Raw genomic sequence first — 72,089 nt, forward strand, 5'->3', positions numbered from 1 at the left:
TCAGGCTGTGGCTGTGGTGTTAGAGGTGTGGCAGGAGGCGGAGGAGGAGGAGGAGGATGCAACTCACACAGGTGGGTATTGGGTGTGATTTGGCCCCTCAACCCCTTATTTAATGCTTTATAAATGATTTCCTCACACATGAGGCGTTGGCCCTCCTCCATGTCCTGCAGTTTGGTGGCAGCCATGGAGGCAAAGGCCTCTTCACAAGTGGGGGTGGTTCTGAGGGCTGCAGAAGCCTCCTGAATCAGCCTGAGTGCTGACTCCTCCATGTTACTCCTCTTCCTGGGTCTTTTGGTTGGAAGGCGGAGGGAAGGAACCTGCGATTCTGTGAGGTTCCTACTGGGTCCTGCCACCTCCTGGCTGACTCTAACCCCTGCCTCCTCCTGGTTGCCACATTCCACAGCCTCCTCCTGTGTGCCACATTCCACAGCCTCCTCCTGGCTGAGGTCTTCCTGTGTATGAAAAAGGGACATAGTTTTAGTTTTTTCTTCATCAATCACACACAATTTTCATCTCCTGACTGTTGCAAATTGAATGTTAATAAATAGAAAAGACTATCATTCTGAGCCCAGCATTTTTCATTCTTGTCCCAATTATTTTTGCCCACTACTGTCTATTGATATGTAAACACCTTTATTAAATCAGCATTCAGTGATCAATAATAACATCTAGGAAACATCATTTATGTTTTGACAAGAAATATGTAGAACAATGCTATACCTGGCTTCAGCTCGGCTCCTCCACTTATTCCTGGCTGGAAGGCCCAGGTTGGACATCGGAAGCCTCAGCTGGGGTGGAAGGAAGAGTGGAAGGAAGGGTTGAAAGTGATTCCCTGACTTTAGTCTAGTCTGACAGAAATTGCAGTCTCTCATAGTACCACAGCCTGGGGACATAAATGTCATCTGCTGCTACTCTGATCTCTGGGAATCCTGGACCTTCTTGCGCTCCCTAAGATATGTGCTCCTCAGGCCACCAATTCTGGCTTTTAAATAGGGGATGGTTGCCGTGGGGACCACCGGCTTCACCAACTCCAGCAGTTTCTCCAGGGCTGTCTGCCTCTTTTGTTTATGATTATAATGTGGATGTTTTACCTGCCACAGACAGGGCAGCTCCCTGTATTTGTCTATGAAGAGGAGGAAGAAGTTGTGATCATTGAAGTCATCAATTTTCTCCCCAAGACACAACACAAGACAAACCCTAATGTCAGGTTAAACTCTCCTAAACTTGTGCCAATATAGGCCTCAATTTATAAGCAGTATAGGCCCAAGTTAAAATTGTACCTTCGTTATCATGATCCTCCTCCCTCCGCACACAGATCGTACGAACGACGCACACGTGTTACGCTTTATATACACTGCACATGCGTGAAAGTCTGCCCTGCCCCTGACATTCTTTCTAGTCTATTCCCCGCCCCTTTTCTTTCGGCACAGTGGGGGAGAGCACATGGCGGAGAGACAACAGGTGCGTGATAATTCCAGCAACGAGGAGGAGGAGGAAAGCCCAGAGCCAGAAATGTCAGGATCCCGCAGGCGATTTAAGGCATCAAATATGTCCTTTGTAGAGATGGTGGAGATGGTGGACATACTGAAAAGGGCCGACTATGACGAGAAGTATGGACCTTACCCAAATCCAAATGTCAGAAAGGCCAAGATCATGGCTAAAGTTGTGAAGAGTCTGCACAGAAATTTTGGGGTACGTCGATCCAAGGATCAACTGAGGAAACGGTGGTCGGACCTCAAATTAAGGGAGCACAAGCAGTATAGAAGGATCAGGAGAGTGCTGCAAAAAAGTAAGTAGTTGTCCTGTGTTCCTATTCTTTATTTTGATTACGTTTGTGCTGCTCCATGTGCTTTTCTTTATGGCAACATGGCAACTTTAATGATCATGGGCACATTAATCATTCGTAGGAAACATTGTTCGTTCGGCCACTAAAATACGATGTTTTGGCCAGATGCAGTTCAATACCGTTTTTCTGGCCTACTTCTATTAAAAAGTTTGTTGTCTAGATGGGTTTGTAACTAGAATGAAATGCAAACTAGATTCTGTGTAAGGAGAGGGCACTCAGCAGCTGTTTACACATCTGGACGCTGGAGAACTAGTGTAGGACAAAAGAATACTCTTTTTATTAAGGGGCCCACACAGGTGCTCCAGTGAAAACTATAGGGGTGTCTCCATCTGTAAAACTTGCACAAAACAGGTAAGTATTCAAGCTTTACAAAGGACAAAAAAAATTCTTCAGCTTGGAACTCTGCCAAAACAGACAATTGTGTGCTAAATATACCTATTTTTGTTCACATAGGGGAGAAAAGACTCAGAGGACACCACTCATCAGAGGAGACCACGGACCTCCCACCTCAGGAAGAAGGGGAAATCCCCCAAACCCAACCAGGGGAGGAGGAGGGAGACGTAGAAATTGTCACCACAACAGGTGAGTGTCTGCGACCACAGTTTCAGGTAATAGATAGATGCCTGCATATTTATAATACATGGTGGTTTTTTTTTTGTTTTTTTGTAGGTGATCGGGGTGTTGTGGAAGAGGAATGTCATTTCACCAGTGAAAGTGCTCAGATCCTCATCGGGGAGATAATGGGGTGTAATAGGGATTTAGAAAACCTAAAGCAAAACATCAATGATGTTCAAAACAAACTTTACACAAAATCACGTATTTTAAAAGCCAAATTTTGAAGATGCAAACAATGTGTCAATATGTGCTATCTGCCATCACGGAGATCAATGTACGCGTTTTGAGGGTGCAACCCCTTCCTCGATAATAAAGTAGATGAGAGGAAGGGGTTGCATTTACAAAACACTACCTCCATCCCCCCCCCCCTTTTTTTCTTTCTCTTTTCTTTTTCTTCACCCCTCTTTTATCCATCCCCACCCATTCCTTGGTTCTTCCCCGTGCACACTGGTTTCAATCTCAGAGGTACACGATTGGCACCCTCTTATTTTATTTTTTCTTTTTTATGGATCTTCTGGTCCATTGACCTATATAATTTTATTACCCAATTTATCCATATAGAGGCTGTTTACTATCCCCTGTGTCCGCCGCAGGGGGATTTGCTTGGGGTTGTACACACCCACAGAGAACTACTGAACGGGTGAGCTCATCCTTTTTGTACTTAAATTGTATTTACTCTTTGTTTATTGTACTTCTCAATGATCCTGCTGCAACAATAATGTTCTATGTATGTCTTGAATTGTATATTTATTACAATCATTATATGTTGTATCACAGATATTGCTCTCCTGAGGAAGCGGTGAAAACCGCGAAACCGGTCGAGAACCCAAGCTGTATTTGTGCCCACCATCATTATGGGGTGTAATCCTCTTGGTTGTATTTACTGCTTCTGCTTTTAATTACAACTGTATGTGACACTGTTATAACTTTTTAACTATGTTTTCAATTAAAATGAAATTTTATTATATGATTATCTTCCTCTTTACTTATTCTTACTAAAAAATTTTTGGCTATACCTAGTACCGCAATAGTCCCCCCCCCCCCTTTTTTGGGTTCCCTCCCCTGCATGGGGTATCGAGATACTGGCCGACAGAAGCAGCTAACTGCGGCCGTTCCCTACCCCCTGCCTTTCTTTGTACTAGACATTTGGGATGATGGTACTCCTATGTGGTAACTCAACTTTTTTGATCTAGGTGCTTTGTTCTTTAATATATTATCAAACACTAAATACAATAAAATGTGATGTTAAAGGATAAATCTTACCTTAATATAGTCCTTCAGGACCTAGATGATGACAGAACAGGTCTCTGGGATAATGATCCCCAGAGCCTGGGGGGAGATGCCTGTCGAGAACTTGAGGTCCTGCAGCTTTCTCCCAATCGCCAAGTACGGCAACATGGCAACTAGCCTCTGCTCCGGAGTGATGGCTTGCCGCATGCAGGTGTCCTGTCTGCTGATATAAGGGGTCAGCAAAGCCAACAAATGGTGAAAAACGGGGTCCATCATCCTCAGAAAGTTCCTGAAATAGTCAGGATTATTCTCACGGATCTCACGGAGCAAAGGCATATGACAGAATTGGTCATGCTGGAGCAACCAATTCTTGGTCCATGAAGTCCTCCCCACCCTGTTCATGGACTGGGCTTGTGTCAAAGTAAGAACCCCAACATCAAGCCCCCGCACAGCACGAACTCTACGATGAGCACGTACACGCAACATGGCTTCAAAATGGTCGGCTGGTCAGAACGAAGTAACAGAACGCACTGAAGAACAGGAAGGCCTGTGAAGAGTGACCTGAAAATCAGTAACGAGCGGACAAGAACACACTGATTAAACCAATGGGCACTCACTGCACGCAGTGAAGACCAGATACAAACCCACAAGTACATGGTGTACGTCGCCACGTTCTTGACATTCGGAAATTCCGAAAACTTTGTGCTACCGTGTGTATGCAAGACAAGTTTGAGCCAACATCCATCAGAAAAAATCTGATGGATTTTGTTGTCGGAATGTCCGATCAATGTCCGATCGTGTGTACAGGGCATAAGAGTTACATTACACCAGGAGGGAAAATGGCTAATTGGGCTCAATTTGGACATTTTCACATAGGGGTGTACTCACTTTTGTTGCTAGTGGTTTGGGCATTAATGGCTGTGTGTTGAGTTATTTTGAGGGAACAGCAAATTTACACTGTTATACAAGCTGTACACTCACTACTTTACATTGTAGCGAAGTGTCGTTTGTTCAGTGTTGTCACATGAAAAGACATAATAACATTTTTTACAAAAATGTAAGGGGTATACTCCCTTTTGTGATATAATATATATATATATATATATATATATATATATATATAGTGGGGACAGAAAGTATTCAGACCCCCTTACATTTTTCACTCTTTGTTATATTGCAGCCATTTGCTAAAATCATTTAAGTTCATTTTTTTTTCCTCAATGTACACACAGCACCCCATACTGACAGAAAAACACAGAATTGTTGACATTTTTGCAGATTTATTAAAAAAGAAAAACTGAATTATCACATGGTCCTACGTTTTCAGACCCTTTGATCAGTATTTAGTAGAAGCACCCTTTTGATCTAATACAGACTAGGATTAGGATGCAACAAGTTTTTCACACCTGGATTTGGGGATCTTCTGCTATTCCTGCTTGCAGATCCTCTCCCGTTCTGTCAGGTTGGATGGTAAACGTTGGTGGACAGCCATTTTTAGGTCTCTCCAGAGATGCTTAATTGGGTTTAAGTCAGGGCTCTGGCTGGGCCATTCAAGAACAGTCACGGAGTTGTTGTGAAGCCACTCCTTTGTTATTTTAAATGTGTGCTTAGGGTCATTGTCTTGTTGGAAGGTAAACCTTCGACCCAGTCTGAGGTCCTGAGCACTCTGGAGAAAGTTTTCATCCAGGATATCCCTGTACTTGGCTGCATTCATCTTTCCCTCGATTGCAACCAGTCATCCTGTCCCTGCAGCTGAAAAACACCCCCACAGCATGATGCTGCCACCACCATGCTTCACTGTTGGGACTGTATTGGAAAGGTGATGAGCAGTGCCTGGTTTTCTCCACACATACCACTTACAATTAAGGCCAAAAAGTTATATCTTGGTCTCATCAGACCAGAGAATCTTATTTCTTACCATCTTGGAGTCCTTCAGGTGTTTTTTAGCAAACTCCATGCGGGCTTTCATGTGTCTTGCACTGAGGAGAGGCTTCCCTCGGGCCACTCTGCCATAAAGCCCCGACTGGTGGAGGGCTGCAGTGATGGTTGACTTTCTAAAACTTTCTCTCATCTCCCGACTGCATCTCTGGAGCTCAGCCACAGGGATCTTTGGGTTCTTCTTTACCTCTCTCACCAAGGCTCTTCTCCCCCGATAGCTCAGTTTGGCCGGACGGCCAGCTCTAGGAAGGGTTCTGGTCGTACCAAATGTCTTCAATTTAAGGATTATCGAGTCCACTGTGCTCTTAGGAACCTTAAGTGCAGCAGAAATTTTTTTTGTAACCTTGGCCAGATCTGTGCTTTGCCACAATTCTGTCTCTGAGCTCTTCAGGCAGTTCCTTTGACCTCACGATTCTCATTTACTCTGACATGCACTGTGAGCTGTAAGGTCTTATATAGACAGGTGTGTGGCTTTCCTAATCAAGTCCAATCAGTATAACCAAACACAGCTAGACTCAAATGAAGGCGTAGAACCATCTCAAGGATGATCAGAAGAAATGGACAGCACCTGAGTTAAATATATGAGTGTCACAGCAAAGGGTCTGAATACTTAGGACCATGTGATATTTCAGTTTTTCTTTTTTAATAAATCTGCAAAAATGTCAACATTTCTGTGTTTTTCTGTCAATATGGGGTGCTGTGTGTACATTAACCACTTGACAACTGGGCACTTAAACCCCCCTCGTGACCAGACCAATTTTTAGCTTTCAGTGCTCTCACACTTTGAATGACAATTACTCAGTCATGTAATACTGTACCCAAATTATTTTTTTGTCCTTTTTTTCTTACAAACAGAGCTTTCTTTTGGTGGTATTTGATCACCTCTGGATTTTTTATTTTTTGCGCTAAAAAAGAACAAAGACCGAAATTTTGAAAAAAAAACACATTTTTCTTAGTTTCTGTGATAAAATTTTGCAAATTATTAATTTTTCTTCATAAATTTTAGCCACAATTTATACTGCTACACATCTTTGGTAAAAATAACCCTAATTAGTGGATATTATTTGGTCTGTGTGAAAGTTAGAGTCTACAAGCTGTGGTGAAAATGATAAAAAACTGATCACACCTGATGTACTGGTGGCTTATCTAATTTCTTGCGACCCTAACAAGCGGGGAAAGTACAAATACCCCCCAAATGACCCCTTTTTTGAAAGTAGACATTTCAAGGTATTTAGTAAGATGCATGGTGAGGTTTTTGATGTTGTAATTTTTTCCCCACAATTCTTTGCAAAATGAAGATTTTTTTTTCCACAAAATTGTCATTGTAATAGATTATTTCTCTCACATGGCATGTGTATACCACAAATGACACCCCAAAATACATTCTGCTACTCCTCCTGAGTATTACACCACATGTGTGGGACTTTTTTACAGCCTGGCCACATAGAGAGGCCCAACATGCAGGGAGCACCATCACATGTTCTAAGAGCATAAATTACACATCTAACTTGTTGACTACCTATTACACTTTTGAAGGCCCTGGAACACCAGGACAATGACATGTGACACTGATGTGGCACTGATGACAGATGGCACTGATACGTGGCACTGATGTCACGTGACACTGATGTGGCACTGATGACAGATGGCACTAATACATTGCACTGATGACATGTGACACTAATGACAGCTGGCACTAATACGTGGCACTGATGACACATGGCACTAATACGTGGCACTGATGACAGGTGGCACTAATACGTGGCACTGGTGATAGATGGCACTAATACGTGGCGCTGATGACAGATGGCACTAATACGTGGCACTGATGACAGATGGCACTAATACGTGGCACTGATGACACGTGACACTGATGACAGATGGGACTGATATGTGGCACTGATGACACATGACACTGATAACAGATGGCACGTGATGCTGACAGGTGGCACTGATGACAGATGGCACTGATACATGGCACTGATGACACATGACACTGATGACAGATGGCACTAATATGTTGCACTTATGACACGTGACACTGATGTGGCACTGATGACAGATGGCACTAATATGTGGCACTGATGACAGATGGCACTAATAGGTGACACTGATGACATGTGATACTGATGTGGCACTGATGACAGATGGCACTTATAAGTGGCACTGGGGACAGATGGCACTGACAGGTGGTACTGGGGACAGGTGGCACTGGGGACAGGTGGCACTGGGGATGGATGTCGCTGGGGACGGATGGCACTGACTGGTACTGTGGGCACTTTATTTTCCCCTTTTTTTTCTTACACTGACGCTGCAGCCGTTTGCTCTCCCTCTTCACACGCTGCCTCTGTGTGAGGAGGGAGAGCCGGCGATGAGAGATGATCTCATATGTTTACATATGAGATCATCTCTCATTGGACAGTCAGATCGAGTGCTAAATGGCCACTGTGATTGGCCATTTAACACGATCTGTGATTGGCTCTGTCCAAGGGACACGGCCAACATAGAACTTCCCCGATGCGCACCCACGGGCATGTGCATCGTGGAAGTAAACAGGGACACCTTCCTGGCAATTGGAGTCCGCGCTGTAGCCGTCTTTCGGCTATGGCGCGGACGCCTAGTGGTTAATGAGGAAAAAAATGAACTTAAATGGTTTTAGCATATGGCATTGTAACAAAGAGTGAAAAATTTAAGGGGGTCTGAAAACTTACTGTCCCCACTGTATATTTATATATATATATATATATATATATATATATATATATATATATATATATATAATAAATTGAAAAATAAATAATTCCCTATTGTTTAGCAATTAATGAGTAGCGCTGAGCCCAGGGGTACGTAAATGCCAACCCTCACATAAAATGTATAAAAGTCATTAAAAATGATCAGTTATCAATTACTAGTCATTAAGAACAATGGTAGATTAAAGCAAAAATAATACTAATAATATATGAATATGAAAAATGAATATGAAGATAAAAAACAAAAATGTACAAATACTTGGATGAAAAAGAAGAAACAAGATGATAAAGTGAGCTCCTGGAGGGACACCCACATGAAAACAAAAAATGGAACAGAAAAAACAGGAGGGGGAAGATGGCCAGGGGGTCACATAAGGGTCTAAACATCCAACCCCACATTCAAGCCCCTAGGCCAGTGATCATCAACCCTGTCCTCAAGGCCCACTAACAAGCCAGGTTTGCAAGTTAACTGAAATGCATCACAGGTGATATCATTTGCTGCTCAGTGATTGCAGTATTCTAGTCTGCATCTCCTCAAGGTAATACATAAAACCTGGCCTGTTAGTGGGCCCTGAAAACAGGGTTGATGACCACTGCCCTAGGCGATAAGGCTCCTAAACGATGTATCCAAAAGGTTTCTCCGAAAACGCCTGCCAGTATCGACATTTTCACCTGTAACTTCCAAGCCAAGTAGCCTAAGACCAGATGGATTGTGATCATTTTGATGCAAAAAATGTAATGGTAGTGAATGGTTATTGACACCTTCAAGTATATTCCTTTTATGCTCCCCAAATCGTGTACGTAGAGCCCGGGTGGTATGGCCCACGTAAAGAAAGCCACAGGGGCATATCAGGCAATATACTACAAATTGTAAACCAAAGCTACCCTTTTGGTTGGCTGCAGTTTTAGGTTTGTGAACACTGCTGGGAACAATATGTCCCCTTAAATTGTTGGGCCTAAGGAAGATGACATTTGGGCATTGTGGGATGACATTGGTCAAACAAGGATCTCGGTGGAGGATATCCCAATATTTCTCTATGATCCGCTTAATAGGGAAGGTCTTGTTTGTGTACTGAGTGTTGAAAGTCAAATCAGAATGGCTGCAAGTACCAGTATTTTCCCTGACTAAGCCATTCCTACACTTTTTGGTACGCCCCACTTCATGCTGGAAATTCTCCTTCCCGGCGAACTCAGGGTATTTCAGCCTGTATTTGGTGTGTGCATCTTCAATAGTGGCTGGGTCATAGCCCTTTTCCAAAAATGTCTTACTCAGTACGCTGAGGTACATTCTTGATCCATCGGGGGTGGTGATTGCTCCGGGCATGAAGGTATGAATTACCTACTGATGGTTTGAAATGGGTACGAGAAAAAATGCAAGATTCATCATCCACCATCAGTTCAAGGTCTATAAATACCAACTTCTGGCTATCCAGCACATGGGTGAATTCAATCTCAAAAAGGATTATTCTGACAATGGGCCAAGAATGCTTCAAACTGGCTATCATTACCATTCCAGATGATCAAAATATCATCAATATAGCGGGCATAAAGGACCAGGTTTGCCACAAAGGGATTATTGGACCAGATGTGAAACTGCTCCCAATAGCCCGTAAAGATATTGGCATAACTTGGAGTGAACCTGGCCCCCGTGGCTGTGCCCTTGGTTTGTCTGTAGTACACATCCTGAAACACAAAGTAATTGCGTGTGAGGGTTGTATTTGATGAAACGCAAGATGAAGGAAGCTTGCCTGGGATGTAGATGATTTTCACAAGCCAAAAAATATTGTACAGCCTGCAGTCCAAATTGATGCTGTTTAGACGTTTACAAGAAGGCCACATCCAGTGACAGCCAACGGTAACCTGTTTGCCAGGGATAGTGGGCCAAAATGTCCAACATGTGCCCTGAATCATGAACATACAATGGAAGCTGGACCACCGAATCTTGGAGAAAGTGATAAATGTAGCTTTCGATAGAGCTAGTGAGGCTGTCTATACCAGAAATGATGGGCTGACTGGGGGTTGGTATCGTTCTTATGGATTTTTGGGATATGGTACATAAATGGTGTAAGTGGGTACGGACGAAATAAGAAATGCCATTCAGACTTTGAAATGACCCCATCATTGTATGCTTCATCCAATAGTAATTTTAGGGCTTCTTTATATAGACCAACCGGATCACCATCCAACTTCTCGTAGGTACTGTTGTCCTCATGGAGTCTGGATGCTTCAGCTAAGTAGTCAAGTCTATCTTGTATGACAAGACTATTCCCCTTATCTGCCTGTCAAATGATCAATGTTCTTTAAAGAGTCCAAAACTCTTTTGTCACCCAAGGACATGGAGGAAGAATAATCCTTTTTAGCCACACGACAAAGTTGTACCAATTCAGAGTAGACTACGTCATAAAAATTAGGAATGTACTTGCCTGAAATGAGTGTGGGCCATGGGAGCCAAACTGGCATAACTAGAAGGAATTTCAGCTGACAACGAGTCAGTACACTGAGCTCCTTCAGACCACAGCTCCTCTAGCATCTGCAATGCCTCATAGCCATGGTCAATGCTGATATGCTCTGGGGTGACTGAAGAATAAGTGGTATTCTCAGAATCTTTCTTATCCTTTTTGATGGAGAAAAAATGTTTGAGGGTAAGGTTGCGTGTAAATCTATTTAAATCTATAAACAACTCAAAAATGTCTGGGGGGGTTGGGTGGGGCAAAATGAAGGCCTTTGCGTAGTAACCCAAGTTCTAATTCACTAAACGTTACTGAGAACAAATTAGAGATTGTTATGGTATCGAAGTCGGATCTCACTTCTTCCCTTTTTTTGGTTTTCTTTCCTCAACACTTGCCTTGTCTAGTTTTTCTACCGATCTTTTTCTCCGGTTGACCCCCGCGTGGGTGTACCCTTCAATAAAAAAGAGGGGGAAAGGTGTAATGGTAGGGAGGAGTTAGCAGAAATTGAAGGATCAGATTGATTGATGGGCACCAGGCAACTGGGGGGTGTGAATTCAGGGTGATTATTGGACAAAACGATTTCTGTACAACCCCCTATGTCACTAGAGCCCTCAAATGGGAGATTCCCTTTTGCCTCGCAAAGGGAACACTGTTGGGAGACTGATGGACTGAAAAATCATAAGGCACTGCTGCTGGCTTTATGTTAGAAGAACCTGGCTCACTTCCTTTCTTCTGAGTCCCTCCTATTTTCTATCAGCCACCGGGTGCATCACTCCAATCAGAGGCTGAGGTTTTAGACTTTCTTTTGTACTTATTATTCTTATAATGTTTGACTCTAGGCCAATGTGAACCATTGGGTGCTTGTCCAGGACCATGGGTGGTGGGTGAGCATGAGGATAGTGGGAACTACTTGATGGAGCTGCTGGGGACGATCCCTGGAGGTGGCAGAGCCTGGACCATTGTTAGGGCATGATGGCCTATCCTAAAATGATGACCCATCAGGGGCCCCTGGTTGTCTTGTTCTTTTCCACCAGTGTTAACCACCCTGCAAATAATCAACCCTATCCCTTTCAAATTTGCCTGACTTCTTGCTAATGAGGTCGGCCTCAAATTCAATGATTTGATCATTGATACGATCATCTCATAGGGAAAATGCAGCCCAATAGGTATAGGGATTGAGCTCGTCTTTGGCAGCCTTAATCTGAGAGCGAATGTGGCCAACAACCTTTTTTTCCTCTGGGAAATAATAAGGCTCATCCACTTTCTACTGCATTCCCTGCAGTGCTCGTACCACTGGTCCCTAAGGTCATCATCCAAAAAACTGCACCTTTTGGTCAATCTTAGACCTCTGGGTGCTCTTTTAACATCCAAGTATTTATGTAGAGACACAATATCCCACTGTGACATTTAATTTTCAAGCAGATGCTTCAATGCATAAAATTTGGAAATCATGCATTCTTTAAGTTGCTTCTCTTTACCAGAGGGCATTGTGCCTAACTCATTGTTCTCCATTGGAATGGTCACTATGGTATTAGAATTTTCGAATGAATAAACACAATTGCTAAAACCTTTGGCCAGCGAATCTCTCCTGATGAGTCTTTCTTCCACAAATATAACCATTATGAACAAAAAGATAAATAAGTTGCTGTTTAAATATGATTAAAATTAAAACTGATAGTTCAAAAATGCACACTAAGCCTGTTTTCCAGACCAAGAAACCTCCTGCTGCTAGATGTCCCCATACAGTAGAGATACAAAAAACACAGTCACTTCCAGCGCTAATAGGTCTTCTAAGGTAAGGGGAAACAGGTATCAAGTATAATGGTGGTAAAAATGGTATAAATTGTATCCCAGGACTGGGTGGATACTGCCTTCTTCAGATAGGGTAATCCGAAAGAAACAACAAGAAAAACAGAAATGGAAGGCGCGTACACCTAGTGCATTACCAAAGATAATTTAATAATAAAAAATTGTATAAAAGTGGGTACTCACAAAATGCAACTGACAATAAGCCATAAACACGGTGTATGGACATTCACAGAACACAGGGTACAGCTAACGCGTTTCAGGGGCGCACCTCCTTCCTTAGAGTTAGGCTAATCTCGTCCACCATGGGCAAACGCTTTTATAGGTAATGGTAGGATTGGAAATTGTGTGACAAAACAGCCACACCTCCAAAGGGACAAAAAAATAATAAATAAATAAATAAATACACATTATATATATATAAAATAGTACTAGTGGCTGCAAGTACCAGTATTTTCCTTGACTAAGCCAATCCTATACTTTTTGGTACGCTCCACTTCATACTGGAAATTCTCTTTCCCAGCGAACTCCGGGTATTTAAGCCTGTATTTGGTGTGTGCATCTTCAATAATGGCCAAGTCGTAGCCCTTTTCCAAAAATGTCTTACTCAGTACGCTGCCATGTTCGTCCTAATCTTTTAGACAAGAACAGGTCCTTTATAGCTGGCAAAACTGACCAAGAGGTACATTCTTGATCCATTGGGGTGGTGATTGCTCTGGGCATGAAGTTATGAATTACCTACTGATGGTTTGAAATGGGTACAAGAAAAATGCTTTGTCATCCGCCATCAGTTTAAGGTCTAGAAATACCAACTTCTGGATATCCAGCACACATAAAGTTATGTGTTTTTATCTTTCCAGTTTGTTGTTTACAGCTATTAAATGAAATAATGTTAGGGTCACTGTTTCCCAGATATTCTTTTATATGAGCATTACTAATAAGCTCTGCATGGTTTGAGATTAGACCATAAAATTGTCTTGTAATACGTTTAAAAATGTCCACTCTTTTACAGTTCCAGCAGTGTGATTACACGTCAATTTCAGCATAGGTAAAATCCCCCAGTATTATCTCTAGCCCTCACAGCCCTTTCTATCCATGCAAGGAGCTGAGTCTCCATGCTCTCATTAAGATTGGGTAGCGTATAACAAACTCCAACAATTAACCTTAAAGTATGCGCACACCCGTATGCAGTTCCACCCATAATGCTTTAGCATCATTACACTCTCCATCTACTATGTCCTCTTTCACACTCGCTTTGAGATCACTTCTCACATAAAGACATACACTACCATCTTTTTGTTTTACTCTGCCCCTTTGAAAGAGAACATAACCAAGAATATTAAAGCGGGGGTCCACCTATCTATCGTTTTTTTTTTTTTGAGTTCATTCACAAACTTTTCTTCTCAGCATTACATACTCACATATTGTGTGTAATATGTCCGCCTGTGTCAGATTTCGTCGGAAAGAATAACTTATATTATTCACTGCAGGCGGTTTCCATCTTCATTGTGGGCATTTGAAGCCCACAAGCATTTATTTCCTGGATGTGGTGAATGCTGTGCTCCCAGCATTCACCGCTCGTTCCCGCACATGCTCAGTGGCATCCTGGGAAGCCTGAGACTAGCTCCCAGGAGTCTGGGAGAGGCTAGAAACACGCCTACTCCCATGGGAGGAGAACCAGGAAGTGCAAAGAAGAATAGAAAAATAAAAGGTAATTACGGCGATTTAAATTTTTTTAAACGGCATGTCAACATCTAGGCAAGGAAGAAAATACATACAGATATTGTTCAAAATTTGGGTGGAACCCCGCTTTAATAGCCCAATTATGTGAAGAATGAAGCCAAGATTAAGCAATACCAATTAAATCATATTCCTTTTCATGCACAGTTGTGTTACACTATGTGATTTATTATCGCTCTGTGCCTTTAAGATTTGTTCCCTCTGTCTATCTGAACTCTCTCTCCCACTGTAGTTCTGTATATTCCCCTCCCCTTCCTCTCTCTGATTCATTGTGCCCAGTATACCTCATGCTGTAACATCTTTACATGTGGCTTTTAGGGATGAGCCGAACACCCCCCTGTTCGGTTCGCACCAGAACATGCGAACAGGAAAAAAGTTCGTTCGAACACGCGAACACCGTTAAAGTCTATGGGACACGAACATGAATAATCAAAAGTGCTAATTTTAAAGGCTAATATGCAAGTTATTGTCATAAAAAGTGTTTGGGGACCTGGGTCCTGCCCCAGGGGACATGGATCAATGCAAAAAAAAGTTTTAAAAACGGCCGTTTTTTCAGGAGCAGTGATGATTTTAATAATGCTTAAAGTCAAACAATAAAAGTGTAATATCCCTTTAAATTTCGTACCTGGGGGGTGTCTATAGTATGCCTGTAAAGGGGCGCATGTTTCCTGTGTTTAGAACAGTCTGACAGCAAAATGACATTTTGAAGGAAAAAACTCATTTAAAACTACCCGCGGCTATTGCATTGCCGACAATACACATAGAAGTTCATTGATAAAAACGGCATGGGAATTCCCCAAAGGGGAACCCCGAACCAAAATGAAAAAAAAAAAATGACGTGGGAGTCCCCCTAAATTCCATACCAGGCCCTTCAGGTCTGGTATGGATATTAAGGGGAACCCCGGCCAAAATAAAAAAAAAAAAATGACGTGGGGTTCCCCCTAAATTCCATACCAGACCCTTCAGGTCTGGTATGGATTTTAAGGGGAACCCCGCGCCAAAAAAAAAAAAAAAAAAACGGCGTGAACCAGACCCTTATCCGAGCACGCAACCTGGCAGGCCGCAGGAAAAGAGGGGGGGACGAGAGTGCGCCCCCCCCCTGAACCGTACCAGGCCACATGCCCTCAACATTGGGAGGGTGCTTTGGGGTAGCCCCCCAAAACACCTTGTCCCCATGTTGATGAGGACAAGGGCCTCATCCCCACAACCCTGGCCGGTGGTTGTGGGGGTCTGCGGGCGGGGGGCTTATCGGAATCTGGAAGCCCCCTTTAACAAGGGGACCCCCAGATCCCGGCCCCCCCTCTGTGTGAAATGGTAAGGGGGTACAAAAGTACCCCTACCATTTCACTAAAAAACTGTCAAAAATGTTAAAAATGACAAGAGACAGTTTTTGACAATTCCTTTATTTAAATACTTCTTCTTTCTTCTATCTTCCTTCATCTTCTGGTTCTTCTGGCTCTTCTGGTTCTTCCTCCGGCGTTCTCGTCCAGCATCTCCTCTGCGGCGTCTTCTATCTTCTTCTCCTCGGGCCGCTCCGCACCCATGGCATGGGGGGGAGGCTCCCGCTCTTCTCTTCATCTTCTTCTCTTCTTCTTTTCTTCTCTTCTTCTCTTCTTCATTTTCTTCTCCGGGCCGCTCCGCACCCATGCTGGCATGGAGGGAGGCTCCCGCTGTGTGACGGCACTCCTCGTCTGACAGTTCTTAAATAACGGGGGGCGGGGCCACCCGGTGACCCCGCCCCCCTCTGACGCACGGTGACTTGACGGGACTTCCCTGTGACGTCACGGGGAATGCCACAGGGAAGTCCCGTCATGTCCCGTGCGTCAGAGGGGGCGGGGTCACCGGGTGGCCCCGCCCCCCGTTATTTAAGAACTGTCAGACGAGGAGCGCCGTCACACAGCGGGAGCCTCCCTCCATGCCAGCATGGGTGCGGAGCGGCCCGGAGAAGAAAATGAAGAAGAGAAGAAAAGAAGAAGAGAAGAAAATGAAGAAGAAGAGAAGAGCGGGAGCCTCCCCCCATGCCATGGGTGCGGAGCGGCCCGAGTAGAAGAAGATAGAAGACGCCGCGGAGGAGATGCTGGACGAGAACGCCGGAGGAAGAACCAGAAGAGCCAGAAGAACCAGAAGAACCAGAAGATGAAGGAAGAAAGAAGAAGTATTTAAATAAAGGAATTGTCAAAAACTGTCTCTTGTCATTTTTAACATTTTTGACAGTTTTTTAGTGAAATGGTAGGGGTACTTTTGTACCCCCTTACCATTTCACACAGTGGGGGCCGGGATCTGGGGGTCCCCTTGTTAAAGGGGGCTTCCAGATTCCGATAAGCCCCCCGCCCGCAGACCCCCACAACCACCGGCCAGGGTTGTGGGGATGAGGCCCTTGTCCTCATCAACATGGGGACAAGGTGTTTTGGGGGGCTACCCCAAAGCACCCTCCCAATGTTGAGGGCATGTGGCCTGGTACGGTTCAGGAGGGGGGGGCCGCACTCTCGTCCCCCCCTCTTTTCCTGCGGCCTGCCAGGTTGCGTGCTCGGATAAGGGTCTGGTATGGATTTTTGGGGGGACCCCACGCCGTTTTTTTTTTTTTTTTTGGCGCGGGGTTCCCCTTAAAATCCATACCAGACCTGAAGGGTCTGGTATGGAATTTAGGGGGAACCCCACGTCATTTTTTTTTTTTATTTTGGCCGGGGTTCCCCTTAATATCCATATCAGACCTGAAGGGCCTGGTATGGAATTTAGGGGGACTCCCACGTCATTTTTTTTTTTTAATTTTGGTTCGGGGTTCCCCTTTGGGGAATTCCCATGCCGTTTTTATCAATGAACTTCTATGTGTATTGTCGGCAATGCAATAGCCGCGGGTAGTTTTAAATGAGTTTTTTCCTTCAAAATGTCATTTTGCTGTCAGACTGTTCTAAACACAGGAAACATGCGCCCCTTTACAGGCATACTATAGACACCCCCCAGGTACGAAATTTAAAGGGATATTACACTTTTATTGTTTGACTTTAAGCATTATTAAATCACTGCTCCTGAAAAAACGGCCGTTTTTAAAACTTTTTTTTGCATTGATCCATGTCCCCTGGGGCAGGACCTGGGTCCCCAAACACTTTTTATGACAATAACTTGCATATTAGCCTTTAAAATTAGCACTTTTGATTTCTCCCATAGACTTTTAAAGGGTGTTCTGCGGCACTCGAATTTGCCGCGAACACCCCAAATTGTTCGCTGTTCGGCGAACTTGCGAACAGCCAATGTTCGAGTCGAACATGAGTTCGACTCAAACTCAAAGCTCATCCCTAGTGGCTTTCAACACTAACGTTTTTCTACCTATGAATATCCATCATTAAACGGAACATTCAAAAGGATCATCACCTGTTTCTCCATACAGTGAGTTTATTAATTGAGTTAAGCTGTCTGAATTGATGCAAGGGATAACCGCAGCCTAATTACAAGATTTCTGATACAGACAAGATTTACTGCCCTCACTGCAAGAAAGAATGAGACAGCGGCACATGGAAGCCTCATAACCTGAGTCCAGGCTGCATGGTGTCATATTACAGCACACAGATCCTGCCTGCTTATCACTCAGACATTCATCTGCCATGAGTTACCACAACTCTGAATGTGAATACACAGCAACTCCAACACAAGATCTTAAGCCAACTGAGTTACACAAACGTTCAGTCAAACCAACTTGGAAAGTAATGGAGAATTATGAAGCTTTAAGAACTGAATTGTTTAATAGCTTGAAACTATTTTGGGAGAAGATTGTTTCTGAATCTAATACAGTGTCTGTTGAACGTGAACTACTGACACTAGAGGTCGCCATTAAACAACTTTCTGCCTCATATGAGCTTTATCAGCTTACCAGTGACAAGTTCATTAATGTCTTACAAAATATGAACACAACAGGTTCACTGGAGGAATTAAAGAATTTCAAGGCTCTTAATCTAGAAAGAGACAGCTTTGTCCGGCAAACCAAATTAAAGGCAGAAACAAAGATAGAGCTGCTACAGGACACTGCATCTCATAGATCTGTTTCCACCAGACATTCTAAAAGGTCTCCTAGAAGTCATAGTTCAAGATACTCAACACTCAGTGAGCGACTTATTAGTGCCCGTGCTAAAGTGGAAGCCAGCAAGGTGCGGGTCGCATATGAAGAAAAGAGAGCAGAGTTGGAAGCTCAGACCGCACGTCAAAGAGCAACAATAGAAATCTTAAATGAACAGTGTAAACATGATGCAGCTATGGCAAAGCTAAGGGTCCTAGAGCAAGCTATCAGTGCAGATGAAGATGCAAGTGAGAAAGACAGTATCAACCTAAACATAGCAGATATGGAAGATCCCCTCAAACGCACTAAAGACTAAGCCACTGCAGTGTACACTCCATCGTCTCCAATGCTCCTGACAACATAGAGACTCCTTCACAGCTTCAAGTTAAAGAGGTTCCAGCAACTTCCTGCATGCAAAATCACTTCAGTGCATTTCCTGCCTGCCTATCTAACCTTCCTTCTTACATCACAAAACATCAGAGCAAGCTGCAAGCAAGTCATCAATTTCCTGTCATTGAATCAACGTACCATTGGAACAACTGACTTCAAGCAAGCAACTCACCTAAAAGCATCTGCTGCACCATATTTCCCTGTGTCCTTTAACAACAATGTCAAAGATAGCTCAATCAGCACCATTCAGCCAACAACATCTCGCATAAAGGCAGAGACAACTGAGACAAGTTTGTGAGGTACATACTTTGCAGAGAGCTCACAAAGACTGGTCTTACAAATTTTGATGACCAACCTGAGAACTACAGAAGCTGAAAACATTCTTTCAGAACTGCAATCAGAGATCTTGGCATTAAAGCTGCTGAAGAATTGGATCTGCTGATCAGATGGCTTGGTCCTCTATCTGCTGTACGTGTTAAGCCATTAAGATCCGTTTTCACGGACAATCCTACAGCAGGCCCCATAGCTGCATGAGATCAACTAGAGCAAAGTTATGGCAGCCCAGAAGCTATAGAAAATGCTTTGTTCATGCGTAGGGAAAATTTCCCAAAGATATCTGGTAAAGACAACAAGGAGTTCCGGAGACTGAGTGACCTTCTCCTTGATCTTCAGCTAGCCAAGGCAGACCCAAAACTACCTGGATTCAGTTACCTCGACAATGCAAGGGGGGTAAACCCAATTGCCTCCAAGCTCCTGTATGGTTTACAAGAGAAATGGTCTACACTAGGGTCATCATACAAAAAAGAGAACAAGGTTTCCTTCCCTCCATTCTCTTTCTTCTGCGAATTCATCAGGAAAATTGCAGAGACCAAGAACTATCCAAGTTTTTCCTACAGTGAGTACAGTCTCTTCTCACCCTTTCCTAAGAATACCAGTTTTCAGGGCAACTATAGAAGCCATAGAGGCCCAGTATCCGTGAAAAAGACTGACATCCTTCCCACTCCTACCACGGTTGTGGCCATGGGCAGATGGAGTAGGAGGATTGAAAACCCTAACAGAGAGTGTCCCATTCACAGGAAGCCACACCCCCTCAAAAAATTATCGGCTTTAGAAAAAAGCCTCTTGAAGAGTGTAAGGAGCTTTTAAAGACATTTAGGGTATGTTTCAGGTGCTGTGCTTCTACAGAACATTTTGCAAGGGACTGTAATGTGTCTATCAAGTGCATAGAGTGTGGCTTTGAAGAGCATGTGCAAGCCCTCCATCCGCTTGAGCCCAGCTCTGCACACCTGCTAACTCTCCTTCCAGGTTAAAGCATGGCGGGGAGAATACAGACCAAGTGCCTAATTCTACTATAATTTCTGCATCCTGCACTGAAGTTTGGGGAGAAGACCGCTGTGATAAGTCCTGTGCTAAAATATGCTTGGTGAATATATACCACAGGGATCAACCAGAAAAGACTCTAAAGGCGTATGCTATCTTAGACCAGTGTTTCTCAACTCCAGTCCTCAAGGCGCCCCAACAGGTCATGTTTTCAGGCATTCCATTATTTTGCACAGGTGATTTGATCAGTTTCACTGCCTTAGTAATTACCACAGCCATTTCATCTGAGGCAAGTCATGAAAACATGACCTGTTGGGGCGCCTTGAGGACTGGAGTTGAGAAACACTGTCTTAGACGATCAGAGCAATAGATCGCTTGCAATATCAGAACTTTTTAATCTATTTGAAATAAAAGGTGAAGCTCATCCTTACACCTTGGGTACCTGTAATGGAACTACAGAGGTTTCTAGAAGAAGGGCTCATGGACTCATGGTATCTTCTCTCAAAGGTAACTTGCAATTACCCCTACCTACACTTGTTGAGTGCAATCAGATACCTGCTAACATGGAAGAAATCCCTACTCCAGCTGCTGCTTTCCATCACCCTCACCTGAAGATAATAGCAAATGAGATACCGCCGCTTGACAAAGATGCTCAGATCCTTCTTCTGTTAGGAAGAGACATTCTAATGCCCTGTACACACGGTCGGATTTTCCGACGGAAAATGTGTGATCGGAGCTTGTTGTCAGAAATTCCGACCGTGTGTGGGCTTCAGACTTTTTCCATCAGATTTTACGACACACAAAGTTTGAAGGCTATAAAATTTTCTGACAACAAAATCCGATCGCATCAATTCCGACCGTGTGTGGACAATTCTGACGCACAAAGTGCCACGCATGCTCAGAATAAATTCCGAGATGGAACTGCTCGGTCAGGTAAAATTAGCGTTTGGAATGGATATAGCACTTTTGTCACGCTGCAATGTTTTAAATTGTTTAATGCAGCGCACTCTCTTCTTCTTTATAATGCTAGAAAAATGAAGCAGTTTTGCTGCTCATATTCACACAGACTTCTCACAAACTTGTTTCTTTATTATTTCTCGTGATTTCATCAATATAATATTTTTATTTGTCACATCTGCCGAAAAAATAATATTTTTAGGATGTTTTTAGATTAAATATTTTTTTATGGATTTTATCAAATCCATGCGCACTTTTCCAAAGTCCCGTTTCATAAGAAGTTGCCCCCTTTGGACCACTTGTTCTTCTCGTTCTGGGGTCCTCAAAGTTGAATTATTAATCCCAGCTATACTGGGCCAGAACTAGGGGGGAATCTGTGAGTTGCACAGACCCATCAAGTGTCCGGGGCTGTAAATGCAGCATCCTTAGTCACCTGGTCTGCTTCCATGTGTGAAAGTTAATATGGCTACCTCAGCAAGAACCTGGAAGGCTGAAAATAGCCAATCAAATTAACTTGGCATGCTTTATTGGTTTACCTGCCGAAGCAAAAACAAACTTCTGGCCCTTCAAATGGAACCAAAAGCTCTCTATATCTTGACTATCTATATAAATATACACTCTTTTTATAGCTCACAGGCTGTGCTAAAACATGGAGCCCTGCTTCTTGAGCTGGGGAAAAAAGGATCCAATGACTTTGAATACAGAGTATCCTTCTGGGTGATAAACTGCATACTCAAATCTACAAAAAATCTGGGTCTTCAGGGAGTGTGTCCCGCACTGGGCTCACAGAAACTGATTCCTACGTCATCAATTTAACACGTGTCTTCCTTTGTTTCCAGCCTCCTCCAATAGAGGCAATAAGGTGGCTGGATTCAAATGTACGCATTTTTCATTATTAGATTTGTACATAAACAAACTCATATTTTAAACCCTTCATTAGACAAACATTTAGTTAGCTGTATATTTGCTGCACAGAATGTCGGACCATTAAAGATTAAATGTTTGACCAAAACAATATCTAACTTTGTCTAATAGCACCTTTGCATAAAAGCTGCAACTCTGATATATCGGGACGAACCCTTCATTACTGGGTCCAGCTTGCATAAATATATTACAATGGCTTGTTTTCTATCATGCTGTTTGTGTAAGAACTCCAGTTTCATGTTTCAAAGACAACTTTTTCCTGGCAATATTATAATAAATGATAACAATACCCTGTGGTCATGCAGAGATGCCCATAAATCCAAAATATTCTTCTGCTTATACCACTGTACTTACAAGGAAAAGGGGCACATCATTTCACAATCCACACATTCTGCTTTGGATTTCAAAATTAAAAATAAATAAAAACAAAAGGATCAACAATCTGTATGATGGACCAGAAAGCATCAAAAACTATGAAACAGCTGGCTGCAGGTGGCATCTATCCTAACAGGGTGTGTGGACTTGATGTGATGGGTCTGTTATATTTATTTATATATATTTTTTATTAAAAATCTCACATCATGGACCGCACATCAAGTTATTATCAAAAACCTTAAAATTTCATTTTTGTAGAAAAATTTCTTATGTATCCCATCCATCTTGGCTTTGTTAAATATTATGGCAGCTGTATTCCAAATAACAACCTCATCTTAATCTTTTTTTCTCTCGATAAGGGTTTATTGAATAAGTGTAAAATTACAAAATTGTTATCTTAATCTAAACTAATCTCATTTTTACAAATTTCCCCAATAACCTGGATTTCATTTCCAACCAAAGGTTGCCTAAACCAGTTTCAATATATCTATATTATTAATAAAATTGTTAAACTCATTTTAGAAATGAATACTCATTATTACTTAATTTTACTTAATTTCCCTTTTTTAAATGCACTGTTTCCACTATCAAAGGATATTCAATTTGTGTAATACACGGTTAAATGTAACCTTCGTTTTACCATGTTTGGAAAACAGATTCAAAATAATTGTGATCACATTGTTTATCATTAGATTTGTTAACTCGACACAGTTATAAATGTTTTGTTTAAAAACTGGAATTGGCATGGTGTCCTTCCAGCTTATTTGTCACGTACCTGGTGGGTTTTGAGCCTGAAGTGCAGAGAGAGACCTCCCTTACAGCTCCCACTCCCGTTCCTCTGGAATGGGGACAGAGAGCCCAGGAGTGAGGAGTGGTATGGGTGCCTGGCAGGATCAACAGTCACCAGAAGTTCAGGAGTGGTGGCACCCTCTGGAACCTGAAGCTGAAGATGAGACTGGAGACTGGAATGCAGAGTGGACCAGGAACCACAGCAGGTAAGTAGGCAGGAACTGAAGTGCGGGACTGGAACCAGGAACAAGCAGCAGGTAGTAAACTGGAACGCTGGGCTGGAACCAGGAAAAAAGCAGCAGGTAGTAGACTGGAATGCTGGGCTGGAACCAGGAACAAACAGCAGGAAACAGACTGGATACTGGAGCGCTGGACTGGAACCATGAACAAGCAGCAGGTAGTAGACTGGAACGCTGGGCTAGAACCAGGAACAAAGCAGCAGGTAGCAGACTGGAACGCTGGGCTGGAACCAGGAACAAGCAGCAGGAAACAGACTGGATACTGGAGCGCTGGACTGGAACCATGAACAAGCAGCAGGTAGTAGACTGGAACGCTGGGCTGGAACCAGGAACAAAGCAGCAGGTAGCAGACTGGAACGCTGGGCTGGAACCAGGAACAAGCAGCAGGAAACAGACTGGATACTGGAGCACTGGACTGGAACCAGGAACAAGCAGCAGGTAACAGACTGGATACTGGAGCGCTAGACTGGAACCAGGACAAGCAGCAGGTAACAGGCTGGATACTGGTATCAGGCAGAGGGATGGTCAAACAAGCCGGTGGTCGGTATCGGGCGGACAGCAGAGGTACCAGGGAATACACAGAAGGATGGTCAGGCAAGCCAAGAGGGTCTGGTGCAGGCGGATAGCAGGATGGTCTAACAGGAAGCCAGGTCAGATAACAGAGTACACAGGTCAGATCAGGTTTTGGCACACAGAACGCTGTAGAGCAGACAGCGGGGATTGAATGTGACAAGCCAGTTTAAATAGCCCCCCTGACACCAGCGGGAGTGCGTGCGCATGCCCGTGCATGACAGCACCCGTGAACGTGCGCGCATGCACGGTAGAACCCGTGGCTGTGTTCCCGTGCGTCTGGATCGCCGATTACTGGCAGGATCTTCATGACATTATCACTGACCTCTCATCTCAGCCACATTCTTTCAGGAGAGCACAAAGGAGGGGGTCACATCTGCGTACATGACACACACAAGCAATAGAACTAAAGGTCCCAGCATTCGCACACACATACACCAATATCTCTCTAAAATCGCTTACAATTTTCCCATTTGTACACAACACATGTATTTCATTCTCTCACTTTCTTTTAACTCTCATTAATATTTCCCTGCCTAAATTCTGCTTTCCTTATTTTGTTCAGATATCTTTTATATCTAGCTTCTATGATCAGACGGGCAGCCAGAGTGCTCATCCCATCTTCCCTCTCTGACCACATGTATAGTATTCTGTTTTACCTCTCATTTCTCTGTTTTGACATTACTAATTGTAGTGCCTGACCCCAAATTCATCCCACAACTTAACATGAAAATGTCCCTTTCTGTCTAGTGTTAATTGTCACCCTTGATCCATCCTGCTCACATAGATAGCTGTTTCTCTAGCTGTTTACTCTGCATGATTCTTAGTCCCTGTGGACCTTGGTAACCCAGTTACCCATTGTGGATCCCTGTCCACTTTAACCATTAATCTAGGGGCTCAGTATAGGCGGAACCGCACCTTCGGTTCATATATAGCGCTCTTCTTGCGCTGGGCATTTTTGAGGGTCTCTTACCCTTCATTCCCTTACTTAATTCAATGCCCATAATGACTGGCCAGTCTTCTCTACATGTGCCTATACCCTCTTGCCTCTAAACTACTTTATCTAGCAGATGTACTACATATACTTGCGAACAGCACTATTCTTCCCTTTCTTATCTATAACACTCCAATGGACAATAGACAGTGACAACATAACATATAACCACCAATCAATACAGTTCGATTAAGGGGAGTAAAATAGGTACCCTTTGTCCCAAAAATGCCTTACCGATCAAGGAAGTCTGATAACTCAAATGTAAGCAAAAGGCTTACCTCAGCCGGCTGATCATCAGAAATTCCTGGATCGTCTCAAGCGCCTCATTTCTGATACTCAGGGTCACCTGGAAACCCCTCCTGGCTGGCTCGCCATGCTGACTCGGTTAAATTGATGATAGGCAACTCCTATCCTCATATTGATTAGTGGTTCCAAATTAATAATAACTACTGCAATAGGGAACAGACACAAAAGATACGCTCAGCATCTTTCCAAATAACTGTTCTGCCTTATTATGATGCAATTGAAGGTTTTTTATACACATGATTACGTAGGTATCACATTAATATTACAATTTTACGTTTATGGTAACAAGGGGCGTTACATAGGCAGGCTAATTCTAATCAGGACTCGAAAGAATGTAAACATGTACTGAAAACATTTTTAGTGCCGTGTGCACAGTGAGAGCAGTGTGCAATACATACAAAATAGAATACAATTATATACAGAACTTTCACATTTCCATTACACCTGATCTTGTGTTTTATTCTTATTTTTTTTTTTTACTCCAGAATAGTTTGTTGTGTGTTTTGTGTGTCAAGTTACCACAACACAATTATTATCTTGTATTATTTAATCTTAAGGAGATTGCTTGGTGTTGGTGTCTCTTGTTAATTTCACATTGTTTTTTTGAAATGTACTTGCCTTCTCACAAACAAACTGTCCTTTTTGAAGGAAAACACACATAGGTGAGTATAATAAATCAAACCAAAAATTTATTAAGGGGTCCTAACCAAAGAAAGTGGGAGGCAACGCTGGAGAAACAGCAGAAATTGGTGAAGCCTTTGGCCGCCAGGGCACACGTCAATTATTTCCAGGCAAAATTGGTGGCCTGAGGAGTCCATATATAAGGGAATTCAATCTGGTCCAGAAGTCCAAGAGAATCATGAACAGCAGCAGATGACATGTATGTCCCCAGGCTGTGGTCATACAAGAGCCTGCATCTTTTGTCAGACCAGACTGAACCCAGGTCATCACTCTGTTGTCTTCCTTCCATGCTTCCTTCAACGCTGTGTCTGTGGTGGTGGAGTTGTGGCAGGAGGAGGAGGAGGAGGATGATGCAACTCACTCAGGTCGGTATTGGGTGTGATTTCGCCCCTCAACCCCTTATTTAATGTTTGATAAATGAGTTCCTCACACATGATCATTTGGCCCTCCTGCATGCCCTGCAGTTTTGTGTCAGCCATGCAGGCAAAGGCCTCTTTAGGAGTGGGGGTGGCTCTCAGGGACGCAGAAGCCTCCTGATACAGCCTGAGTGCTGAATCCTGCACGTTACTCCCCTTCCTTGGTCTTTTGTTTGTAAGGCGGAGGGGAGGGACCTGTGATTCTGTCAGGCTTCTACTGGGCCCAGTCTTCTCCTGGCTGCCACTAACCCCCGCCTCCTCCTGGCTGCCACATTCCACAGCCTCCTCCTGTGTGCCACATTTTCTTCATCAATCACACACAATTTTCATCTCGTGACTGTTGTAAATTGAATGTTAACAAATATAACAGACTATCATTCTGAGCCCAGCATTTATCATTCTTGCCCCAATTATTTTTGCCCACTACTGTCTATTGATATGTAAAACACTTTATTAAATCAGCAATTAGTGATCAATAATAACATCTAGTAAACATAATTTATTTATTGACCAGAAATCTGTAGAACAGTGTTTTTTTTACATAGGGGAGTAAAGACTTGGAGGACACCACTCATCAGAGGAGACCACAGACCCCCCACCTCAGGAAGAAGTGGAAATCCCACAAACACAACAGGAGGAGGAGGAGGGAGACGTGGTGGAAATTGTCACCACAACAGGTGAGTGTCTGCGACCACAGCTGCAGGTAAGAGATGGATGCCGGCATATTTATAATACATGGTGTGTTTTTTTCTATATTTTTAGGTGATCGTGATGTTGTGGATGAAGGTAATTTCACCAGTGAAAGTGCCCAGATCCTGATCGGGGAGATCATGGGGTGTAATAGGGACTTGGAAAACATCAAGCAAAACATCAATGGTGTTCAAAACAAAATGAAGAACATCATTGATGCTTTAGGGAGAGTTTAACCATTTGCCGACCTCCGCACGACTATATACGTCGGCAGAATGGCACGGGCAGGCAAAAGGACGTACAGGTACGTCCTTGCCTGCCCGCGGGTGGGGGGTCCGATCGGACCCCCCCGGTGCCAGCGGCGGGCGGATCGAGGTCAGGGTCGATCGAAGGTGAGGGGGAGGCCACTCATTCGTGGCTCCCCCCTCGCGATCGCTCCTGGCCAATGATGTGCTTCCTCGGCTTCTGCGAATGTAAACAGAAGCGGAGGAAGTGATGTCATCTCTCCTCGAGACGGTCTTTTCGTCCGGCGCCGAGGAGAGAAGACATCCAAGTAAGTGCACCAACACTACACATACAGTAGAACATGCAGGCACACTTGTCACCCCCCTGTCACCCCCCAGTCACCCCCCGATCACCCCCCTGTACCCCCACACATACTGACACCAATAGCAGGTTTTTTTTTTTTTCTGATTATTGCATTGGTGTCAGTTTGTGTCAGTTATAAGTGTTAGGGCAGTTAGGTTAGCCCCCTTTAGGTCTAGGGTACCCCCCTTAGGTCCAGGGTACCCCCCTAACCCCCCCTAATAAAGTTTTAACCCCGTGATCACCCCCCGTCGCCAGTGTCACTAAGCGATCGTTTTTCTGATCGCTGTATTAGTGACACAGGTGACGCTAGTTAGGGAGGTAAGTATATAGGTTCGCTGTCAGTGTTTTATAGCGACAGGGACCCCCATATACTACCTTCTAAAGGTTTTAACCCCTTGATTGCCCCCTAGTTAACCCTTTCACCAGTGATCACCATATAATTTTTATGGGTGACGCTGGTTAGTTGGTTTGTTTTTTGTAGTTTATTATAGTTTATTACAGTTTATTATAGTTTTAGGGCACCCGCCGTTTATTACCTTATAAAGGTTTAACCCCCTAATTGCCCGGCGGTGATATAAGTTAAGTTTTTAGGGTCAGATAAGGTCTGCGTCGCCCCAGGCAGCGTCAGGTTAGCGCCAGTACCGCTAACACCCACGCACGCAGCATACACCTCCCTTAGTGCTATAGTATCTGAGCGGATCGATATCTGATCCGATCAGATCTATACTCCCCAGCAGTTTAGGGTCCCCCAAAAAAACGCAGTGTTAGCGGGATCAGCCCAGATACCTGCTAGCACCTGCGTTTTGCTCCTTGGCCCAGCCCAGCCCAGCCCACCCAAGTGCAGTATCGATCGATAACTGTCACAAAACACTAAGCACACATAACTGCAGCGTTCGCAGAGTCAGGCCTGATCCCTGCGATCGCTAACAGTTTTTTGGTAGCGTTTTGAATCAGTCGCTGACAGTCAGGAGCTTTTTTGCCTGTGAGTCTCACTAGTGTACCCCTAAATGTAGAGGCCAAAATGGCAAATCGAAGGTACACTAGTGAAGAGGCCTACACGTTTCTGAGTATGACAGATAGTGAAGAGGAAGTCACTCATCTGTCAAGTTCAGGCTCAGAATACGATCCTGTAGAGGACAGCGGCTCCATGACAGATAGCTCTGACGACGGAGTTGTGGTCCCTGCTAGGGTCAGGCGTACCAGACCCCGAACTTCTTCTTCTGTCCTTGAAGTGCAAGAACCGCAGGTCCCTCGTATGGAGCAGAGCAGTACTAGTGCCGCTACTCCTTCTGGTGAACTGGCAAGCACCAGCGGCCTAGTACACCCTGGTCGTACATCCAGCACTGCAGTATCACGTGGTGACGTGGCGAGTCCCATAAGTGCAGTTCAAGCTGGTGAGGTGGCAAGCACTAGTAGGGTCCCGCTGCCACCAAGAAGACAAAGACAGGCCCGTCGTGCCCATAGTGCCCTTCCTGCTGCATTGGCCAATCCGAATTGGGTACCCACCACTTCTGCAGCACCCGTATTGCCCCCATTCACTGGCCAACCCGGAATTCAGGTGGAAACAGTTGATTTTACGCCACTGGATTTTTATTCACTGTTTTTCACCGAAGATCTCTATAGATCTATTGTGGACCAAAGCAATTTGTACGCTGGTCAACACATCGCCACTATTCCCCAGTCCTCCCTTGCCAGAGATTGGAGACCAATTACGGTCTCTGAATTTAAGGTCTTTCTGGGCCTTTCCCTCAACATGGGCATAACCAAAAAGAGTGAGTTGCGGTCATATTGGTCCACTGACCCAATTCACCATATGCTCGTGTTCTCTGCCTCCATGACCAGGGCACGATACGAGCAGATTTTGCGGTTCATGCACTTCAACGACAATGAACTCTGTCATCCTCGTGGAGACCCTGAATACGATCGGCTCTACAAAATTCGGCCCCTCGTAAACCACTTCAACCAACGTTTTGCAGACTTGTTTACTCCCCATCAAGTTGTCTGCGTTGATGAGTCCCTGATTAAATTTTCTGGCCGCTTGTCATTCAAACAGTACCTTCCCAGCAAGCGTGCCAGATACGGGGTCAAGATGTATAAGCTCTGTGACAGGGCCACAGGCTATACATGTAGATTTATGGTTTACGAGGGCAAAGATAGTCACGTAGAGCCGACAAACTGCCCTGACTACATAGGAAGCGCTGGCAAGATAGTGTGGGACTTGGTGTCACCCTTATTCGGAAAGGGGTACCACTTGTACGTGGACAATTATTACACGAGCGTGCCACTTTTTAGTCACCTTTTTGATCATCAAATTGGAGCATGTGGCACCGTGCGACCTAATCGCCGGGGCTTTCCTCAGCGGCTTATAGATTCCCGTCTTAGGCTGGGGGAGAGAGCCTGCTTGCAGTGTAATAATTTGCTCGCTATGAAGTGGAGGGACAATAAGAATGTTTTCGTTCTTACCTCCCTTCATGCAGACACGACGACCCAAATTACTAAGGCGACTGGTGTTGTGGAGAAACCCCTCTGTGTCCAGGAATATAACCAAAATATGGGAGGGGTGGACCTCAACGACCAGTTGTTGGCGCCGTACCTAATTGCCCGTAAGGCCAGACGCTGGTACAAAAAAGTGTCTGTATACTTATTTCAATTGGCTTTGCTGAACGCTCATGTGCTATACAGAGCTTCAGGACGGACTGGATCCTTCCTTAAATTCCAGGAAGAGATCGTCAGAGCCCTTCTGTTTCCAGACGGTGCTCCACCTCACCTTCCCCAACCAAATGCAGTAGGCCGGCTGCATGAGAGGCATTTTCCTTATGCCATCCCGAGTACCCCTACCCAACAAGCCCCCCAAAGAAAATGTCGTGTCTGCAGAAAGCGCGGATTTAGGCGTGACACCCGGTATTATTGTCCCTCCTGTCCTGGCAATCCTGGTCTTTGCATTGGTGAATGTTTTGAACGCTACCATACACTAGTTGAGTTTTAGCGTAGGGTACAGCACTGCACAGACTAGGACACACTTTCACAGGGTCTCCCAAGATGCCATCGCATTTTGAGAGACCCAAACCTGGAACCGTTACAGTTTTAAAAGTTAAAAAATGTAAAAAAAAAAAAAAAAGTAAAAAAAAAATAAAATACACAAAAAAAATATAAAATAAAAAAAACAAAAATAGTTGTCGTTTTTATTGTTCTCTCTCTCTCTATTTTCTCTCTATTGTTCTTCTCTTTTTTACTGTATTCTATTCTGCAATGTTTTATTGTTATGTTTTATCATGTTTGCTTTTCAGGTATGTAATTTTTTTATAGTTTAATGTGTTTTAACCATTTTTTTGTTTTCAGGTACGCCATTCAGCTGCAGCGCGGATTTATTTATCTTGACAGCAACAGCGTTTGCTCCCACGATACATAAAGCCGTGACTCCAGCGCTGTCGGAGGTGATTTCACCACCACAGTTACATACTTCAGCATATATGCCGAAGCGTGGGGGCAACAGTGGGTGGAGGAGCGATTTGCTCCTGCCTTTTGTGGGAGGATGCCCCCATGCTTCGGCATATATATATTTTAGGTAGGCACAGGTTGCGTTAAATGTTTTATTTTTTACTATGTTTTTTTTTTTTTTGTATTTGCTTTGCAGGTATGGTAAGTATTACTGTTATACTGTAATGTTACTTTGTTTTTTGTTAACCATCATTTGCTTAGCAGGTACGCCATTCAGCTGCAGCGTGGATTTATTTATCTTGACAGCAACAGCGTTTGCTCCCACGATACATAAAGCCGTGACTCCAGCGCTGTCGGAGGTGATTTCACCACCACAGTTACATACTTCAGCATATATGCCGAAGCGTGGGGGCAGCAGTGGGTGGAGGAGCGATTTGCTCCTGCCTTTTGTGGGAGGATGCCCCCATGCTTCGGCATATATATATTTTAGGTAGGCACAGGTTGCGTTAAATGTTTTATTTTTTACTATGTTTTTTTTTTTTTTGTATTTGCTTTGCAGGTATGGTAAGTATTACTGTTATACTGTAATGTTACTTTGTTTTTTGTTAACCATCATTTGCTTAGCAGGTACGCCATTCAGTTGCAGCGCGGATTTATTTATCTTGACAGCAACAGCGTTTGCTCCCACGATACATAAAGCCGTGACTCCAGCGCTGTCGGAGGTGATTTCACCACCACAGTTACATACTTCAGCATATATGCCGAAGCGTGGGGGCAGCAGTGGGTGGAGGAGCGATTTGCTCCTGCCTTTTGTGGGAGGATGCCCCCATGCTTCGGCATATATATATTTTAGGTAGGCACAGGTTGCGTTAAATGTTTTATTTTTTACTATGTTTTTTTTTTTTGTATTTGCTTTGCAGGTATGGTAAGTATTACTGTTATACTGTAATGTTACTTTGTTTTTTGTTAACCATCATTTGCTTAGCAGGTACGCCATTCAGTTGCAGCGCGGATTTATTTATCTTGACAGCAACAGCGTTTGCTCCCACGATACATAAAGCCGTGACTCCAGTGCTGTCGGAGGTGATTTCACCACCACAGTTACATACTTCAGCATATATGCCGAAGCGTGGGGGCAGCAGTGGGTGGAGGAGCAATTTGCTCCTGCCTTTTGCGGGAGGATGCCCCCATGCTTCGGCATATATAAAACGGTGCATGTATGCCCATCATTAGAAGTGGGTGGATGAAGGGAGGTATTCTAATGGTGGGCATACCCACCGATCAAGTTCTTTTTTTCGTTCAGCCCACAGGCTGCATGAAAAAAAAGTTTACAATGTATGCCCAACAAGGACCAGCAATGTACTGGTATGTTGCTGGACTTTGAGTGGTTATACCAGAATGATGCCTGCAGGTTTAGGTATCATCTTGGTATCATTCTTTTCAGCCAGCGGTCGGCTTTCATGTAAAAGCAATCCTAGCGGCTAATTAGCCTCTAGACTGCTTTTACAAGCAGTGGGAGGGAATGCCCCCCCCCACCGTCTTCCATGTTTTTCTCTGGCTCTCCTGTCCCAACAGGGAACCTGAGAATGCAGCCGGTGATTCAGCCAGCTGACCATAGAGCTGATCAGAGACCAGAATGGCTCCAAACATCTCTATGGCCTAAGAAACCAGAAGCTACGAGCATTTCATGACTTAGATTTCGCCGGATGTAAACAGCGCCATTGGGAAATTGGGAAAGCATTTTATCACACCGATCTTGGTGTGGTCAGATGCTTTGAGGGCAGAGGAGAGATCTAGGGTCTAATAGAACCCAATTTTTTCAAAAAAGAGTACCTGTCACTACCTATTGCTATCATAGGGGATATTTACATTCCCTGAGATAACAATAAAAATGATTAAAAAAAAAAAAAATGAAAGGAACAGTTTAAAAATAAGATAAAAAAGCAAAAAAATAATAAGGAAAAAAAAAAAAAAAAAAAAAAAGCACCCCTGTTCCCCCCTGCTCTCGCACAAAGGCGAACGCAAGCGTCGGTCTGGCGTCAAATGTAAACAGCAATTGCACCATGCATGTGAGGTATCACCGCGAAGGTCAGATCGAGGGCAGTAATTTTAGCAGTAGACCTCCTCTGTAAATCTAAAGTGGTAACCTGTAAAGGCTTTTAAAGACTTTTAAAAATGTATTTAGTTTGTCGCCACTGCACGTTTGTGCGCAATTTTAAATCTAAAGTGGTAACCTGTAAAGGCTTTTAAAGACTTTTAAAAATGTATTTAGTTTGTCGCCACTGCACGTTTGTGCGCAATTTTAAAGCATGTCATGTTTGGTATCCATGTACTCGGCCTAAGATCATCTTTTTTATTTCATCAAACATTTGGGCAATATAGTGTGTTTTAGTGCATTAAAATGTTAAAAAGTGTGTTTTTTCCCCAAAAAATGCGTTTGAAAAATCGCTGCGCAAATACTGTGTGAAAAAAAAAAATGAAACACCCACCATTTTAATCTGTAGGGCATTTGCTTTAAAAAAATATATAATGTTTGGGGGTTCAAAGTAATTTTCTTGCAAAAAAAAATAATTTTTTCATGTAAACAAAAAGTGTCAGAAAGGGCTTTGTCTTCAAGTGGTTAGAAGAGTGGGTGATGTGTGACATAAGCTTCTAAATGTTGTGCATAAAATGCCAGGACAGTTCAAAACCCCCCCAAATGACCCCATTTTGGAAAGTAGACACCCCAAGCTATTTGCTGAGAGGCATGTCGAGTCCATGGAATATTTTATATTGTGACACAAGTTGTGGGAAAAAGACAAATTTTTTTTTTTTTTTTTTTTTTTTTGCACAAAGTTGTCACTAAATGATATATTGCTCAAACATGACATGGGAATATGTGAAATTACACCCCAAAATACATTCTGTTGCTTCTCCTGAATACGGGGATACCCCATGTGTGAGACTTTTTGGGAGCCTAGCCGCATACGGGACCCCGAAAACCAAGCACCGCCTTCAGGCTTTCTAAGGGCGTAAATTTTTGATTTCACTCTTCACTGCCTATCACAGTTTCGGAGGCCATGGAATGCCCAGATGGCATAAACCCCCCCCAAATGACCCCATTTTGGAAAATAGACACCCAAAGCTATTTGCTGAGAGGTATAGTGAGTATTTTGCAGACCTCACTTTTTGTCACAAACTTTTGAAAATTGAAAAAAGAAAAAAAAAATATGTTTTTCTTGTCTTTCTTCATTTTCAAAAACAAATGAGAGCTGCAAAATACTCGCCATGCCTCTCAGCAAATAGCTTGGGGTGTCTACTTTCCAAAATGGGGTCATTTTGGGGGGTTTTGTGCTATCTTGGCATTTTATGGCCTTCGAAACTGTGATGGGTAGTGAGGAGTGAAATCAAAAATTAACGCCCTTAGAAATCCTGAAGGCGGTGATTGGATTTCGGGGCCCCGTATGAAGCTAGGCTCCCAAAAAGTGCCACTCATGTGGTATCCCCATACTCAGGAGAAGCAGCAGAATGTATTTTGGGGTGTAATTCCACATATGCCCATGGCCTGTGTGAGCAATATATCATTTAGTGACAACTTTGTGCAAAAAAAAAAAAAAAAAAAATTGTCACTTTCCCGCAACTTGTGTCAAAATATAAAATATTCCATGGACTCAACATGCCTCTCAGCAAATAGCTTGGGGTGTCTACTTTCCAAAATGGGGTCATTTGGGGGGGGTTGTGCCATCTTGGCATTTTATGGCCTTCAAAACTGTGATAGGTAGTGAGGAGTGAAATCAAAAATTTATGCCCTTAGAAATCCTGAAGGCGGTGCTTGATTTTCGGGGCCCCGTACGCGGCTAGGCTCCCAAAAAGTCCCACACATGTGGTATCCCCGTACTCAGGAGAAGCAGCAGAATGTATTTTGGGGTGTAATTCCACATATGCCCATGGCATGTTTGAGCAATATATCATTTAGTGACAACTTTGTGCAAAAAAAAAAAAAAAAAAAATTGTCACTTTCCCGCAACTTGTGTCAAAATATAAAATATTCCATGGACTCAACATGCCTCTCAGCAAATAGCTTGGGGTGTCTATTTTCCAAAATGGGGTCATTTGGGGGGGGTTTGTGCCATCTTGGCATTTTATGGCCTTCAAAACTGTGATAGGTAGTGAGGAGTGAAATCAAAAATGTATGCCCTTAGAAATCCTGAAGGCGGTGCTTGGTTTTCGGGGCCCCGTACGCGGCTAGGCTCCCAGAAAGTCCCACACATGTGGTATCCCCATACTCAGGAGAAGCAGCAGAATGTATTTTGGGGTGTAATTCCACATATGCCCATGGCATGTTTGAGCAATATATCATTTAGTGACAACTTTGTGCAAAAAAAAAAAAAAATTGTCACTTTCCCGCAACTTGTGTCAAAAAATAAAATATTCCATGGACTCAACATGCCTCTCAGCAAATAGCTTGGGGTGTCTACTTTCCAAAATGGGGTCATTTGGGGGGGTTTTGTGCCATCTTGGCATTTTATGGCCTTCAAAACTGTGATAGGTAGTGAGGAGTGAAATCAAAAATTTATGCCCTTAGAAATCCTGAAGGCGGTGCTTGGTTTTCGGGGCCCCGTACGCGGCTAGGCTCCCAAAAAGTCCCACACATGTGGTATCCCCATACTCAGGAGAAGCAGCTAAATGTATTTTGGGGTGCAATTCCATATATGCCCATGGCCTGTGTGAGCAATATATCATTTAGTGACAACTTTGTGCAAAAAAAAAAAAATTTGTCACATTCCCGCAACTTGTGTCAAAAAATAAACTATTCCATGGACTCAACATGCCTCTCAGCAAATAGCTTGGGGTGTCTACTTTCCAAAATGGGGTCATTTGGGGGGGGTTTGTGCCATCTTGGCATTTTATGGCCTTCAAAACTGTGATAGGTAGTGAGGAGTGAAATCAAAAATGTATGCCCTTTGAAATCCTGAAGGCGGTGCTTGGTTTTCGGGGCCCCGTACGCGGCTAGGCTCCCAAAAAGTCCCACACATGTGGTATCCCCATACTCAGGAGAAGCAGCTGAATGTATTTTGGGGTGCAATTCCACATATGCCCATGGCTTGTGTGAGCAATATATCATTTAGTGACAACTTTTTGTAATTTTTTTTTTTTTTAATTTATTTTTTATTTTTTTGTCATTATTCAATCACTTGGGACAAAAAAAATAAATATTCAATGAGTTCAACATGCCTCTCAGCAATTTCCTTGGGGTGTCTACTTTCCAAAATGGGGTCATTTGGGGGGGTTTTGTACTGCCCTGCCATTTTAGCACCTCATGAAATGACATAGGCAGTCATAAACTAAAAGCTGTGTAAATTCCAGAAAATGTACCCTAGTTTGTAGACGCTATAACTTTTGCGCAAACCAATAAATATACGCTTATTGACATTTTTTTTACCAAAGACATGTGACCGAATACATTTTGGCCTAAATGTATGACTAAAATTGAGTTTATTGGATTTTTTTTATAACAAAAAGTAGAAAATATCATTTTTTTTCAAAATTTTCGGTCTTTTTCCGTTTATAGCGCAAAAAATAAAAACAGCAGAGGTGATCAAATACCATCAAAAGAAAGCTCTATTTGTGGGAAGAAAAGGACGCAAATTTCGTTTGGTTACAGCATTGCATGACCACGCAATTAGCAGTTAAAGCGACGCAGTGCCAAATTGTAAAAAGTGCTCTGGTCAGGAAGGGGGTAAATCCTTCTGGGGCTGAAGTGGTTAAAACCCCTTGAAATCCAGAATTATTTCAGTTTTTTTGGTCCTGAGATTTTTTTGTACTTTTTTTGACATATTCTCGAAAAGCCAAATTTTGAAGATGCACACACTGTGTCAACATGTGCTATCTGCCATCACAGGAGATCAATGTATGCGTTTTGGGGGTGCAACCCCTTCCTCAATAATAAAGTAGCTGAGAGGAAGGGGTTGCACCCACAAAACACGTCCCTTGATCCCCCATGATGGCAGCTAGCACATGTTGACATTCGGCAATTTGTGCGCATCTTCAAAATTTGGCTTTTCCAGGGGTGACTTCATCCCATCTGCTGAACGCAATATCAAACACAGTTTATAAATACTCACGTCTAATATTGCCTTCAATTTCTACAAAAGTTGAACTTTGTAAGTTCCAGATTTGTGTATTTTGTGTTGGTTTTAAATACGTTTTCTGTGACAATGGGGGTTATTTCCTAAGGGCAAATCCACTTTACACTACAAGTGCAGTTTCAGTGCAGTCTCAAGTGTACTTGTAGTGCAAAGTATCTTTGCCTTTAGTAAACAACACCCAACAGTGCTTTAGAATTTTACTCAATCACGCCATTTTCAGGACTCTCCAAATTTCAGTCATGGTCAGCTAAAAGAAACACAAGCAGTAAATGTAAGCAAATATTTGTTCAGTTTAAAAAATGTTTTTATTTAAAAAATGTCTCAGACATTGTCTGGCATATTGATGGCCCCCCTACCCGCAAAGTATTCCATGTATCTTATACAGACCTCGCGGGCACTCTGAGGGGGCAAGCCAGGACGGCCAGCTTCAAGTGCTGTCAGGGTTGTTTCATTGAGATTAATAACTCCGGCTTCAGGCCCAACTGAGCCAGCATAGTTTACAGAATTTCTCCTTAAAAAGTTGTGGAGAACACAGCAAGCCAGGATGATGTGATTGAGTTTATACTCCGCCATGTGTATCGGTGTAAGAAATAGGCGGAACCGGCTCACCATTATTCCAAACGTGTTCTCCACCACTCTTCTGGCTCTGGCCAGCCGGTAATTAAAAACCCTCTGGTTCGGGGTGAGGGTCCTCATAGGGAATGGCCGCATAAGATTGTCCCCCAGCGCAAACGCTTCATCCGCAACGAAGATGAATAGGGGTGTCTTTCCGCATTGTCTTCTGGAGGTGGCAAGTCCAAGCTGCCATTCTGGAGATGCCTGTGGGAGATGACTCGACCATCGTGTGGGCGATGACTCCACCATCGGACATCCGGACATTCTTCCCCACGTCCACATACAGGAACTCGTAAGTAGCTGACACCACCGCCAACATTACAATAGTATTGAACCCCTTGTAGTTGTAATAGTATGACCCCAAGTTGGGTGGTGGGACGATGTGGACGTGTTTCCCATCAATTGCCTCTCCGCAGTTAGGAAAGTCCCACCGCTGGGCAAAGTGGGAGGCCACAGTCTGCCATTCCTGTGGGTTGGAAGGAAACTGTGGAGTCAAACAAGAAAACAAAATTAATAATTTTGCACATAAACATGGAAAGCAGATTAGACACAAACATTCTTGGCCAACATCAGTATTACATTTTTTTTGGGAGTATTTAAAGACAAAGGTATAAGGTCCACCTATCCGATCCCCCCCCTCTCATGGGCCATTTAAAAACATTTATGGGGGGGAGATGTTTTGGACAGGTAACCCTCTCCACTTCATTGAGAGATGAATGCCTAAATAATGTGTATTACTTTGGCCAGCCCCTCTTTACTTTACACTATTGGCAGCCCACTGGACAGGTAAGAAGTGTCATAATACAAAGTTATAAATACACACTGTACACATTTTAGCACATTTTTATATTCTGCTATTACCTATCAAGATAATAATAGGATACAAAAACTTTAAACAGTACCATTTGAAAGTATTCAGGCAGGCCCTTGCACTACATGCTTTGGGGAATTCATCCATAAATCTGACCACAAAAGAGGTGCGTATAGTGTGTATGGGTTTGGCAAAGTCAGCATATAGAGGATTGAGGGTAGATAGAGGATTGGTATCAGCTGAGTTAGCAGTTGGGGGGAGGGAGGGTTCCAAATGATTTTGGGACCCAAAAAAATAGCCTCTGGCACTCTGCCTGAATTTCAAGCACACATCACAATTTTCAACATTTTAGGGGGTATTTAGGGTAAAGCACTACTATGGAGCTAACAAAATACATTGTTAATTGAGTAGACAAGGTGGATATAGGGCTAGGAGAGCATGCTGGGGAGGTAAGTGAATGCAAATATGTATGAAGGACAAAAAAAAATTCACAGCATATTACAATCATTGTAATTATTAATATTACAATATTACAATCATGGTAATTAGGGAATGAGGAAAGAAATACAATATATTATTAAACATTAAATACAATAAAATGTGATGTTAAAGGATAAAAATCTTACCTTAATATTCTCCTTCTGCTGGACCTGGATGATGGCAGAACAGGTCTCCGTGATAATGATCCTCAGAGCCTGGGGGGAGATGCCTGTCCAGAACTTGAGGTCCTGCAGGCTTCTCCCCGTTGCCAAGTACCGCAGGGTGGCGACTAGCCTCTGCTCCGGAGTGATGGCTTGCCTCATGCAGGTATCCTGACTGCTGATATAGGGGGTCAGCAAAGCCAACAAACGGTGAAATACGGGGTCCGTCATTCTGAGAAAGTTCCTGAAATCGTCAGGAATATTCTCACGGATCTCACGGAGCAAAGGCATGTGACAGAACTCCTCCTCGCCCTGTTCATGGACTGGGCTTGTGTCAAAGTAAGGACCCCAACACCAAGCCCCCGCACAGCACTAACTCTACAATGAGTACGTATACTCAACATGGCTAGAAAACGGTCGGCTGCTCAGAACGAAGTAACAGAACGCACTGAAGAACAGCAAGGCCTGTGAAGAGTGACCTGAAAATCAGTAATGAACGAACAAGAACACAATGACAAGTCAATGGTAACTCGCTGCATGCACTGAAGACCAGATACAAACCCACAAGCACAAACTGAACAGCAGAAATACAATCTGAAAACCACAAGTCTGAAAAAGAGCGAATCGTCTCCCACCAAACTTTTACTAACACGAGATTAACAAAAAGAGCCCAAAGGGTGCCGCGCTTAGTACTGAACTGCCCTTTTATAGTCTCATCGTAAGTGGTGTACGTGACCGCGTTCTTGGCCTTCGGAAATTCCGCCAACTTTGTACGACCGCGTGTATGCAAAACAAGTTTGAGCCAACATCTGTCTGAAAAAATCCATGTATTTTGTTGTCGGAATTTACGCTCAATGTCCGACCATGTGTACTTGCAGCAGGCAGTCAGTAGGGTCTCCTCCTTAAAGCAAAACTTAAGCAGAAAATCAGGGATGTAAAAGCACTTTGTGGACTTTATACAAAATATATTTGACAGAGATCATGCAGAGCCTGCACCCCCACTAAAGGAGGGAGGAGAATGCTGGTACCTTCCATCCTTTGGCGTGTATCACCCACGCAAACCAGACCAAATCAGAGTTGTCTTTGATTCCAGTGCTCAGCATGAAGGTGTTTCTCCTTACAGGGCCCAAATTGAACAACAGTCTAATAGGAATCTTGATTCGCTTCAGACAAGAGCCTGTAGCAGTAATGGCAGATATTGAACAGATGATTCACTGCTTCATTGTCAGAGAAGACAACAGAAACTACCTCAGGTTTCTATGGCACAAAGACAATAACATCAATAAGGAAGTTATAGACTATCGAATGAAGGTACATGTCTTCAGTAACTTATGGGCTAACGAGAACAGCTCAGACTGGAGAAAAAGAATATGGATCTGATGCTTGTCAATTTATTGAAAGAAACTTCTACGTTGACCACGCACAAGTCTTTTCCAACCACTAAAGAAGCAATTGATCTTCTCACCAGAACAAATCTCTACAGCAAACCTTAGACTGCACAAGATTATATCCAACAGCCAGGAACTTATGAATGCCTTTCACTCTGAGGACTATACTTATCTAAAAAACCTTGATTTGGGTATAGATGTGCTTCCTGTACAGCGAAGTCTGGGTTTGTTGTGGAACATCAAACAAGACACATTCACCTTCCAAGTGTCAACTTGTGACAAACCCTTCACTAAGAGAGGAGTCCTGTCGGTGGTAAATAGCATCTATGACCCACTAGGTTTCCTTGCTCCAGTTACCATTTAAGCTTCACTTCTTACTCAAAAGATTGGGACTGCTGTAATATCTTCAGGTGAAATTGAACCCAAGGATATCTACAGGTGTCAATGGAAGCAGGTGCAGCATCTAGCCAATGTGTTTTGGCATCACTGGAGGAAAGAGTATCTTCATCACCTTCAAGGTTGTAACAAATGGCAAACATCTAAGCCTAATCTTAAGGTTGGAGATCTCATCCTTCTAAAAGACAAGGACGTTTTTTCGGAATGAGTGGCCTATGGGTTACTTATTACTAAAGTTATGCCCAGTGACGATAACAAGGTCCGTTAGGTAGAAGTCAGGGTAACCAAGGGAGGATCGACATGAACCTTTACTCGATCAATTACAGAGTTAGTACTCCTCTTGCCAGGTGAGTGACTTATGCAAGGACTAGCCATGCTGTTGGCACGGCGTGGAGTACATTGCTGCTATCTTCAGGTTCTACTCGGAACTTTGGAATTACTTGAAGACATCATACGTCAGACTACATGTTCTTCAATCCTGTTGGACTTATGTTTATGCTTGCTTGTTGCATGTTTTTCATTTCAGGTTCCAGGACATTTAACAGTATTGGACTTATTGATTATATATTAGTTTATGGTGATGAAATCTAAAGATTTCAGACAGGGAGTGTTGTGTTACACTATGTGATTTATTAGCACTCTGTGCCTTTAAGATTTGTTCCCTCTGTCTATCTGAACTCACTCTCCCACCAACGTTTTTCTACCTATGAATATCCATCATTAAACGGAACATTCAAAAGGATCATCGTCTGTTTCTCCATACAGTGAGTTTATTCATTGAGTTAAGCTGTCTAAATTGATGCAAGGGATAAATAGATCACCAGGTCATGTAAGCCCTATATGAAGCTGAAGATAAAGTTATTGCCTTGTAGTTGAGTCAGAACAACCAAAGTTTCCAACTCTCTTATTTTGCTTATCTTTGGTGAACAATCACTTTAATTCATTGTCACATTTTGCACTTGGGGTTTGCATATCTTTTTTAGTAGTACAAATGGTTATATATTTGCCAATGGTTGTGTGTAACATGGGACACTCCTTATCACCTGCAATAATCTTCCCCTATTCTACCCTCTATTAATGTCTGCCCCCTGACTGACTTGTCTGCCCCATTACATTCTAATTCTCTCCCCCACTTCAATAATAGTTTAAATACTCTGCCAGCCTTCCTTCCTAGCATATTGTTTGTACCCCAATGAAAAGTAAGCCCAGTGCTCTAGAAACCCAAATCCTTCCCTCTTATACCTGATCTTTAGAGAATATAACCTTGGAGATCTTTACCTTCAGCTCCATTTTTTAAATTGATTCCATGTATTATTTCATTCGCTCCAACATGAACCAAAACAGCTGGGTAATGCCCAGCTCCTCCTAGTAATTAATAAACCCGATTTACCACATGCTGAACCCTGGAACCATCAAACCATTTGGTTTAGGCAATCCTGGTAACAAAATTATTATCAGTCTTTCTGTGTCAGGATCACTTAGTGGATTTCCCTGTGTATGACCCAGATCGGATATTGGACTATTCCCTGAATTCAGCCTGCCTTATTACCTGGACCATCTTAGAACCATGCTATCTGTCTGCTAAACTGAAACTAGTCTGTTGTTTGCTCTGTTTGTGTCTGTCCTAGTGTGGTGGCCAGGCACTATAGCATTGTGTATAAGTCCTGGGGGCAACCAAGTACCGGTAGGCCTGCTTGTTATAGGGGAAAGGAGGCTGCTAAAGGTGAAGCACACAGTAGCTAGCTTTAGTGTCTGACCACCTGCATTGAGGTAGAAGTGACATTCGTGACATTATCACAAGCCTTTAACAACATTTTCTGTCAAGATAGACTTTGCATAGGCCTATTTATTTGCTGAGGAAATGTGCAAACTGACACGCCAATTCCAGGAATTGTTTTTGTGTGTAAGAGCACCTCCAGCAGTAATGCAGGAGCCATAGCCCAAAGTTAACCCGCCTGATCATTTTTCTGATGACCCCCATGTGTTTTCCAACTTTAAAAGTAGTTGTAAGCTATATTTTAAGCTTAAGCCACACTCTTCTGGTTCGGAAGCACAGCCAGTTAACTTGGTTATTACATGGTTTCAGGGGGATCCCCAGTCTTGGGCTTTTAGTCTCTCCACAGATGACCTAGCCAGAGGGTCAGTTGAAGAATTTGTCAAGGCTTTGGGGTTACTCTATGATGATCCTTATCGTACCCACTCAGCAGAAGCTAATCTTAGGTAATTACGTCAGGGTAAAAGCACCGCTAAGCTATACTGTTCTGATTTCCACCGTTGGCCACCTGACTCAGGGTGGAATGACCCCGCTTTAGGAAACCAATTCAGGTTAGGCTTATTAGACTCTATCAAGGACTCCTTAGTACACTACCCTGAACCAAAGTTGTTGAATTAAGCCATGCAAGTAGCCATAAATATAAACAGGCGTTTACGGGAAAGGTGTGCAGAGAGGGCCGTTCCCTTGTCCCATCACACTCTGCTCGCCACTTCTCCATCAGCCCTTCCTGGGTCCTCTCATGATATCCAGAAGGAGCCCATGCAGATTGGTGAAACCCATTTGTCCTCTGGGGAAAAGGTTAGGAGAAGATCTGGTTGCCTATACTGTGGCAACCATGGCCACTTTGTCACCAGTTACCCTAATAAGCCGGGAAACTTCAAGAGTCTAGTGCGGGTGGGGTCTGCTTCTTTAGACTATACTGGGTCAGGTTCCCCCGAGATAATTTATTTGTTCCTGCATAACTTAGCTCCTCCAAGTTTTCTTATCACCTCTCATCCTTCATAGACTCTGGTGCCACTAGCAATTTCATTGATAGGGACCTAGCACACCATCTACAGATTCCCTTGACTGAGGTGCACAGACCCTTTTCAGTATTAGCTGTAGATGACTCTCCCTTGTCCATGGACATGTCAACCTTAAGCACGATACCCATTACTCTGACCATTGGGGAATCTCATAAGGAGACAATCAGCCTCTACTTAATAACATCTCCTGCTTATCCCCTTATCCTGAGTTACCCTTGGCTTAGACTCCATAACCCATATATAGATTGGGCTACAGGGGAGATTATGTCCTGGTCCCAGACCTGCCTCCAGATTTGCTTTAAAACTACCCAACTACTAGCCCATCTCACAGTATCAGCTCTCCCTACCTGTTATGCTGATTTTGCTGATAATTTCTCCGAGAACGCTGCTTCTGTTCTTCCTTCCCACAGGTCATACGATTGTCCGATAGACCTCCTACCTAACACTACCCCTCCTAGAGGCTGAATTTTGCCTTTGTCACTACCTGAGACCCAGGCCATGAAAACCTATGTTCAGGAAAATTTGGAAAAGGGGTTCATCCACCTTTCCACGTCCCCTGCCAGGGCGGGGTTCTTTTTCGCTGAGAAGAAGGATGGATCCTTACGGCCCTGTATTGATTACTGTGGCCTGAACAAGATCACTATCCCTAACAAGTATCCCCTACCATTCATTACTGATCTCTTTAGCCATATTCAGTGAGCTCAAATTTTCACCAAATTAGATCTACGGGGAGCTTACAATTTGATTTGCATTTGTGAAGGTGACGAGTGGAAGACAGCTTTTAATACTCGTGAAGTTCACAATGAATATCTTGTCATGCCGTTTGGATTGTGTAATGCACCAGCTGTCTTCCAGGAATTTGTGAATGACATTTTTCGCGAGTAATTGGGCCAGTTCTTACTTGTGTATTTGGATGACATCTTGATTTACTCTTCTTCTCTCAGTAATCATTACAATCAGGTCTGTGCAGTCCTGTCGAAACTCCAGCAACACTCTCTGTATGCAAAACTTTCTAAATGTACCTTTCATGTCTCGGAAGTACCATTCCTGGGTACAAACTGTCTAACACTGGGATGGCCATAGATCCTGCCAAAAGTACAGGCTATTTCCCAGCCTAAAGATGTAAAAGCAGTGCAACGTTTCCTGGGCTTTGCCAACTTCTATAGAAAGTTTATTAGGAATTTCTCCACCATTGCTGCACCAATTACTGCCCTAACCAAGAAAGGAGCCAATGCGGCTGTTTGGTCACCCGAGGCCATTTCTGCCTTTCAAAGACTTAAATCTGTCTTCGTCTCAGCATCTGTATTGACCCATCCTGACCTCACAAGGCCATTTAGTGTGGAAGTTGATGTCTCCGAAGTAGGTGTAGGAGCCATCCTTTCCCAGCGGTCGGCTTCGTTTAACGAGCCGCATCCCTGTGCCTTTTTTTCCCGGAAGTTCTCCAGTGCAGAGCTAAACTATGACATTGGGAATTGGGAACTCTTAGCCGTCAAATGGGCCCTTGAGGAATGGTGACATTGGCTGGAGGGGCTCATCATCCGTTTTTAGTTTATACTGACCATAAGAACCTGGAGTACATTAAGATGGCCAGGCGCCTTAACTCTCAACTATTACCTACTGTCCTGGTTCTAAGAATGCCAAAGCAGATGCCTTGTCTCACAGCTTTGAGCCCTGATCAGGAACTTTATCTAAGATTTATAATATAAATAGATAATAAACAGCACAAGTGATAAAGTCTGAAAGGTCAGGCGAAAGGGCCCCTATCTTAGAGGGTCAGTCTACGGCTCCATCCAATCTACCCCCTGGAAAACTATTTGTCTCTTTCCATCTTAGGCTTAAAGTGCTTTCTGAAGCACATGATGCTAAGACTGCTGGGCACCCAGGAATTGCTAAAACTTTTTTCTTGATTTTGCGCAGGCTTTTGTGGCCCTCTCTCTGTAAGGACTATGTGAAAGCTTAGGAAACCTGTGCTCGCTCTAAGTCCTTAAAAGTCAAGCCCTCTGGACTACTTCTACCCTTGCCTGTCCCTAAACACCCATGGACGCACATAGCTATAGACTTTGTTGTAGAGCTGCCCCCCTCAAATGGGCTCACTGCCATCTGGGTGGTAGTGGACCACTTTAGTAAAAAGGCTCATTTCATTCTACTTGCCAAACTCCCCTCCTTGAAACTTCTGGCTTCCTTGTTTGTCAGAGAAATACTTAGGCTCCACAGGGTGCCCCAGAACATTGTCTCCGACAGGGGTACACAATTTGTTTCCAGGTTCTGGAAGACCTTCTGTGACCTCTTGGGAACCAGCCTCTTTTTTTCATCTGCCTATCATCCTCAAAGGAATGGGCAAACTGAGAGGACGAACCAATCCCTGGAGACCTATCTTTGCTATTTTTTCTCCGATAAGCAAGTGGAATGGTCCTCAGCATTGCCATGGGCTGAATTTTCCTATAATAACTGGCCTCATTCTTCTACTGGAATTTCTCCTTTCTATTGTGTTTATGGTTTCCATCCCAAATCCTGTTCATTTTCGAACATTTCTTCTGACCTTCCCAATGCTAACACCACAGTCCACACATTTTCTCAGATTTGGAGTAAAGCCCAGAATAACTTGTCCTCTAGTTCCACTGCCCAAAAATGCTTTGCGGATCGTCTCCGCTCTCAGGCTCCTCAGATTAAGGTCGGGGATCGGGTCTGGCTGTCCATGAGAAATCTGTCCCTCAAAGTTCCATCACAGAAACTGGCTCCTAGGTTTATTGGGCCTTACAAAGTCATTCACCAGGTAAACCTAGTATCCTTTAAATTACAACTTTCTGCCTCCATGAGGATCCCTAACATTTTTCATGTTTCTCTTTTAAAACCCCTTCAGAGGGATGCCATTGTTTCATCTCAGCCTCTGCTCATGGTCAACAGACAGAAAGAATATGAGGTAGGATGTATTCTGGACTCCAGAAAAGTAAGAAAAGCTGTCCAATATCTGGTGGCCTGGAAGGGCTTTGGTTCTGAAGAAAATTCCTGGCTTCCAGCTGCATCTGCTCATGCTAACAGACTTGTTCGAGAACCTCCATCACCAGAATCCTGACAAGCCTGCTCCTAGGGGACGGGGTAATGTCAAGATCACTTAGTGGTCCTGTTCCTCATTCCAGCACCCAGGTGTTGGCTGTTGCTTTTCCCCTGTCTGTTTTCACCTGCAGGTGATTGATCTGATCAGTCACCTGATATAAGCAAATCGAACACTCTATCCCTTGCTTGTGATAGAGACAGTTACCTTCATTGTTCCTGATCAAGCCTCCTGTTTCTCTGCCTTTCTTTGCTGTTGGATTTCCCTGTGTATGTCCCAGATCAGATATTTGACTATTCCCTGAACTCAGCCTGCCTTGTTTCCTGTACTGGAAATAACAAGGAAGGGGGAAGAACAGTGGGAGCGGGTGGGACTTTGTATGAAGCATGCAATCTCAGGGACAACCAGCTATAAATAGTACAATTGCTTATATATATATATATACACACAATAGGACCATAATCAGTAAGATAAAATAGAGAGATGATAGTGGTAATATAACCCCTGGTTAGGGTCTAAGATACACCTACGCATGTATAAAGTACACAGTCTCAGGGACAACCAACTATCAATAGTATAGATATAAATGTTTATTAAAACATCATAGGAGCATAATTGATAAGGTAAAAGCAAAAATTAATAGTGGTATTATATCCCATGATTTCATCTATATGCACATATATAGTGATTATTTACATAATAAAACAGTATTTACAATGATGGAGATGACCACCAGACTTCCTAGTCTGCCAAGTGTGATAGGGAAGAGACCCTGGTAGTGGTGTCATAATCCCATACTACACATTAGGTATAAAGTATATAAAATTATAATATATAAATCCAGATATGGCTTCAATTAGCTCATATGTAAATCCAGACATGGCTTCAATTAGCCCGACACGTTTCGTGGTTTGGTATTTCCAGTTATCAGGAGCAAAGCATGTGGTAATGCTCTATAATGAAATAGATAGTTATCCAATAATAGACATATAGCAGATGAAATGATATACATACTGGGATGGGGCCAGTCCCATAATAGTACTTACAGACAGGTCTGCTGTTTATAGGAGGCATGGTACGGATCTGGATGTTGGGGGCCCAACGGTAATGTCAGGGACGGGAACTGAGGGAACATATAGAGAGAGGTGACCCAAAACCAAAACCCCCACCCACGATGGACAAGCGTCCATGGACACCGGATCTGTGTAGGGCTGAAAATAAGTGTAAATAATAATATGCCATTAAGAACAATGTCAACAGTGACAATGATAATAATTGTATAGAAAGTATACCATAAAAAGGTGACTGATAATAGCAATGAAGATAAGGGATTAGTAGTTGGCTAGTAAACAAAATAAAATCTAAATAGTAAGGGATTGGGAAGTGAATGGGTAACAATAAATAGTTATAATAGCAGGTAGGAGGGGGGAGGAGAAAGAGAAATAAATAAATAAATAAATACATTCTACTGGTAGATAGCAATGGAAATAAGGGGTTGGCGATAGGCTGGTAAACATAGTAGAACCTAAATAATAAGGGAATTGGGAAGTGAGTGGGTAACAGTAATTAATTATAATGGCATGTAGAAGGGAGGGATGAGGAGGAGTAAATGCAATCTTCGGGTAGCATCCAAACTAAGTGATCATACCTGGTGAGCAGTGAGGAGAAAAAGTTCCATTTGGCAGCGCGGAGTGTGTGAATGAATCCAATCAGGACAAGAGGCCACGGAGGACAGGATTAAATGGGCACAAACAAGATACGCCCCCAACGTCACAAAGCCTGCAAGTGGGGGAGAGATGTGTTACCTGGACTGTCTTAGAACCACGCTATCTGTCTACTAAACTGCAAATAGTCTGTTTGCTCTATTCGCCTCTGCCCTAGTGTGGTGGCCAGGCACTATAGCATTGTGTATAAGTACTGGGGGCAGCCAAGTACCAGTAGGCCTGCTTGTCTTAAGGGAAAGGGGGCTGCTATAGGTGAATCACACAGTAGCTAGCTGTCAGGGCTGGGCTCAGCCCTTCCTTCCTCTGAGCTGGACACTCAGATGTCAGCTAATTGCCAGCTCCTATCTTTTCACAGTGACTCATCTGTTGATGATATCCTGCTCGTCAGTCCTGCCTACTTAATCCATCCAGCCCAGATTAGGGATGAGCTACATGTTCGAATCAAACACATGTTCGACTCGAACATCGCCTGTTGGTCGTTCACCAAGTTACAAACAATATGGGCCATTCGCGCCAAATTTGAGTGGCGCGTCACGGCCCATAATTCACTGCGGCATCGCAGTGCATTGCTGGCTGATGATTGGCCAAGCATGCACTATGACCTGCATGCTTGGCAAATCACAGCGCTGTGTATACAGAGAGCCGTAATTGGCGAAAGCCAAGGAGGCTTTGGCCAATTATGGCTAAAGGGGTTTAGTACACGCCCCACACTATATAAGGCCGCCTGCATGGCGGCCCTGTGTAGTGTGTTCCGGCGTTCAGAGAGATAGATAGACAGAAAGACAGTGTCATTTGATTTAAGTGAGATAGAGTAGGCAGGCGAGTCAGTTAGCTGCACTTACAGTGTATTGTGTGTGTATATATATATATATATATATATATATATATATATATATATATATATATATATATATATATATATATACATCCTAGGTGTTGTATATATATATATAGATATATATACACTGTATTCCGTTATTCTCTTCCTACTACTGACAGGCAGGCAGGTGTTTTTAAAGTATTTACAGCTACCTGAAGAAAATTGCTGGTGTTCTTCTGATCCTATTAGTCCTATTAGCTACAGTATTTACAGTTAGTGTAGTGCGTCCTCTGCACAGTGTGCACCTAAAGCTAACTGAAGAAAATTAGTGGTGTTCTTCTGATCCTATTAGTACAGTACCGCAGGCAGCTGCAGTATTTACAAGTTAGTGTAGTGCGTCCTCTGCACAGTGTGCACCTAAAGCTACCTGAAGAAAATTAGTGGTGTTCTTCTGATCCTATTAGTAAAGAACCGCAGACAGCTGCAGTATTTACAAGTTAGTCTAGTGCGTTCTCTGCATAGTATTCACCTAAAGCTACCTGAAGAAAAAATTAGTGGTGTTCTTCTGATCCTATTACTACAGTACCACAGGCAGCTGTAGTATTCACAAGTTAGTGTAGTGCGTTCTCTGCACAGTGTGCACCTAAAGCTACCTGAAGAAAATTAGTGGTGTTCTTCTGATCCTATTAGTACAGTACCGCAGGCAGCTGCAGTATTTACAAGTTAGTCTAGTGCGTTCTCTGCATAGTATTCACTTAAAGCTACCTGAAGAAAATTAGTGGTGTTCTTCTGATCCTATTAGTACAGTACCGCAGGCAGCTGCAGTATTTACAAGTTAGTTTAGTGCGTCCTCTGCACAGTGTGCACCTAAAGCTACCTAAACAAAAATTAGTGGTGTTGTTCTGATCCTATTAGTACAGTACGGCAGGCAGCTGCAGTATTTACAAGTTAGTGTAGTGTGTTCTCTGCACAGTGTGCACCTAAAGCTACCTGAAGAAAATTAGTGGTGTTCTTCTGATCCTATTAGTACAGTACCGCAGGCAGCTGCAATATTTTCAAATTAGTGTAGTGCGTCCTGTGCACAGTGTGCACCTAAAGCTACCTGAAGAAAATTAGTGGTGTTCTTCTGATCCTATTAGTACAGTACCACAGGCAGCTATAGTATTTACAAGTTAGTATAGTACATCCTCTGCACAGTGTGCACCTAAAGCTACCTGAAGAAAATTAGTGGTGTTCTTCTGATCCTATTAGTACATTACCGCAGGCAGCTGCAGTATTTACAAGTTAGTTTAGTGCGTCCCCTGCACAGTGTGCACCTAAAGCTACCTGAAGAAAATGAGTGGTGTTCTTCTGATCCTATTAGTACATTACTGCAGGCAGCTGCAGTATTTACAGTTAGTTTAGTGCGTCCTCTGCACAGTGTGCACCTAAAGCTACCTAAACAAAATTAGTGGTGTTCTTCTGATCTTATTAGTACAGTGCGGAAGGCAGCTGCAGTATTTACCAGTTAGTGTAGTGTGTTCTCTGCACAGTGTGCACCTAAAGCTACCTGAAGAAAATTAGTGGTGTTCTTCTGATCCTATTAGCACAGTACCACAGGCAGCTGCAGTATTTTCAAGTTAGTGTAATGCGTCCTCTGCACAGTGTGCACCTAAAGCTACCTGAAGAAAATTAGTGGTGTTCTTCTGATCCTATTAGTGCAGTACCGCAGGCAGCTGCAGTATTTACAAGTTAGTGTAGTGTGTCCTCTGCACAGTGTGCACCTAAAGCTACCTGAAGAAAATTAGTGGTGTTCTTTTGATCCTATTAGTACATTGCCGCAGGCGGCTGCAGTATTTACAAGTTAGTTTAGTGCGTCCTCTGCACAGTGTGTACCTAAAGCTACCTAAACAAACTTAGTGGTGTTCTTCTGATCCTATTAGTACATAATCGCAGGCAGCTGCAGTATTTACAAGTTAGTGTAGTGCATTCCCTGCACAGTGTACACCTAAAGCTACCTGCAGAAAAGTAGTGGTGTTCTTCTGATCCGATTAGTACAGTACCACAGGCAGCTGTAGTATTTACAAGTTAGTGTAGTGCATCCTCTGCACAGTGTGCACCTAAAGCTACCTGAAGAAAGTTAGTGGTGTTCTTCTGATCCTATTAAAACCACAGGCAGGCAGCTACAGAATTTACAGTTAGTGTACTGTGTCCTCTGCACAGTGTGCACCTAAAGCTACCTGAAGAAAATTGGTGGTGTTCTTCTGATCCTATTAATACCACAGGCAGGCAGCTACAGTATTTACAGTTAGTATACTGCATCCTCTGCACAGTGTGCACCTAAAGCTACCTGAAGAAAATTAGTGGTGTTCTTCTGATCCTAATAATACCACAGGCAGGAAGCTACAGCATTTACAGTTATTGTAGTGCGTCCTCTGCACAGTGTGCACCTAAAGCTACCTGGAGACAATTGTTGTTTTTCTGCTCCTATTAATACCACAGGCAGGCAGCTACAGTATTTACAGTTAGTGCACTGTGTCCTCTGCACAGTGTGAACCTAAAGCTACCTGAAGAAAATTAGTGGTGTTCTTCTGATCCTATTAATACCACAGGCAGGCAGCTACAGTATTTACAGTTAGTGTAGTGTGTCCTCTGCACAGTGTGCACCTAAAGCTACCTGGAGAAAATTGCTGTTGTCCTGCTTCTATTAATACCACAGACAGGGAGCTACAGTATTTACAAGTAGTGTACTGTGTCCTCTGCACAGTGTGCACCTAAAGCTACCTGAATGAAATTGGTGGTGTTCTTCTGATCCTATATTAATACCACAGACAGGCAGCTACAGTATTTACAGTTAGTGTACTGTGTCCTCTGCACAGTGTGCACCTAAAGCTACCTGAAGAAAATTGGTGGTGTTCTTCTATTCCTATATTAACCCTTTCATGACTAAGCCTATTTTTGAAATTTGGTGTTTACAAGTTAAAATCCGTATTTTTTGCTAGAAAATGACTTAGAACCCCCAAACATTATATATATTTTTTTAGCAGAGAATCTAGAGAATAAAATGGCGATTGTTGCAATATTTTTTATCACACGGTATTTGTGCAGCAGTGTTTTAAACGCAAATTTTTGGAAAAGTGACACTTTCATGTATTTTAAAAAATCCAAACAGTAAAGTTACCCCAATTTTTTTGTATAATGTGAAAGATGATGTTACGCCGAGTAAATAGATACCAAACATGTCACCCTTTATAATTGCACGCACTCGTGGAATGGCGACGAACTACGGTACCTTTGAATTTCCATAGGCGACGATTTAAAAATTTTTTACGGTTACCAGGTTTGAGCTACAGAGGAGGTCTAGGGCTAGAATTATTGCTCTCGCTCTGACGATCGCGGCGATACCTCACATGTGTGGTTTGAACACCATTTACATATGCGGGCGCGACTTCCATATGCGTTTTCTTCGCTGCGCGAGCTCGCGGAGACAGGGGCACTTTAAAAAATTTTTTTTTTTTTTATTTAATTTATTTATTTTTGTACTTTATAAATTGTGTTTAAAATTTTTTTTTTTTTTTTTTTACTTTTATTGCTGTCACAAGCAATGTAAACATCCCTTGTGACAGTAATATGTGGTGACAGGTACTCTTTATGGAGGGATGGGGGGTCTAAAAGACCCCCCATCCCTCCTTTACACTTCAAAGTATTCAGATCGCCGAAAACGGCGATTCTGAATACAGTATACTTTTTTAAATTCGGCGCCATTGGCAGCCGAGTAAACGGGAAGTGACGTCATGACGTCGCTTCCGCATTTACAAGAAGAAGGCTAGAACGAAGCCACTCGCAGCTTCGTTCCAGTCCGCCCCCAGCCGCCGAAGGCAGCGGAACAGACACCGGGCCTCCCGATCGCACGGGAGGCCCGGTAACAGCGGTGGGAGGCGGCGGGAGGGGGGGGATGTCCCCTCCCGCTCCTCCGGTATAACAACCGAGCGGCTTTTAGCCGCATCGGTTGTTATATTCGGGTAGCCGATCGCCCGCTGAAAACAACGGTACCGGGATGATGCCTGCAGCTGCGGGCATCATCCCGGTATAACCCCGGAAAGCCGAGTACGCATATATGCGTTCGGTCGGCGGGAAGGGGTTAATATCACAGGCAGGCAGCTACAGTATTTACAGTTATGCCCCGTACACACGGTCGGACATTGATCGGACATTCCGACAACAAAATCCATGGATTTTTTCCGATGGATGTTGGCTCAAACTTGTCTTGCATACACACAGTCACACAAAGGTGTCAGAAAATCCGATCGTTCTGAATGCGGTGACGTAAAACACGTACGTCGGGACTATAAACAAGGCAGTAGCCAAAAGCTTTTGTCTCTTCATTTATTCTGAGCATGCGTGGCACTTTGTGCGTCGGATTTGTGTACACATGATCGGTATTTCCGACAACGGATTTTGTTGTCGGAAAATTTTATAGCAAGCTCTCATACTTTGTGTGTCGGAAATTCGGATGGAAAATGTGTGATGGAGCCCTCACACGGTCAGAATTTCCGACAACAAGGTCCTATCACACATTTTCCATCGGAAAATCCGACCATGTGTACAGGGCATTAGTGTACTGTGTCCTCTGCACAGTGTGCACCTAAAGCTACCTGAAGACAATTGCTGTTGTTCTGCTCCTATTAATACCACAGGCAGGCAGTTACAGAATTTACAGTTAGCGTACTGCGTCCTCTGCACAGTGTGCACCTAAAGCTACCTGAAGACAATTGCTGGTGTTCTCATACTAATAATTAGGGATGAGCCGAACACCCCCTTGTTTGGTTCGCACCCGAACTTGCGAACAGCAAAAAATTTGTTCGAACACGCGAACACCGTTAAAGTCTATGGGACACGAACATAAAATATCAAAAGTGCTAATTTTAAAGGCTTATATGTAAGTTATTGTCATAAAAAGTGTTTGGGGACCTGGGTCCTGCCCCAGGGGACATGGATCAATGCAAAAAAAAGTTTTAAAAACGGCCGTTTTTCAGGAGCAGTGATTTTAATAATGCTAAAAGTGAAACAATAAAAGTGTAATATTCCTTTAAATTTCGTACCTGGTGGGGTGTCTATAGTATGCCTGTAAAGGGGCGCATGTTTCCCGTGTTTAGAACAGTCTGACAGCAAAATGACATTTCAAAGGAAAAATGTCATTTACAACTTCTCGCGGCTATTAATGAATTGCTGGTCCGACAATACACATAAAAGTTCATTGATAAAAACGGCATGGGAATTCCCCACAGGGGAACCCTGAACCAAAATTAAAAAATAAAAAAATGATGTGGGGGGTCCCCCTAAATTCCATACCAGGCCCTTCAGGTCTGGTATGGATTTTAAGGGGAACCCTGTGCCAAAATTAAAAAAAAAATGGCGTGGGGTCCCCCGAAAAATCCATACCAGACCCTTATCCAAGCACGCAACCTGGCAGACCGCAGGAAAAGAGGGGGGAACAAGAGAGCGTCCCCCCTCCTGAACCATACCAGGCCACATGCCCTCAACATTGGGAGGGTGCTTTGGGGTACCCCCCTAAAACACCTTGTCCCCATGTTGATGGGGACAAGGGCCTCATCCCCACAACCCTTGCTCGGTGGTTGTGGGGGTCTGCGGGTGGGGGGCTTAACGTAATCTGAAAACCCCCTTTAACAAGGGGACCCCCAGAACCCGGCCCTCCCCCTGTGTGAAATGGTAAGGGGGTACAAAAGTACCCCTACCATTTCACAAAAAAACTGTCAAAAATGTTAAAAATGACAAGAGACGGTTTTTAACAATTCCTTTATTTAAATGTTTCTTCTTTCTTCTGTCTTCTTTATTCTATCTTCTATCTGCTTTCTTCTGTCTTCTATCTTCCTATCTTCCTATCCTATCTATCTTCCTTTTCTATCAGTTTTTGACAATTCCTTTATTTAAATGCTTCTTCTTTCTTCAATCTTCTATCTTCTTTCTTCTATCTTCTATCTTCCTTCGGTTTCTTCCTCCATCTTCTTCTTCTGGTTCTTCCTCCGGTCTTCTCGTCCTGCATCTTCATCTGCGGTGTCTTCTTCCCTTCTTCTCCTCGGGCCGCTCCGCATCCATGATGGCATGGAGGGAGGCTCCCGCCCCCCGTTATTTAAGAACCATCAGAAGAGGAGAAGCGTCACATAGCGGGAGCCTCCCTCCATGCCATCATGGATGCGGAGCGGCCGAGGAGAAGAAGGGAAAAAGACGCAGCGGATGAAGATGCAGGATGAGAACACTGGAGGAAGAACTAGAAGAACCAGAAGAAGAAGATGAAGAAGAAAGGAGAAAAGACTCAGACAACAGTCCAAGGATCCCAGGACCCCCCCAAGTCACCAGCCTGTGGCAGAAGATACCCCAAGCCCCAGCCCAAGACCACGCCCACCCAATGACCTGGAGGAAGGAGAGGTGGAGGAAGTGTGCGAGGTTTCAAGCCCACCAAGTGAGTGACTGACGCTCCAGCTTAAGGTAATGTATTTTGGCGTGCATATTGTAACCTTTGTTTTTATTCACTCATTTTAGGTGAGTTTCTGGTTGTGGAAGGCCAAGCGGCAGAGCCATTCAGCACAGACCGTGCCCAAAGACTGATTGGCCAGATAATGCTGTGGAATGGCCAAATAGATAAAATGCGTGACCAAATTCACAGCATGCAACTTCGCCTGGACTCCATGCAACAGAAAATGAAGAACATGATTGATGTTTTGGGCAGAATTTAATAACTTTTTCCCTAAAAACAACAATCATGTTCTTCATTTCCTTGTGAAGTTTGTTTCTTCTCGAAAATTGTTTTTTTTTTTGGGATCCCCAAATTTTCATTATGATGCACACGGTGTGTCATCATGTGCTATCTTCCATCATGGGTAATCAATGTACTTGTTTTGTGTTTGCAACCCCTTCATCCTCAAAATTATTTTGTGGTGATAGGAACAAAAAGGGATTGCACACACAAAACATGTACATACCATGATGGGAGATAGCACATGTTGACTTGACCCTTTTGTAATGCTCAATTTTGAGCATATTCAAACTTAACGATTTCCAAGGGTGACATCACATGCACCGTTCTTTAAATGTTGAACTTTGTAAGTTCTTTAATGTTTTGGTATGTTTTTCAAAACACTGTTGTGAATGTAAATATTTTTATCAAGGTCTATTTTGTAACAAATATGCCTTTAATAACATTAAAAAAATATATATATATATTTTTACACCAAAAAAAATATATAAAAAAAAAAAAAATTATACAAAAATGCACCTTTCAATGTGCACACGGTAAAAGTTTTTACTAATACAATGTGTGTGGCTGATTATTTCAGAAAAATAAGTTTAATTTTTTTTGGGTGGTTACAGTGACAAAGGGCCTGATTAACTAAAGGTAAATTCACTTGCCAATACTACAAGTGCACTAGGAGACAGACCAAACTAAATGCAAACAAGAATAAAAACAAGATTTTTTCAATTATTATCAATTATTTTTATTGTATTTTTTTGTACAATTAAAGCTGTTGCTGAATAGCAATGGCCCCCCGACCATTAAAATAATTAACATATCGCTCACGCACTTGACGTGTGGTTCGGGGGGCCATGCCAATATGGCCAATTTCTAGGCCTGTCATTGTTGTATCTTGTTCCAGTCCGGCCTCAGGCCCAACAGAAGAAATATATGTGGCTGAATGTCTCCGTAAAAAAATTATGTAGGATGCAGCAAGCAAGTATGATGTAATTTAGTTTATAGTCCACCAGATTTATTGCTGAAAGGAACAAATGGAACCGGCTGGCCAGAATCCCAAATGCATTCTCCACAACTCTTCTTGCTCTGGCCAGCCGGTAATTAAATACCCTCCTCTCAGGGGTGAGTGTCCTTTGGGGGAACGGCCTCATCAAGTGCTCATCGAGAGCAAACGCTTCATCAGCGATAAAAACTGAGGGGAGGGTGGGCGTGGTCTAGCTCATGGAGGAGTGAGACGTGCTTCTCGGGAGCTCCCGCACACACCGGACTAATAGAGGCTCTCAGCGACTCCAGAACTCTGCAGACAGGTCTGTAATGGGGAAGAGAGGTGGGGGGGAAGGACGCTATACCCCTGATACACAAACCGAGGGGGAAATCTACCGCTTTTTCATACAATTGGGACAAAATCAGCACGGCCCCCCCAAATCCAAGATGGCGCCGACCCGCTCCTCAGGCTCACATGCGGCCTCACAAGGAGCTACATCACAGCGCTCCGCATCACATATGACAACCAGGCAGCGTGCTAGATCCCCCCCAGACTCAGAGAATGAATCTGTGCGCTCTGCATGTCATTCCCCAACATCGCACCGGTCTTTTAGTGGATGGGACATGGAAGCTTACATCAAAGCTCTTCCCACCAGACATGATTTTGAGGCATGTGTACAGAGACTTGAACGCTCTTACAAGCAGAAGATCTCTGAGCTGTGCAAGGATGTCACAAGCAGGCTAGAAGATGTGGAACACACTGTAGAAGAGACTGTCTCTACACTATAGTCACATGAAATCATCCTGCAGGAGCACACATTACAGATACAGCAACTGATGTATCACCAGGATGACCAAGAAAACCGAGCCAGACGTAACATCTGTGGAAAATAAAGACCTGGCCCCTGCAGTCATAGCCATATTCAATGACCTGCTCCAAAAAGATAAAGAATCTCCCATAGAACTTGATCGTGTACACAGAGCCCTCGGCCCCAAAAACCCAAGCCTTGAACATCCCAGAGATGTGATCTGCAGAATCCACTTTTATGCGATTAAAGATGCTATCATGCGTGCAGCTCGCACCCAAGACGCCATATACTTTAATGATGCTGCTGTGACTTTACTACCAGACATCTCCAAGCTGACCCAGGATATGCGACGTGCACTGAAACCCCTCACAGGAGCTCTTCAGGAAAAGCATATTAAATACCGCTGGGGTTTCCCATTTAACCTCTTTGCATCTCATGAAGGGCGGTCGGCCACATTTCGCACTCTGAGTGACCTCCCAAAGTCCCTCGGGACTTTTGAACTGCCCCAGATCCACATCCCGGATTGGCCAATCCATGCAGCGACTCCTGGATTTCCGATAGCATCGAGCTGGCAAAAACAATCTAGGAAGAACAAACGCTCAAAGTCTGATTTCCCCAAAGCAACAGATGGATGAACCCCCGCCGCAGAACTTCTGATTAACCATTTCTTTCCTTCACAGGCACCACGCAGATGAAGCGGCCCCAGTTTTATGGTTACAGTATTGTTGGGACATTATGTTTTGCTATATTATTTTGTTCTTCTCACACACAGGTTTTGTTTTCTGTTCTTAGCAGCTTGGTCCTTTCTCAGTTAACGGAGATCCCAAACCAATACTGTGATTCCCTACCTTACTATGGGTCCCCCCAGACCTTGCCCTTCTCACCCCGTCCCTCATTGCTTTATGTTGTTCTGTTATTTTCATATTGTTGACCCTGCAGACAGTTAGATTATCGGACCTCACCAATGGGTTTTGTCCGGTTGGACAGCTCATAATAGTTTAGCGATGCGCATGCGACTCTGCGGGTCCTGAGTTGCTAAAGTTATGGAAGTATTTAAAATTTATTTCCTTTTTCTTTTAGTAGCCCGGTGTGTGCGGGCCCCTCTGTGGACTGACCACTACCCCCCACATAGGGTTTTCAGCGCCCTTAGTGGCATTAGCTGAACTTTAGAACACAATGTTCCTTATGCGGCCTCTGAGGCCAAGGTTTTTCCTCCTCTGTTTTCTTTCTGTTTTTCTCTCTACCCCTCCACTTATACTTATTCTACAACTCAATACTAACGGAGGTTTCTTTACTACCTCTTTTCACCCTTCCCCCACCCCCCTGGAGACAGCGGGCCTCTCCCTTGTTTTAGTATACCTAAATATCAAATCCTCTTCCCCATGGCAGTGTAAACCCCCCTGAAAGTCTCCTCCTTAAACTGCAGGGGTTTTAACACCCCAGAGAAAAGGAGGCAAATCTTATATCATTTTCACAAAAAACGTACCCAAATTCTACTCCTTCAGGAGACTCATTTTAGGTCAGACACGATTCCGCATCTCCTCCATAAACAATATCCCACTTGGTTCCACAGCACCAACCCCTCAGCAAAATCTAAAGGGGTTTCGATCGCGTTTCATGTCTCATTCACACCAGATGTGCTAGACACCCTCATTGATCCACTAGGGAGATATGTTTTTTTAAAACTTTCATATATGAATATGATCTATACTATAATCAATGTTTAATCTCCAAACCAGGATCAACTGCAATTCCTCTCCAAGGTATCTACTCGCCTGAAAAGATTTAGCACGGTCAACATGATCTTGGGAGGAGACCTCAATGCTGCTTTGATACCACGCCTTGACGCCTCAATGGGTAAGTCCTCAATCTCCCCGGCTTCCCTGACCAAAATACGTACACTTCTTTCAGACTTATCTCTAGTGGACGTCTGGAGGATGTTACACCCCTCCACTAAAGATTTCACATACTACTCCCCAGCACACTCCACCTACAGTAGATTAGACTATATTTTCATCTCCCAATCCTTACTGGATTTCTCACCCACCGCCTCGATAGGCCTCACTCTGTGGTCTGATCACGCCCCCATACATATGAATTTGGGACGTATACCAACACAAAAAAAGAGAGCCACATGGAGATTAAACGACAATCTGCTCTCTGACTTAGTATGCACCCAGGACATCACACAAACCATCAAACACTTTGTTGCAGACCATGCCCGTGACGACACCAACCCACTAATGAAATGGGAAGCCCTCAAATGCGTCATTAGGGGTAAACTTATCCAACACGGCTCTAGATTAAAACGTGCGCAAACAGCAGACATCACACGCCTTCTGTCCCTAATAGCCACCTTAGAGGAGGACCATAAACGATCCCCCGATGAAAAAATTCAGCTAGAACTTACTAACGCTAGGAGAGACCTCTTGCAAATCTTTACACAATGCTCACTGGTAGCGAGAGATAAAGGGCGATTTGCCCATTACTCACAAGCAAATCAGTGTGGCAGACATCTTGCGCAGACTCTTCAACCCAGACAGGCCCGGAAGTCTATTCCCTGTATTAACTAACCCAATAAAGGCAAAATAATAAATAACTCTTCCATAGTAGAAGAATTCCGTCAATACTATGACACCTTATACAATCTCCAGCCCCAGACACCGTCACCCAAACTCCAAACAGGCTCTCCGATTCAAACACTGTCCTCATACATTCAGGAAACTGCCCTCCCAACTATCCCAGCCTCTGAAGCAGAAGACTTAGAATCCCCCCTGACTGACTCCGAATTCCAATTTGCCATAAAAAACTTAAAGAATGGTAAAAGCCCAGGTCCAGATGGGTTCTCCTCACGCTTCTACAAGACGTTTGCACCTTTGTTACCCCCCCGATGGCCAAAGCATTCAACGCCATAGACGAGAACTTATCTCCCTCCCCTACTTTATTACAAGCCCAAATAGTAGTCATCCCAAAACCAGGCAAGGATACCTCTTTATGTTCTAATTATAGGCCGATATCCCTACTAAATATTGACCTTAAATTGTATGCTAAGATCCTAGCGAACCGTATCTCACCTCTTTTGCCAAATCTAATACATAGAGATCTAGTGGGTTTTGTCCCTGGACGTGAAGCTAGGGACAATACCACCAAAACTATCCACCTCGTGGCATATGCCCATCGTAACCACATACCGACCTGCCTTCTCTCCTGTGATGTGGAGAAGGCTTTTGATAGGGTCAGTTGGCCCTTTCTTCAGGCTACTCTCTCCCAAATAGGACTAAGACCTAGAATGCTAACCCACATCATGTCATTATATTCTAAGCCCTCAGCCACAATTTTAGTTAATGGAACCCAATCAGAGAAACTCACTATCTCAAATGGCATGAGACAAGGCTGTCCCCTCTCCCCTCTACTATTTGCCTTAGTAATTGAACATCTAGCCCAAGCTATTAGAGCAAACCCTGATATACAAGGGATACAGACCCCGTCCTCACAATGTAAACTTTCCCTTTATGCAGACGACTTGCTCCTCTATGTGACCAATCCCCATATAAGTATACCATCCATACTTGCCGAGATCAACCGGTTCGGTGGTCTCAGTAATTATAAGCTGAATATCTCTAAAACAGAGGCACTGAACATATTGACCCTTTCCTCCCTTAAGGCCAACTTCTCATTCCAATGGCAAACAAAATCTATCTCATACCTAGGTACAGCCATCCCAAGTCGTGCCTCGGAAATATACGCCCTAAATTACAGTCCACTTCTCACGAAACTCAGACGTCTCACTGAAAGCCGAGGGGACCTCCCAATATTAGGGTTTGGTCGCATGAACGTGTTGAAAATGGACATACTCCCTAAATTATTGTATTTATTTCAAGCCCTCCCAATTGCTTTGCCGGCTGCCTTCTTCCGCACTCTTCGTTCTATGGCCATACGATTCGTGTGGAGGGGAAACCATCCCAGACTGAAACACAAACTTTTATGTGCCCCCATTTCCAAAGGTGGGACAAGCCTCCCAGATTTTGAACTCTACCACACAGCAGCAGTGGTTTCCCGTTTACTGGAGTGGTTTCCCCGCCCACTACTTAAAGCTTCCACTTTGGTGGAACAGGACTTATCTTCAATTGACCTCCGGGCTTTGCCATGGGGTTATGAGCGGACTCATAGATCTCTTACTAACCTGTCTCCACTGACCAGAGATGCCCTATTAACCTGGTACCGCAGAAAAGAAAGATACTCACTTTCCACTGAACCAAGTCCCCTTACCCCTCTATTTGACAACCCGGCCCTCCCAGAAGGCAGTTCAATACAAATCATAGACGATCATAACAGAGCCGCTTGGCCCACAGCACGACAATTTGTCAACAGCACACATGGTACTTTCATGTCAAGATTAAATATCACATCATCCAACGTAACGTGGTTAACACGTCTACATCTGACAGCCTACTGTAAAAAACGACATGATTCCAAACAGATTCACAGACCTTTGACTGGCTTTGAACAATTATGCACACTATCAGAAACCCCCCGTCACACCCTTTCATTGATCTACAAACTGATTATAGAACACACCCATGATACCTTACCCAATTACACCAAAGCATGGTCAGAGGAACTCGGGAGGGAAATAACTGATGCTGAATGGGGTAAAGCTTTTATCTTCACCCACAAATCAGACATTTCGTGCTACACCAAGGAAAAAAATTACAAGATTTTATCCAGATGGTCCGCTCAAGAACAAACTGTTGTGAACCTGAAAAAACTTTATTGTGTCAATTTACTAAATAGAAACATAATCCACTAACCATGTATATTTAAAAATAGGGCAAAGAAAGTCCTATTGTGTGCTGGTGGCCACCACAGACATTACACATACATCAAAATTTCATTTTTTTTTTTTTTTTTATCTCCCTTATCCCCGGAACTATGGCATATTTACTGGCAGATGAGATTGACTTGGAAATACAGTCTGCGTTTTCCGGTGAAACTCCAACTGCATCCGACCATGATGAGACTCTTAGAAAATTATTCAAGAATCATAAAAAACTAACAATAAAATATCTCAACAGGAAATGGGATATCTCTTCATTGAAGTCCCACATTGAACATAAAGTTATACCTAGAGGACTGAGGGAGAGGGTAGTACCTGCTGCCCACTTACATACACCGAGATTCCTGGAAATATGGAAACAAAGTTGTCTCGAACGTGGACTAGCAGTTCTGCATATGATTATCAATGAGGAACAAACACAATTGGATGATATTAAAAAAGAGATTGATGTCAGTGCACAATTGCTAGAACCATATAAAAATGATCAGGATTTTAATAAATACAACGACTCGCTCAAAAAGGAAGTTGAAAAAACACAAAAAATCCTCAAAATCACCAAACAAGAAAAATTCAAACAGAACCTTCTAGATTGGGAGAAAGGGGAAGTCTTTGACCCCACAATACCTCGAGGGAGGAGTAGGTCACGTAAGGGCAGGAGAAATCGATCAGGTGCATCCAGACCCAGGTATACGTCTACTGACAGTGACCCTGAACAACCAGAAAAAACTGTGGTTTTTTTAGATCAGGAAGGGGATGCTTTCCCCAGGACAGGCATCCAACCAACTACATCCATGACCAAAACCCAGACTCAAACCAACAGAGGAAAGTGGGGAAAAGGAAAAGAAGGAAGGGAAAATCAAAGGGAACTCAGATCAGGGTCACGCAAACTCTAGATAAAGAAGAAAAAAATCTACCTAGTGACCCTTCAGAAAAACTACAACCAGATCTGAAGGTTGTCAACCTATCAGATTTCCCCCTAAATCACCATCATATTTCCCTGTTACAAAAAGGCCTAACATTCTCTCCCACCACAACGATGAGTGAATTTGAGGTTTTTAAAGATATCAATTTGTTTCTGAGGAAACTAATTTTTAGGTACTGGCACGCAAAGAGGGATATTCAAGATACAGACATGGACCAGCTAGACAAACAAGAACGTGATTCTCTTGAGGCCCTGATCGCCCTTCTTGATGAAAATCAAGAATGGAACTCAGAAGGGGAAATCACCCAGTCATCACGTAGCTGCCCTCGTCCACCCCAATTGACGATTAAATCTCAAAAAATGCCCCCCCTGTCCAAACATAGACATATTCAGTTCTTTTTGGAACAGGTAAAAAGGGATCTTGCGGGTGTCAACTGGGAGTATAAAGGATATGATAATCTCAGTCGTGAAGAGAGAAGGGCCCTACGGGAATTAGAGAACGCAAAAGATATTGTCATCAAAGCAAGTGACAAGGGAGGTAATACGGTCCTTATGTCCCATACCCTATATGAGGAACAAACCATGCGTCTCCTCCGTGATGAGTCCACATATTTACGGCTACACCAGAATCCATTTCCTCAAATGGTTTCTGATTTAAACTTTAAACTTGAACTAGCCCTTGAGGCAGGTCTAATTATCAAAAAAGAATGCGAATACCTCAGTGTCAGTGAATTCAACATCCCCACTTTATACACCATCCCCAAACTACATAAGTCCATCACCGACCCCCCGGGAAGACCGATAGTGTCAGCTGTGAAGGGTCCCCTTGAAAGGGTCGGGAAGTATGTGGACTTACTGATTAAAGAACTCGTACATGAACTACCATCGTATGTTCAGGACACACGAGATGTTTTGGGGCATCTGGCAGATATATCGCTACCTAAGGGCATGTTACTGGTCGGAATCGATGTAGAGTCGTTATACACATCGATCCCGCACAGATGGGGACTAGCAGCGACACAATTCTTTTTGGATAACAAATACCCATTATTAGCTGGGCAAAACGAATTTATCATTGAACTTTTGTTATTTATGTTAGAAAATAACTACTTCCAATTTCTTGGGACATATTACAAACAAATTAGAGGCACATCGATGGGTGCCCCATGGGCCCCATCATACGCATGCCTGCATCTGGGCTTTTGGGAATCTGAATGTGTGTACCCCTCGTCGATGTACCTCGGCCACTGTCGCCTGTGGCTGAGGTACATCGATGATGTTATTATGATCTGGGATGGCCTGCCATCTGAATTGACACAATTCATAGAGGAACTTAATGACAATGATCGTAACATCAAGTTAACATATACATATGACGCCAATGAACTGTCGTTTTTGGACCTCACTGTGTTTGTAAAGGATGATAAGATACATACAAAAACCTTTCGAAAAGACACAGCGGCAAATACTTTGCTGCTGGCGTCTAGCCATCATCCCACATCCCTAAAACGGGGTATCCCCGTGGGACAGTTCCTCCGCGCAAGAAGGAACTGCTCAGAGGAAGGGGATTTCCATAGAGAAATGTATGATTTACATGGGAGATTTTGCGACAGGGGCTATTCGCACACATGTATTAGACGTGCTAAAAAAAGAGCACTGCAGACAAATAGATCGTCCTTGTTGATGAACTCCACCAAAGAAAAGAGAAAAACCTCAGATCACCCTCCCCTAAGAATTATTACCAAATTTGGTACCCAGTGGGACCAAATTAAAGAAATTTTGGGCCGTCATTGGCATATCCTGTCTGAGGCCCCCATCTTGGGAAGACTTGTCAGCCAAAAACCCCTGCTCACTGCTCGTAGAGCAACCAATCTGAGGGACCGTTTGGTGCATTCTGAGTATACCCGCCCTAAAAAACGCAGCTGGCTTACTGACCTTCCACCCTTGAGAGGTATGTACAGTTGTGGCAGATGCCCTGTGTGTAGGTATGTGGACAGGACGGATGTGTTCGCCAGTTCTGACAATAAAAGACGGTTTAGAATCAACAGTTTCATTAACTGTACAACCACACGGGTAATTTACATGTTGACTTGCCCGTGTGGCCTTATTTATGTTGGTAAAACCAAAAGAGAACTAAAAATCAGGACTGGCGAACACATCCAGAGTATCCTCAACAAGGATGATGACCGGCCCCTGTCATTGCATTTCCTAGAAAAACATGAAGGCAAACCAGATGGCCTTAAGGTCAAGGGTATATACAGACTTAACTTACCCCATAGACGTGGAGATTTCGATAAGATCCTATATCAGAAGGAGAAGATGTGGATCTTCTATTTAAACAGTATGCAGCCTTCCGGGTTAAATAATGAATTCAATTTGTCCCCTTTTTTGGAACAATGATTCAATAGGAAATAATCTAATTGCTCTTGTCCGAAGCCTGATTGGCTTGGGGATCCACAATTTCTCCTGACTGTTGACCGATAATAATTTTTAAGAAAAATAGATTGTATGCAATTTGATCTATAATTATATCCTTGACTACCACATGGATGATAATACCTAGTGTGTGAGATGCAATTTATAAGAAATGGTCATTTGCGATTTTATCTCATTTCAGTTCATGTTAATCAACAGGTTATATACTAACTGAGTAGATTAAAGCTGTAATGTCTTTCACTATGGACATTCATATTTAAAATAATAACCTGCACAATATACTTTATTGTTGCCCTATGTGGGGATAGGGATACTGGAATGTTCAAACGTAACTGCACTTTTAGACCACTTGGAATCACTCTATATTTAGTCATTATGTGCGACTTTACCAGCAATAATATCCCTATCTCATGTAGTGATGACAATACACAGGATGTAGCTGTAATTCATTTTAATCAGAATCAAAGCTTGCTGCGTTTTTTATTTTTATTGTTCCATTTTTTGTCTGTCCACTATGTGGCCGTGAACTAACTGCGGGGATATTTACCTTTTGACTGATGATTTATTTATCTATTATTTTTTGTATGTGAGATGCAATTTAATTTAATTGGAACAATAGACTGTTCCCTCTCACCCTTATATGATATTATCATCATCATCCCACTGTTGTTTAATACACGGCCACTTATGCACAGGCTTGATCAACAATGCAGCACTTCCTGATCGTGGGTCCTGTGTATTAATAGTAACTGTTTGACAAGTCCTCTCTTATCTTATGATATATGGTGGGAGATGTAATATTCAAATCTGATCACATACACAAGCCGATCAGATTGAATCCCTATATATCCATTACCATTAATGGTTTGTCTGTATAGATGTGTGTATGAGTGTGTTTGGCACATTTTGGTGATTGTAATTAAGGTCAGGCCAGGGTATTCAGGTGCTGATTATAAGGAAAAGGAAATGGAACATTAGCCACAAGGCTATTTAAACACTCAGCTACTGATACCACATTAGCTCTGAGGAAGCTTGGAAACAAGCGAAAGCGCTCAGCATCTGACTTATGTGCAGGTGGCACACAGACTTTCACACATCAACAAGGATATTCCCGAAATTGGATGTGAACATTTTAATTGTCTCAACCTGATCTTGGACATCAGACGGAGCCTTTGTGGTGAACATTGACTCTGAGTGTTCCCTATGACTGCTTAATCTACTAGGTATGAAATGTCAGTATGTTTGAACCTTGTGACTCACCGCACATCTTGCTGGAGGATACCTGGAAGTAACAGCTCACGTCTACAATAAACTTATACGCCGCATGAACGTGTCTTTTACCCACATGAGTGCGGTCATCAGCAGCCCTTGACTTTACTGAAGACGTCAGACGGTGAGCTTAAAATGTACCCTTACATATAGGAGGCACTTTATCTATGGCTATCCTCCGTCTATCTTCAATGCTATACATGTGAGGCTGCTCCCTCTCCACCATTCCTCCCCCTCCCCCCCTTGGAGTTGCAGTCGTTCACTAATCAATCAGGACGCTCTTCCCCCCCTTTCTCCTTGTCGGTTGACACACATATATGCCTAATCAGCCATTGGCTCACATCTGTATGGGACCCTTGTTTTTCACCAGCACTTGCACTTTATCCTAGAAGGACCGAATGTCTATTATTCATGAAGCCATCTCCTTGCTCTGGAATCCCATGAAAATTGTACAGACCCGGGTCTTCAGTGACATTAATTTGATGAGTGGGAGTGCATGAAATTTTGATGTATGTGTAATGTCTGTGGTGGCCACCAGCACACAATAGGACTTTCTTTGCCCTATTTTTAAATATACATGGTTAGTGGATTATGTTTCTATTTAGTAAATTGACACAATAAAGTTTTTTCAGGTTCACAACAGTTTGTTCTTGAGCGGACCATCTTTTTTAGGAGGCCTCCTCTTGCCCCCTTTTCTTTTTTCTCATATATATCTTTATGGTCCATTGAACAACTATCTGATAGCTTGTTAGCTACACACCATTGAGTTAATTGACAAATGATTTGGGTAACCTTAGGGGTATAATTAATTTGATTAATTGTTTCATTGGGTGGTAAATCCCCCTTTCCCCTATCCGTCTTCCCCTGAACCTATTCTTGGATGAATTAAGGTGTCCTCTCCTCTTTTTTCTGTTTATCCAGATGGTATCGAGTGCCAACGAATCTCAGGATCATGTTTCCATCAACCACTGACATTTGTTGGAGATGTAACTCTGCGAAGGGTACGTATAGTTACATCTGGTGGGAATGTGACTTGATAGGTCCGTTCTGGACCCAAATCTTCCAAATCTATACAGAAATTTATGATAAATCACTCACTCCCTCTCCTTTCATCGCTCTCCTATCTATACTACCAGGTAAAATCAAGTCACAAAAACACAATCTCTTAAAATTTTTTCTCAGCAGTGGTAGGCAATTAATCGCTAGACACTGGAAATCCACCACTCCCCCATCTCTTCTAGAGTGGGTAAGTGAAATAAACAATACCATGCTTATGGAGGAAATACAAGCCAGAGCCATAGACAAATACGCAAAATTCTCTTTTATTTGGAGCATGTGGAGGCATTACTCCACTTCAGATAAGCTAAAAAACAGACTCACAGCTATGAAGGCACCTAGCCAAGTAACAACATCTACTAGTTCTACACAAACAACCTAACAATATAGGTCCCGACTCGGGACGAGGCTCGCTGTCCCCCTTCCTCCCCTCCTTCCCCCCTCTCCCCCCTTCTCCTACCTACCTTGCCAGTTTTCCTTTCTGTTTCTCCCCCCACCTCTTTTCTTTCCTCTACCTGTCATTCCAAAATTTTTCTTTACTCTTAAACTACTCTTTTGGGCTATCTATAGCCAAGATTTTTAACCTATAGTATTCTGCTCTTTAATATCAATTCCCTCACAACCTCCAACAGATTGGTTAAATACCAACGTCTATATGCTGTTGGCATTCAGATTACTTGTCTATTCATTTTGAGTTCCTTGACATCTGGGCGCAGCATGATCCCGTTGGGGCATCCAGATCTCGGGAATTTTTGGTAACACGACTAATAGCAAAAGTTATGAAAGCTGTTGAGATAATACACTATGTTCATATTGAGGACAGAACGCATAACATTGTATTGATCTGCCTATGTATGTTTCTTTATTACTAAACCAGATCGCCCGATGTCGAGCATCTGGTCTTGTTCATGTTTTTATCTTCCGTTTGGAAAATTACTTTATATACAATAAAAACTTATTGAACCTAAAAACTGAGGGGAGTCCATCAACATTCTGGTCATCAGGTGGCAATCCCAGGCCACCAGTCTGGAGACGCTGGCACAGCTCGGTCTGTGCCAAGACTCCTCCATCAGACATCCGACCGTTCTTCCCCACATCCACAAACAGAAAGTCCAAATGTGCTGAGACCACCGCTATCAAAACTACACTATGGAGCCCCTTATAGTTGTAGAAATAAGACCCCGAATGCGGTAGTGGCACAATGCGGACATGCTTCCCGTCAATCGCCCCAACACAGTTGGGAAAGTGCCAACGGTCAGCGAACTGGGAGGCCACAGTCTGCCATTCCTGTGTACTGGAAGGAAACTGTGGAGTGAAACAAAAAACAAACGTTAAGATAAGGACTTTTAAACATAACTTGTATATCACATTACACAAAAACATTAGTGAACAACAGCAATCAAACATTATTCATATGTGTGTGTGTAATTGAAATTGTAAAAAACATAAGGCCCACTTATAAGATTAATCACCCCCTCTGATGACCCATTGATCCATTTGAATGTGGGGGGAGGGGTTCTAATTAGGTTAACAAACACACCTGACTGTTTTAAACATTTGTGGGGTGGGGGAGGGGTTCTAATTAGGGTCAAAAACACACCTGACTGTTTTAAACATTTGTGGGGTAGGGGAGGGGTTCTAATTAGGGTCAAAAACACACCTGACTGTTTTAAACATTTGTGGGGTGGGGGAGGGGTTCTAATTAGGTTAACAAACACACCTGACTGTTTTAAACATTTGTGGGGTGGGGCAGGGTCAAACAAGACAATGGAGCAGACAATATACATTGTTCAAGGGACTATAGCCTAGAGATATAAATGGACCCAGGATTGCATGGTGGGGAGGTTATTGAAGGTAAATATGCATGTAGGGCAATAAATGCTTAATGTCCAAAAACAGGCATACATGAAGATAAAGGGGACATTCACAGCATATTGAAAGCATGGCAATTAGGTAAGGAGGACATTTATACAATACATTAGCAAACATTTAATACATATCATGTCATGTTAAAGGATAAAACTTACCTTCATATAGTCCTTCTGCAGGACCAGAATGATGGCAGAACAAGTCTCTGGGATTATTATTCCCAGAGCCTGGGGGGAGATGCCTGTCGAGAACTTCAAGTCCTGAAGACTTCTCCCAGTCGCCAAGTAACGTAACGTGGCAACTAGCCTCTGCTCCGCACTGATGGCTTGCCTCATGCAGGTATCCTGCCTGCTGATATAGGGGGTCAGCATAGCCAGCAGACGCTCAAAAACGGGGTCCGTCATCCTGAGAAAATTCCTGAAATCCTCAGGATTATTCTCACGGATCTCACAGAGCAAAGGCATGTGCGAGAATTGGTCACGCTGGTGCAACCAATTCTTCATCCATGAACTCCTCCTCGCCCTGTTCATGGACTGGACTCGGGTCAAAGTGTTAACCCCAACACCAAGTCCCCACGCAGCACGAACTCGAGAACGAGTTCGTCCACGCGACATGGCTTCAAAACGGACGGCTGGTCAAACAAACAAACTTATAACAAACGCACTGAAGAACAGCCTGAAAATCAGGAATGAGCAGACCAGAACGGCCTGCAAGGCAGGTTACTAACTGACCAACACGCACTGAAAAGCAGATACAAACCTCACAAGCACAAACTGAACCGCAGAAAACTATCGAAATAAGCTGAAGTGTGAAAAGCGCGAATCGTCTCTAACCAAACTTCTACTAACACGATAAACACGAGATTAGCAGAAGGAGCCCAAAGGGTGCCGTAGTGGGGCTTGAACTTCCTTTATATAGTCCCGTCGTACATGCTATACGTCACCGCGTTCCAAACCAACGGACTTTTGCAGTGATCGTGTGTGGCCAAGTCCGTCCCTTTTTAAGTCCGGCGCAAGGAGCCGACAAAGTCCGGCGAAAAGTCCGCCGAGCAAAGTCTGCCGTAAAGTCTGCTCGTGTGTACACGGCATTACAGTGTTGTGGCACCAGCACCACCATCACCAAAGGCCCAATTTTTCTGCCCCTGTTCAACAGGTGCATGTAATTACAATTCTTGATCTAATATTTTACAGCAGAGCCCGTTCCTGCGCCCACCAAGAGTAACTGTGAGGGCTTACAGTGTTGTGGCAACACCAACACCTAAGACCCCAATTTCTGCAGAGTATATAGGGCAGGCCCCTACTTTCAAACATCCAACTTACAAACGACTCCTACTTGCAAACAGAAGGAGACAACAGGAAGTGAGATGAAATCTACCCTAGGAAGGGAAATTCTCTCCTGTAAGAATTAATATGGGAAAAACGTGTCTCTTCTCCACTGATGCTTTATCACCAATCCTTGTTTCACTAAAAAACCCAAATTGTCAAAAAACATTTGTCATTGGGACAGAAAGTGAGGTAAAATCTTCTGAAGAGGTGCACAGCTAGCAAAACAAATGTCACAGGGTGATAACCCTTCCCCATGTTTTCCAAAAAGCTTAAAAACAGTTTTTTTGGCTGGAGCTACACTTTAAAAATGTACCAGTTCAAAATTACAAACAGATTCTACTTAACAACAAACCTACAGTC

This window comes from Aquarana catesbeiana, linkage group LG10 (assembly GCF_042186555.1).
Source record: "Aquarana catesbeiana isolate 2022-GZ linkage group LG10, ASM4218655v1, whole genome shotgun sequence".
NCBI lineage: Eukaryota > Metazoa > Chordata > Amphibia > Anura > Ranidae > Aquarana > Aquarana catesbeiana.